Here is a 72,089-nt window from a genome sequence, read left to right as displayed (position 1 = left end):
GGTGGTGCTTGGTCTCCATCTTCTCTTCTTATGTGTAGTTGGAGCAGGGGGAGCAACTTTCCTATTTGGAGGAGCTCAACCTTCATCATTGTCGGTGATAGTACATTCACTAGATCAAGATGAATGAACACCGCGGTGCCTTGGTACACGCCATACTCGCAAGCTAGAAGGAATAGAGAGAAATGAAGGAATGGAGATAAATAAAAGAAGTGTCTTCATTTATAAATGAGACTTATTGACACTTATTTTTAAAATATATCAACATTATGAAAACTTTGAAAAAGTTATCTAAATCCAACTTTAGCAAACATCTATTTCTTTAAAACATTGGATTGCAGTACTCTCATAAATATAAAATGTTGTTATTATTTCTCAATTACAACTCTGAACACCACTTTGCGCTCGATGTTTCCATTTGCTAACCGACTCTCTCTTGGGTTGTCAACATTCTGTACGATGTTCTCTAGCCATGCTATTTTCATATCTTACTTTCCTCACTTCATATATTGCCCTGCAAACAGCTTGTATATCATTGGATTTGGACTTTATTAATTTGCCCTCATACCTTATGTCTATTCTCCTATACAATCATTGGAGTAAATGCCTCATAAGATTGGAATCATTGATTTCATCTCCATGTGACGTTGCTTTGTGGAATCTGCATTTTGAGCTTGCTAGGTGAGATTGCTCCATGCCTTGTGTGGACCATATCACCAAACTTCCCTATTCAGAAAAGTGTGGACCATGAGCCTAAAGTATGTGCTAGATTCAAACACACAAGATCCATAATTAGGCTCAAAATATTACATTCACATTTTAACAAAATGGTGACCACTCTTACGATATAGTGTGTAATGCAATTTGAAGTCCATGCCTACATCATTGAATTATGAAAGTTTACCACCCACCACCTCTTTAAATTCATTGGCATCATCGAAATTTAATGTCATCTTTTGTAAAAGTGGTGCTAATTTATCGTGTGCAATCCACACACTTGCCTTTGCGATATGCATCTATCCCCATTGCTCTGATTAGGGATAGCCATGTGTAGCTTTTTTAATGCTTTATACTTCTTCGGTTGTTTTACAAGAAACTTACCATCTTCATCTCGTAGTGGAGGTAAGAATTTCTTAGCCTTTGCTCCCCCAAAACACGGTTAACATGGCAAATTTCCACTCTTTCCTGACTTTTTCTCATCCTTTTTTATTTCTACTTTGCTTGGATATAATCAAACATCAGATAAGACTTGTTCTACCATCTTGCATATTACATCAACATCTAAAGTAAGCTGCATCTTATAGGAAAAACACACGTACTCAAACACCAACTTCTCTATTATCATTACTATGCAATACAAGGTGTAAAACTTGACCCTTGTCAAGGGTATTTCTAAAATAGGATCCCACTTAGGATCTAATGGCACTAACATTCCATTCCTTTGAACACATTGGTCATGTGTTGGAGCACTACGTTATCTTGTCGTCGTAATCCAGTGTTTCTTCCCATTCTTGCCTTTCTTTTTTTGATTGCATGTAATATAAACAAGGGAACTTAGCTGATGCTGAACTTGAAACACCAAACATAAATTTCAATGTTTTCAAATCGCCCGCAAGATTCCATTCTACCTTGTATTTACCAAACCCATCGACATGCAAAAACTTCACCATTGTTTTGCCATCATACAATATCTGGTATCTCTGTTAAGTAAAAAAAATATTTAGTATTTCATAGTCCTCCTTTTTGGTACCTCAAATGTAGCAAGCCACCATTTTATTCTCTGATTGCACATTGAAATATTTTGAATGTTTTGAATTGCTGTTGGGATCCAATGCCCTATTCATTAGTGTCAAGCTAACACGTTCGAGATTTTGGCCCTTAACGATTTCACTCTCATCATCAAGCTTTAAAACAAATTGAAGCTTACCTCTACACTCTTCGATAGACATGTTGTAGAACTTCACCATTGCTGCTTGTAACTTACATACATCCAATATGAAGTCATTGTCAGCATCATGCGGTTTGAAGGGCACTTCCTTTGATCCAGACTTGAGCATCTTTGTATGTTCCAAATGCACTGGCTCACCAATTGTGTCTAAGACTTTTGTATTAAGATCTTTTCGTGCTTGCTTCACATGGAACAATTTAGGGATGGGAACCACTCGTATCTTGTTAAGAACATCCTTGAACCATGCATCCAATTGCTTATAAATCACAACATGGGATTTGGAGCTAATCCCTAACTTGTCACGTATGCCTTGAGCATCTAATGGTATTGGTTACCTCCTTTAAGTGTTCTCTTGTAACATTATCACCAATGGTTTTGAACTTGGCATTTTTTAATGCAAACTTCGCCATACCTTTGCTTAGGACCTTTGCAATTGCATCAGTAACCTCTTCACTTGGGTTGAAAAACATATTCTTCATGTTTGCACATTGTGAATTGGCCCGCCGATTATATTGCCCACTCTCTTTGGCCAACTCATGGAGTGGTTTGAGCAACCTTACATGCTCACGTGCTTCTTTGGTTTTTGTTGAGGGTCTAGCAACAAGCATTGATATCATCTTTTTGTTATCCTTTTCCAAACTCTGCGTTTTGCCGTGCAGTTCTGCATTGTCTACCTCAACAACATGCACCGCATTTTCCATAACATGTATTGCATCTTGCAGCTTCTGACACTCTCTCTCCTTTTCACTTAGTGATTTTGTGAGGTCCTTAATCCTTGCATCCATGCCCATCATGGTGCGTTGAACATATGTGTAAGTACTATGAGCTTACATTGTAAGCCTCCTAGTGTATCCCAATAACCTTACAGCATTGCCTTCACACACATACTTAATGAAAGATGTAATCCTGTTAAATTGTGGAGGTCTTTGGATAATTGGATTGGGTGGAAAAATACGCTTCTCAACCCAAAGGTCAACATGTTTTTTCCTTGCATTTCTCTTGTTGCATTATCTTTGGTTGCTTTCACTTGTTGTCATTCTCTTGTATAACGAGGCATACTCGGCCTCCAATTAGAAGTGAATGTCTCTCTTCTTGTTTTGGCCTATATCCTAAAATCAATATCATCATTAAACATAGCTATTAACCAAAAATTAGGTTTTATACATTTTTATAACTCGAGAAAGCCGATGGTGTCATTCTTGCATCTAAAGCCACAAGGTCTTCCATATGTTGAATCTCCATCAAAAATTCAACAAATAGCACACAACAATTTTAACCAGAAATAACATTATTGAACACAACTTTAACCAGAGATAACTTCATAGAACTAAATCATAACTTTTAATCAACAATTACCTTTTGCACACTTGTTTCACCCAAATAACATAGAAATAATATCATTAAACACAACTATTAACTTCAATTTCATACATGAGTAAATCATATTGATAGTAATTAGATGGTCAAACAGGAAAGTAAACATCATTAAACACAACTATTGACCCAAAATTAGCTTTTATACATTTGTCTACCTTAAAAAAATTCATGTATTGTCTATTGAGAATGCCAATTGTGTACTTTGTTTGTATTGTGTCTGGACCTGCTCTAGTAAAGTTATCTCTTGCCTCCTCTTGATGTTGTTTCATCTCTTGCTTGTAGAGTATGTTGTTGGCTTCTATAACAGTCACCTTTCCTATGCTCAAGCTTGGCTCTACTGCTAGAACCAAATTGTTTTTTTTAGGGATACACAAGAGCCCATGTGAGATTGCTATGGCCACTGAATTTGGTTGTGCACAGGATGAAAACGCTTTTTGCTACACTTCTAATTAGATGCTACTGTTGTTGCTTTGATGCGTCTACATTACACAGCCTACCAATTAAATGCTACAAAGAATTTATGCTCCCCTCCTTCTCTTCCTTCTTATGTAGCTTTGAGCTACTATTTTAAGATGTTAATGATTGGTACAAATCTTGTTGGCAGAGAAAATAGAGAAGAAAAACTACTTGATCAACTAAAGATTTTTAAGCTTGAAGATCTTCTCTCTCTGTATTTTATCAGGGAAATCACTCCAACAAAAATAACACTCCTAATCTATCCTAGACTAAACTAGATCCACCACATCCTAGTTACCATGGCTCTGATACCATATTGGAAAGCATGGATCTAAGCTAGGCTGTGGAGGATCAAAACTAATCAACCTAATAGTCAAGTAATTAAGAGAGCTAGAAGACTTGATAAATGATGTAATTAATAAAGAATTAAAGCAAAAGATACAATGAGAAGATAAAAAAATAACATAATCAACTTGCATTAGAGTTGATGTGCACCCTTTTGCCACACATGTGTCCATAAATTCTCACACTACATGTGCCTCCATGAACTTTTCTTGTGCTACGTTTTTGATCATTGACTTCACCTTTTACAAGTGACCATACAAATCAACCTTTGAGCTAGGAACCTTAGTCTTTCTTCTTCCCTTTTTAATGTGTATGCTCTCCCCCTTGCTCTACACTTGTTGCACCCTCACACATTGCTATTTTAACACAGGTGTGGGTTTCCTAAAATTCCCCTTAAAGCCAATGGCAATGTCTTCTTTGCAGATGGTTCCAAAATTGAGTTTGGTCTTTGTTGGGAAATTCCCCTTTAAACACATAGTATTTTCTTCTTTGTAGATGGTTTGCTTCCAGATTGAGTTTGATTTTTCTTGGAAAGACATTGGGTAGCAGGATTTTGTATAAGGAAGTGCCTGAGGAGACTTTTGTATGTAGTTCCCTACACACACACACACACACACACACACACACACACACACACACACACACACACACACACACACATTCTATTTCAAAAAAAGGAGAGTCATGATGTGACCTCCTAGGATGTGTTGAAGATCATGACCTTGGTTTTGTTCAGGTTTATGGGTAAGGTCTCTCTCCCTACAAAACCTCTCCAATACATCAAAGTGAAAAACCTCTCCAATGCATCCAAGTGAAAAACCTCTCCAATAATGCATCCAAGTAAACCCTATGGAATCTAAGATCAAGACGATGTCATCTGCATATAGGAATGCCATCTCCATATATAACAATGCCATCTCCAATGCATCCAAGTGCGAATCAATGTTTTAACCCTATTGAACCTAAGATTAAGACAATGCCATTTGCTCAATATAGCAATATGGGCACCACTATCTGAGCCAGTGATAAGCCTCTGCTATCCACAAAGGCTTCTATCTCATTAATGTATAGACCAAAGGGTGTAGGAGATAGTGGGCAACCTTGTTTGACCCTAATAGTGCTACATATATCACAAGAAAGTCCACTTGGTGCACATGAACTCGGCCAATCATTGCCTCAAATAAGGCCATCACACCCCAAATCATGTCAAGTGGGAGATATGTTGGATAAAATTGATGTATACATGGGAATGAGGGATAATATGTGCCAACAATGTAGCCTCATCATTTCCATGCATAAAACTCATATCTTTGCTGCTGTAAATTCATGTGAAATAACCCAAGAGTTACCAACCAATCACCACATACCAACCAATCACCACATACCAACATGATGTCGATGGGATCCATATCCAAGACAAGCAAATCATCCTTGCAAGTATAATCACTTGTGAGTATCAAACTCACATCCTTGCATACCAATGTGCAATCCATCTTTGCCCCATTAGTCACTTGAACTTCATGCTATGAGGGTAAAGCTATGGGCTATAATTTGAGACTACACATGGATTTTGTTTTGATGAAGCTATGTGTGCTCCCACTATCAACCAGAACATATGCCACCCTCCCATTTATGCATTCCTTCAACCTTAATATACTTACACCCTTGCAACAACTGTCATAGGCAGCATCACTAGAGATATTGCTTGCACAAGGTGTCCATATTATCCTTGTCATCATGAACACACATAGGCAATGGTAATTCATCATCATAGTTAAGTTCACTCTTCTTTGACCCACCCAGAACAGAATAAAATTCATTATCATTCTCTACATCTTCAAATTTATTGTTGGCATCTTCAAAGCAATCCTCATAATCATCCACATCCTCCTTTGTGTCTTCATGGCAAGGTTTGATGAGAATCATGCTTAGGGTCATCTTCTTGGCTTTGATCCTTGTTCCACTTGTCAGCACACTTGAAGCATGTTCTTCAAGCCCTTTTCACCACACTTAAGGCACAAGCCCTTGTTCTTCAAGTCATTAATATTCAATCTTTGCCAATAACCTTGCTCTTATTAGATGATTTGCATCAACTTGCTTCCCATCAACATTGGAAGGCATAGGAAGAGAGTTGGAAAATCTAAAATTTTCTCTCCCACCTCTTCCATAAATAGTTGGGAATTTAGGAGAACCCATGTGAGATGCAACACTACTTCAAGTCTTGCCCATAATTTAAGTGCCAAAATCACCCCTAAACCCATGCCTTGCTTTGCTTCTATGTACATTGCCTCATTAATTTGCGCAAGAAGCATGCACTTCTTTTTGTGGTTTCAGGTCTTTGATCATCCACTTAAACCCTGTTGTTGTTTTGCAACCCTTTGATGAATGTCCTTAATTTGTACTCCTACTCAAGCCTTCCACATGAAGTGAAAAATTCATGAGGTTGTGCACATAATCTTTGGCATTGACCGTGAGATCATCCCATTTCTCCACCACCAACCTTGATCTATTAAGGGTTGAAAAAAAAGTTCTCATCATCTCATTCTTAAAGTCCACCCAAGTAGTGATCAAATAACCGTGAGCATTTAAGTGTTGCCACCACCAAGCATGGGCATAGACTTCTAGATGCAAAGTAGCAAACAACACTTTGGCCCTATCACTACAAGGGCTAAGATCAAAGTAAAGCTCCATTTTATCAATCCACTCTTCAAACTCCTCATTGGATGAGCCTTCACCTTGACCTTAGTGAATTTAATCTTGTCCTTCACTCCTTAAATTCCTCTTCATCACCACCTCGATGACAATCATGAGGTCTCTATGCTTAAATGGTCTTACATATGATTGACCCCCAACTCATTGAAATGAGTTGGCCTACCATGACTAGGATGTGGGCATGGAGCGGGCTTCTCTAAGCGGGATTTTTTCCTCAAGCCTTCCCTCTTTGTTCTCTCTCTCTCTATGATTTTAGCCCTCTCCATCCTCCCCTCCCCATCCACCTTCCCAATCCTCCGCCTAGCTATGCCCAACCCATCCTCTCTCTCTCTCTCTCTCTCTCTCTCTCTCTCTCTCTCTCTCTCTCTCTCTCTCTCTCTCTCTCTCTCTCTCCTCCAACACACAATACACACCCTCTCTCCCTCTCCCTCTCTTCCTCCCTGCCACTATACATCCTTGGTCTCTCTCTCTCTCTCTCCTTTGCCACTGTACATCCCTGGTCTCTCTCTCTCAATCTCTCTCCTTGCCATTGTACATCCTTGGTCTCTCTCTCTCTCTCTCTCTCTCTCTCTCTCTCTCTCTCAATCTCTCTAAAATTGTCACACCAACCCATGGCTTTGCTGCTCGAAGCTACCATAGCTTCCTAGAGAGAGAGGAGAAAGATTATTTGGCCCCCTTGTTCACCACCCATCCAAAGAGATAAGGTGGTTGTACACACCCCCCTAGTCATGTGTAGGCTTGTCCATACACATACACTGGTTGTCCCTCTGACCGCCTGGTCACCTAGACATCCCACTCCACGGCAACTTTGGCTCTCCGACTGCTAGGCATCTCACCCTTGAAGCCCACTAGCCCACGCTAGTCATACTTGGATACACCCAGACTCCGCTAGTGGTTAGCCATAAGTGTATTACACGCTATGTAACATTACTCCCCTCTTAAGAAGAGTTTTTTTCCTCGAAATAAATTGGGAAAATCTTTGGGTAAGCATACGCAATCATTCCCATGTTCAGGCCTCCTTCAATCTATCCTTCCACTTAACAAGTGCCTCTCAGTCCATGTAAGAACTAAAGTTCAACTCTACAGTAATAATCTGTCATATTTTCTATGAAACTTTTTAAATTCAGCCTACTACTCATATTTTGGAGGCAATCTTTACCCTTTTTATTGAACTGAATTTCACTATTATAATCGAGTCATGTAACAAAATAATAGCAGTAAAGACATCAATCTATCTTGATATAGCCAACCATATATGGTTTACTAGTGATGGGAAAGGTAGCATAAATGTAGCAAATCTATTTTGGGGACTTAGACTAGAGAAATATTCAAATCTAGCATATATTTTAAATGTAAAAACATTGGGAGTATATGAATGTAGTATTTAATGGTGAAATTGTTTCCTCACTATGGTAGAAGTGTTGCAGCTCTTATTGAAAACACTTGAGCCAAGATACCCTGAAACTTGAAGTCGCCAGCCATTGCTTAAGGAGATGGACTTTGAATTTTGTTTAGGGAGGAGGGGGTTGATAAAATTATGCTTTAAACTATATTGAGATAAGTGGTGCATGCACTTGGCCTTACAAGGAGCAGAAGATTGTAAGTAGTGCATGCTCATGTCACAAGGTGGAAGATGTCACATGGGCCCTATTTATGAGGTTTGAACACTTTTAATGTCCCTACTTGAGCAGAGTTATTAAAGATGGCATTGGTAGATATATGTGAAAATAGATTGAGCTCTAGATGCTTCCATATAAAATGGCCATGTGTTTTCTCACATAGTGAAAGAGGATGAATTTATAGAGATGATAGGTTACATCATTTTCATAGTGTGCAAGTCAACAGGCTACGTCATTTTCATAGTGCAACTCAACATAAGGCTGGAGACTTCGCATAGGTGATTCGCATTGCATGTTGGAGGCCTAAGACATTGTAGAGGAGGTCCCATATGAGACTCAACATTAGACATCTTTGTCAAAAGTTAGATTTGCCCTCCGTTGTGGTGGACCATTTTTTATCTCATTGGGTCTCTAGAGGATGTATTCAGATGACTATTTAGTCTCTCATTGATGATAGATTCCCTCATGTCACACAAGACTTAGTGGTTCTACAGTTTCCTTTTTGTTATAGATGTTATTTTGGATCTTATACTACAATAGTACTAGTCTTCATACGTTATTTTTTATCTTTTGGGCCGAATATCAATATATATATGCATGCACTCTCTCTTTCTCTCTAATGCTATCCATGGGGACCAATGAATCTAAAACATTTGGATTCACATGCTTAAAAGTTTCATGCAAAAGTTAAGAGCTCTGTAAAACATATAGATGAACAAAGAGGAGAGAGAGATGTTGATGCAATGATGTTTTCTATATATATACATCCAAAGATCCTAGCCAATGTCTAAAAAAGGAAACACATAAGCCTACGATCTTTCCCAAAAACTAGGATCACAAATGGATACTAAAGGGAATGATCTTGCTTGCTTATAGGCTCCCAAATACCCATACCTACAATTGGCTCATCGTTGTTGGCCAACCAACAGTGGACAAGCATTAATACATATTAAATACCAAACTTGCCAGTAACTGCCCTCTTTCTCCTTCTAACTACCTTGGGTAAAATCCCTAACATAAATCCTAACTGGACAATGCTTGAAAATTTTCCTAACCATAGCCAAAATTGGGGATTAAGCATGTCCACATGCCATTCATGTGACATCCCCTCTTGTTAAGCTTGGTGAGGACGAAATCCAACTACCCTTTATTGCATGTGGACTCCATCCTTGAGGCACTCTTGACCACTTGGATCTTATCTTGAAAACCTTTTGCCATAACCTTGTATTGATCTAGTATCTAATCCTTTATTTGCATGCACCTATTCTTCTTGTCCCCTCCTTAGGCTAAAGGCCTACACCTTTCTTGGGATCAGATCCTTGCTTGAAAACCCTACAACCCCTTGTTACTCCCCTGGTCCTTGTACCATGTTGTTGAGCTGAGCATATGGGGGCTTCATACCCTATTATACCCACTTGGGGGCTCTATACCCCATGGTTGCCCGCATTCTAGCACCATCGGGATACAATGTTTTCAATATATATGTATCAATATGTATATAGATCCTAACCAACATGGCCTCCAAAAGAAAATACTTAATCCTATGACCTATCCCACTTACCGAGGATCAGATGGATACTAAAGGGAATGAGGAACAGACGGATACTAGTTGGCTGGTTGAGGACAAACATAATTACATATTAAATGCCAAACTTGCCAGTGAATGCCCTCTTGTTCCTTCTGAATGCCTTGGGGTAAAATCCATGGCACAAATCCTAGTTAGACAATGCCTAAAAAGGTTGCTCACCATAGCCAAAATTGGGGATTAAGCATGTCCACATGCCATGGATGTGACATTAAGAGCCTTAAAGAGAGGGCTTGTTTAGAAACAACACTAGGTTTCTTGGAGCAGATTGAGGCTTTCCATCCTTACATAAACCTTGACAAAGATTAAGGTCGTTGAAGAAGGCGGTAATCGTAAGCCTTGCCAAAGGTCAAAGGAGTTAGGGAGCAGAGGCCAGTTTCCTTTGGGCAAAGAGAGACATAGAGAATATCATGAAAATGAGAGAGAGAGAGAGAGAGAGAGAGAGAGAGAGAGAGAGAGAGAGAGAGAGAGAGAGAGAGAGAGAGAGCCCGGTTTCCTTTGGGAAAAGGAGTTTGATGATGTTGGGGTGGTGGAGGCAATCAAGGAATGATTGTAACGTTGTAGTCTTTTAAAAAATCCCAATTGTCAAATGATGCCCTTAGCCTTAGCAAACCTTAGCTTTCGATGATTAAATGAAAGATTTATTTTTTCACTCATTGTGGCCCCCTATTAGTTCTTTCACCACCCTCTTCTTCCTTTTATGTGCTTATCCTTCCTTGTTGTTTAGATTATCTATCCATTCCAATTTTATTTATTAGTATTTACACTAGTAGCAATTAAAAAACACTCCTTTTTTATTCTACTATTCAACTACCCTCTTTACCATATTTTTATTAATACCCTCTTTACCATATTTTTAAAATTTTTTAAGATAAAAAAATTACCAAAATTTGGGTTGACCGGACCCATCAAAGGCTTGCCATCATTTGGGTCTACCCGACCCAAACCTACTCTTTGCCAAACATGACTCTTGACCACAAGGACTACCACCCCATAATATGCCAACATGTGTCGAACCACTTCTGCCACCCTTGTCACCCTATACCCAATTTGGGTTGACCCATAGTTCCAACTCCCTTCCATATCTCTCTCTCTCTCACACACACACACAACACCCTAAATCAAGTGGCATACTCTCTCAAGTGGGTTTATTCTCTTTGCATGCACACCTCAATACCAACATACCAAGTTGCACACCAAATGGTAGTATTTCTAGAGATACCTATACCACTTGAAGGCCCAAAGGTCATCCTCCTTGGGACTTCCCATTCCTCAACACATGAGATTGGTTGTAACATCTTTCATAAGAAATCATAATTGGGCTTTTATTGCATGATAGTGTGTGTCTAGTAATGATCTGGTGCTGTGGTGTCTTCATGTCTTCTCAAAGTGGCTTTCACAATTGTGATGTGTATCTTGATCTGTGTGAAAGAAAGTTTCATCTAGGTTAACCTAGATTAGCCATCTTAGTATGGATTAGCCAAGCTTATAGAGACTAGGTTTAGAGAGAGAAATGGTAATTTTCTATTAGTAAGTGATTAGTGCCAAGCTTATAGAGACTAGGTTTAGAGACTAGCCTAGGTTTAGAGAGAGGAATGGTAATTTTCTATTAGTAAGTGATTAGTGCCAAAATTAGGCTTATGTTGACTTATATACATGACCACCCTTTCACATTACACTTTAATGTGTCCATGGGAATGGTCCTTTTTCCCATTCTTCATTCTCTTGGCCTTGGGCCCAAATTATATGAGACCTTTAAGCTTTGTTACAAACCATTCCCACCCAAGAGGTTTCATCCTTCGATAGATGTGTACAAGTATAATCTACATGGATGGAATATATCGCCAAGGACTCATAATGGCATGAGAGCCTCATGTAACTTCCAAGCACTATGCATTCAAATCCCAATGGTATAGAACTATTCGCAGTAGTGAATTTACAAGAAATTTCAGCAAGCTAATTCACTATTCTTAAGCCTTATTGGACCCCTAAATTTCATCCAATAACCCATCAAACCCTTCCAATGTAAGGAGCTTGTTCCTTAGGTAATCCTCACCATTCAACCAAGTATTCCACTAAGGTTTGGTTGGGAAGGACCCTTTCTCTTGTACCCAAAATCAATTATGGCACATAGTCATCCCCTCCCTGTTCGTTGGAGGTTGCTCATCTTACATAAGAACTTCCGGCCCAAGATAAGATTTAAGATGTGATACATGAAAAACACCATGAATTCTTGTGGTTGATGAAAGTCCCAATTGGTAAGCAACTTCACCAACACGTTGCGTGGTGGCTAGGTGTGACGGCCTCTATAACACCACCAGCACACACAAGAAGAAAATGTGTAAGGATCAGAACTTGGGGACTCTAGGATCCCAACTCAAAAGGCACAAATCAGCTTTGATTCTAACCTCTAACCCCTGGTTGACTCAAATAGGCACCTCTACACCTTCCAGTCCAACCTGGTTGTGTTACCCCCAATTGTTGTCCATGATCAGACCTCCAAGACTTCAAATCTTAAGTCTAAATGCCTCACCTGACCCCAGCTGATAAGTAGCTGACCTAAATCTCTTCCAACTTCCCCAGATAGATCAGATATTGATTTTCATCCAAATTAAACATTAGCTAATGACCTCAAGCAAAAAACTGTCTGCCAACATTAGCATACTTCAAAAACTTGTCTTAGAACTTCAGAGCACTTGTCAGCACTCCTTTGCTGACTTGAATTCATTGATGTAGAAATGAAAGAAAACTGCCTCAGAAATCCTCCTTTTGTCTCTAGCCCAAAATGGGTCCTCCTGGATCCTCCAGCGTCAGCTAACTTATAGCCACTACTCGAAGGACTTACCAAAATCTTGGACAACCCTCTTGTGACCTTTTGCTGACAGAAAAGCTGATTGAAAACTGCTTCAAATGACTGATGTAGAAATGAACAAAATGTGACCGTAGTTTAGAACAGATGTTTGTAGCAGATTCCATATAGTAATACGTCCTCTTAACCTCCAGTGTGTCCTCCAGTGACAGCCAACCACAAACACTTTATCTTGAACTTCTTAGAACCTATCGACTCCCCTTTGCTGCTGACACCTTACGACACTAATCTGCCCTAGTTGCCTGTAAACTAGCTTGGATGTCTGCCCTAGAATCCGATCCCAAAATGCATCCTCTTTTCTCTCTTATTTTCCTCCTTGTCCAGCTAGCCTCAATCTCTCAACCCCAGAAACACACTAAACATCCCCTTATGCTATGCGGACCTTATGCCGACAACACTGATCCAACTGGTCTTAACTATTACCAATTTTGCTTTCGGAGACATAGCCAAGTGACTCAGAAGCCCTACCTAGATCATGAATTTTCTCTTTTATGTCCATTGAATCCTCCTAGCCCTTAGGCTACCCTAATCTCATGAGGATATGACTTCCTAGGCTCTCCCTTGGTCCATAGATCTGCCTTTCTATTCACTAATCTGACCTCTGATTGTTACTGATTGGTAAGCTAACTCAACTGGAGCAGACTTTCTCAGTTCTCAGTCCTCTAACATCTCTATACCCTCTAAACACTCAAACCACACATAGATATAACTCTATATAGACACCTAGTTGATCACAATCAAGTTACAACTGATCCAGAATGAAAAATTTACCCCCAAATCCATTAGACTTCTGTCTCGCAGTTTCCCTTGAATCCCAAAGGATCATAACAACCTTCCTGACTCATCAACTGACCCCCTAGACAAAGAGATGCATGTAGCTAACACTCTTATGACCCCAATTTGATTATATTATCTCAACAGAAGATGAACTTTTCAATAGAAGATGCATGTAGCTGACACTCTTATGACCCCAATTTGACACTCTTATGACCCCAATTTGATTATATTATCTCAACAGAAGATGAACTTTTCAATAATGAGGCAACTCAAACCTCCTAGAATATCAAACATATCATCACAGTTGCTTTATCTTAACAAAGACAAACAGATCAACTCAAACCAAACTCCGTATCACAATTTCTCATAAATCATGACACATCTATAGGCTTTGAACACTAGGCTATCTTCATGAAAACAAAGACAAACTGTCCCAACACCCATGAGACAATGGTTATCAGAAAAACACACTGAAAACTTAGGGTTATTCATAGGTAAGCACAATGAATTTACAATCATCAAGACTCAATTTAGCACTTAACTAATTCATAGTAGTAGCAATTGAACATGATTTTGGGTTAAATCGCGTCTCTAACAGAGTCACCTCTCAGAAATCATTGGGACGCATCTCTAGACTGATTCTTTGGACCTTAGTACCTTCTCTGCTCTTATTTAACCAATTTCACCTCAATTGAACTGCACGTCACTTCTACAAGTCTATAAAACTAGAAGGCCCTTTGTCTACAGCTTTTGACTCTCCATTGTAGATCTTTCAAATTTCACTCACACTTGCTTCCCTTGCTTCTTCTCCTCGTGTACTTGTCTATTTCTAGTAAATCATCTCAATACCCCCCTCGTCATTGCCTCGCTGCAGTCTAAATATATACAGAAGCTATTGAAGAGGTTTAATCTTGAAGACTGTAAACTTGTGGCTACACCTATGGAAGACTCTACACATCATCATTTATTTATTATATATTTCCACACTCCATTTTTGTTTTGAGCTTTGGGCACCTCTCACATATTGCCCCAACCCTACTGTGAAACACTTTCAAGTGTTTCACACTCTGCTCTTTGGTTTCACATAACCCTGATATGATATGGCCTAAATCTCAGGCCATTCACCCTATTAGCATGTATCTATCCTCCCAAGTCGTGCAATTGATAAGATCCATTGGAAAAAATTTCATGTATAGCAAAAGGTCCCTCCCCCTGAACTTAGTTTGAAATGTAATATCTAAAGCATTATTATATCTGAGGACCAACATTCCCTTCTTAAAGTCTTTGCTTCCCAGCTTATCATTAAAAGTCTCAATTCTCTTTTGAATCACCTATTCATACCCATTAATTGCTTCCTCTCTATCCAACAGTAAAGAATATAAATTGGTTAGCCTCTTCTCTCTTGCTCTTCTTGGGTCATGTTATGTTGTAACAAAAAGTCAAGTGATGGTAACATCACATTCATTGGCAACACACAGTCTTCTCCATACACTAAGTGATATGGGGTATACCTAGTAGCATTCTTTTCAAATACCCTAAATGCCCAAACTTCTCTGTCCAGGTACATATCCCAATCACTGGGATGATCTTCTCACAAGTTTGAAAAATAACCTATACAAAACTCCATTAAAGCTTTGTACCAACCCATTACATTGGGGATGATATGGTGTGGTAGATCTTTGACTGAATCTGCTTTGAACTCACTGACTAGTTGTAAAGGAACTCTAAACCTATAGAAAATCATTTCATACACAAACCTACAAACTTGTTGGGCAGTAGCATTGCAAGTTTCCCTAGCCTCTGGCCAACTTGTCAAATAATTCACAGCAGATGATGTAAAACTTTCTACTTTTAGTTCCTTGAAGAGGCCCTATTACATCTATTCCTGACTTCTCAAAATCCCCATAGCTCATTATATGATGCATGGGTTCAGGAACTAGAATCTTCTTTTGAAAAGCTTGACATTCATGACACTTACACCAATGGTGGATGTCTCTATTCATGCTTGGCCACATAACCTTTAATGTCAATACCTTCCTCTTTGTAATGTCAACCCCATAGTGGCCACCACAACCCTCTTCATGATAAGCTTTCAGACAATGCATAATTTCCTCTTGGAACAAAACTCTTCTCAAAACAGCATCATTCCCCTTATGATACAATGTGTCTCCAATTAATAAATATTTCAAAGCTCTTTTGACAACAACTGCCTTCTTCTTTGAAGCATCCAACTAAACCTGTCAAACAAGACCTGCTCTTCTTTATAAATGGTCTCTCTACCTTGATATAGTGGGCTGCCACAGCATGCAAATCCTTAGAGAAAACCTACTCTGCTAGCTCATGGGCTCTTATATTGTCTTCCATGGATACATGCCATATTTGAAAGGCCTGGAAACAATTTAAGAGCTTCCTCATCTTGAAAAACCAGGTCTTCATCTCATCTTTGTTGGTCATGGTGGTGATTATTTATGTATAGATTTCTTGGTTATGTGTTTATTTGATTAAGCATTATTTTTCAGTTTATTATGAAAAAAAATGCACCCTCATATTATCATTTGGATTTGCATTTGTGAGGATTTGAGAGAGATTTGGAGCTACCATTCTTAAGTTTGAGAGGAGATTTGCAACAAGGAAGTTGCATAGAAGCTACCCAAGAGAGTTGCAAATGGGAGTTTTGCAACATGGAGAGCCTGCTCATCATCAAAGAAGCTGAAAATGGAGATTTCAGCAAGTATGAAGACTATGGAGTCTTCGGTGTCATCAAGGAAGCTGCCAAGAAAAGATTTGTGAAGGTATTTTGGGTTTTGCCTCATTAATTTTGGGCTTGAGCATGGAAGAACGCTCAATGTAAAAAAGGATTGCTATGATGGGATATGTGAATACCATGGTTCCTTCCATATGGCAAGGAATGTGAAGAGGTGCAAGCTTGTCCAAGTAAGGGATAAGTGAAGGGCTAAGGATGGAGCTCATGTTGAACACACCAGAAAAGTAGTGCTGTGGTAAAGTTACTCATAAATGGTTGAGCAAGCTTAGTATGAGCCAAAGAGAGCTCATGTGTTATGCACCTTTGGTTTCTAAAAGAAGCCTGTGAAAAGCACCCTTGGAAGAAAATTGTAGCAAAGTGAAGAACTTGACAAGAAGAGACAAAATGATCAAATGCTTAAGCAAGAAGAGAAGGAATTGTCTTCGGTAGGCGCAGCTAGGAGGGAACTTGAGTAGGAGCTTATTGAACTACTGTAGGAAAAGAAGACAACAATTTTTTCACTCAGCATGACAAGGTCGTGCTTCTTGGCCATAGTGATGACTATGTTGCAGACAAGTCTATGCAAGTAACCATTCCATTCAATCACTTCGGAGAAGTTCTTCTTCAATGGATGCCAAGGTGCCGACATGGATTCTTTGAGATTGTGAACAATGACTACACTCACTAGGAGATGTACGTAATTGGAGGAAGTTCTTCCCCTACCATCAATAGTAAAGGCAAACAGATACACCGCTTTAGCTAACCCGAATGCTAAGGATGTAACTATGCAGATTGATACGCCGGAGAGCCAATGGCAGACATGGAACTGGCGTTCTGAGGGAGATTTGCTTGTGAATGGGGCTTTCTTTGGCACTGGAGCCTCTTCAAACTATGAGAAAGCAGCATTAGTAGGGCTGAATCCATCATCTTTATGAGAAGTGCAGTCGAAAAGTAGCTCGTAGCTCGAGCACTAGCGACACTAACACTCCCTTAGCAGGCCGTCTCCAACAATAACCTGATAGTCCACTAGTGCAATTCATTGTTCATGAGTACAGAAAAGGTGCAGCTCCATCATTCTAATGAGAGTAGAAGGCTGGTGAGGAGCAAAGGAAAAGAATAAGACGTTGCCGCTAGCTCCTCTACGCGGGCAACTCAACATCTGCAAGTGCCTTATCAAGATCGAGAAAAAAAAAAGATAAAGTTTCATGGCCATTGGTTTTCGGGGAAAATAGTCTAAGGGTTTCACACTTTCAAAAGTGTAATAAGCTAATATTCACATGCTTTGTAACATATGCTTAATTTTTATTGCCCGTGTGAAATGGATTTGTAACCCTGAAATAATGGGCAATTATTGGCATTACAAAAAGGAAGCTGTGGATACTTTGGTGTATTGGGTCCGCTGCCTGTCTTTGGCCAAATGTTTGCACTTTTTTCTCTCACCCAGATTGTATGAGGGTTCCCTGCCCAGGCTGGGAAGACCCTTAAAAAGGATTATAAATTGCAATCCACCCATGTTATGAGGGTCCTCTACCCGAGCCTGGGGAGCTCAAAAGGAATGTAATTGTGGTGTGGGTTGAGTTGTGCATGCATAGGCGTCGCACTTTATGGGTAGGTTCCTTTTCCCAGACACGTGGGTGTCCTAAAAGCACTTGGGTGGTTCCGCCCGAGCAACTTGGTGCTCGAAACGGACTTAAGGTGTCTAGGTTGGCTAGATACACGCACATACACTTGTCGAACACTCCAATTTGCATTGAGGGGGAGTGTTGAGATTGGAAATGCCAAAATTGTTGGGGGTGAGAAGTGAGTTGATAAAATTGATTGGAGAGATTTTATGCACACGCCCAAGTTTAAATTAATTCATGCAAGGTGATGTACGCCAATGGTGCAAGGAGATGGCCATCTTTCAAAAATGAAATAATTAAAACAAAACCAATGAAAAGAAATCGTTAACGTGTCTTACAAAGCAAGCAAGCAAAAAAAAAAAAAGTGAGCTTTACCTATAAGACACCTCTTTATAGCACACCTCTTTGCCCGACACGCCTAGAACAGTGTACACCACAGAGAACACAGGGTCCCTCTAGGGTAGTATGCCCTCAGGAGTTGTCACAATCTAAGAGGGACCTGAGCTATGGGGTGCAAGCATAGCTCACTAGCACAGAGAAGAAGCACACATGAGCAAGAACATAAATGAACAAAAACATAGATGAGCAAGAGCATTCAGATAAGCAAGAACAATGAGAATAGCGAGAACACTAGAACACGAAAATACATGAGACTAGTATTGCTAGAATGATCCCCATCTCACAATCCTATATCCCTTTGTACAATGCCACTTGGCCTTTGGACTCTTTGGACTAACTGGTCCAAGGGTGACCATCAAGTGGCCTTGCCGCCATCACTACTGATGAGGAGCGTGGTGATCATCAAGCACAAGAGACACATGGTGCATCATTGTGGTGTCAGTGCAAGTGGTGCGAGTGGTGCGCTGGCCCAAGTGTCAATGCAATGAGCTAGACCAATCCAAGGTAGCTGGCACTTTTGTCCGGTCCAAAGTTGAAGGACCAAGGTGGCCTTGGCAGCCAGGGTGGCTAGAGAGGTAGCTTGTGCCTACATCAGCCTACTACAAGAAGAGGGTGTTAGAAAAGATGAACTCTTCTCCATTATCAGGGCACATGGGGTTGTTTAAGACTTTTGAGAAGGTGCGAAAGAGTTTCTATTGGAAGGGAATGTGTAAACATGTGTATGCTTTTGTGACGAGTTGCTTACCTTACCAACAAAACAAGGATCCCAAACATAAGCTCAGTTGGTACAAAGCAAATATGCCAATGATGGTTCAAAAGCAAGAGGGGGTGAATCCTAATGCAAAAGAGGAGATGGCAAAGTTGGATGCACTCTTACAACAATGCAAAGCTAATGAAACATGCTCAAGAAAGGATGAGACACTATGCAAATGCTCATAGAAGACCATTGGAGTTCAAGGAGGGAGATTGAGTCTTCTTGAGAATTCCCAAGACTAGGTATGGTGCTCTTAAAGGCAATACAAACACCAAGTTAGGTCATTGATACTATGAGCCTTACAAGGTTTTGAGACGTGTTGGTGAAGTTGCTTACCAATTGGCACTTCCATCAACCACAAGAATTCATGATGTTTTTCATGTGTCACATCTTAAAGCTTATTTTGACCCAGAAGTTCTTATGTAAGACGAGCTACCTCCAATGAACGGGGAGGAGATGACTAAGTATGTGCCATAACTGATTTTGGGTACAAGAGAAAGGGTCCTTCCAAACCAAACCTTAGTGGAATACTTGGTCGAATGGCGAGCATTACCTAAAGAACAAGCTCATTGGCAACCTACCTCTACATTAGAAGGGTTTGATGGGTTATTGGATGCAATTGAGGGGTCCAATGTGGCTTAATAACAATGAATTAGCTTGTTGAAATTTCTTGTAAATTCACTGTGGATAGATCTAAACCCTTGGAATTTGAATGCATAGTGCTTGGAAGTTACACAAGGCTCTCATGCCATTATGGGGTAGATCTTATGGCTTGTTTTGAAGGGTTTGGGAACATTTTACAACCATACACGTGTTTTTAGCACCACACATACATGGCATGAGTATGAATAAGATGTTGACATGAGTCCTTGGTGATATAGTCCATCCATGTGGATTGTACTTAAAAACATCTATGGGAGGATGAAACCTCTTAGGTGGGAATGGTTTGTAACAAAGTTTAAAGGGTCTCATGTAATTTGGGCCCAAGGTCAAGAGATTGGAGAATGGGAAAAAGGACAATGCCTATGGACACATTAAAGTGTAATGTGAAAGGGTGGTCGTGTATATAAGTCAACGTAAGCCTAATCACTTACTAATAGAAAATTACCATTTCTCTCTCTAAACTTAGGCTAGTCTCTCTAAGCTTGGCTAATCCATGCTAAGATGGCTAATCTAGGTTAATCTAGATGTAGCTTTCTTTCCCACACGATTATAATCAAGATACACACCGCAATTGTGAAGGCCACTTTGACAAGACATGAAGACACCACACCACCAGATCATTACTAGACACACACCATCACGCAATAAAAGCCCAATTACAATTTCTTATGAAAGATGTTACAAGCAAGCTCATGTGTTGAGAAATGGGAAGTCCCAAGGAGGATGACCTTTGGGGCTTCAAGTGGTATAGGTATCTCTAGAAATTCTACCATTCAGTGGACGATAGATGCCGTGCAAGTTGGTGTGTGAGTATTGAGGTGGCTGGCCCCGATCGCACGCTAGAAAGCCTCAATCTGCTCCGAGAAACCTAGTGTTATTTCTAAACAACCCTCTCTTTAAAGCTCTTAATGTCACATGCATGGCATGTGGATATGCTTAATCCCTAATTTTGGCTATGGTCGTGAACCTTTTCAAGCATTGTCCAACTAGGATTTGTGCCATGGATTTTACGCCAAGGCATTCACAAGGAACAAGAGGGCATTCATTGGCAAGTTTGGCATTCACTATGTAATTACGTTTGTCCTTAGCTAGCCAACTCGTATCCATCTAACCTCATTCCCTTTGGTATCCATCTGATCCCTGGTTAGTGGGATAGGTCATAGGCTTAGGTGTTTCAGGACGAGCAGAGTAATAAGGGGTTACAGGGTTTTCAAGAAGGATCTCATCCCAAGAAAGGTGCAAGCCTTCACCCAAAGGAGGAGACAAGAAGAATAGGTGCACACAGAACAAAGGATTAGAAAAGGTTTTCAAGATAAGATCCAAGTGGTCAAGAGTGTCTCAAGGATGAGTCCACATGCAATAAAGGGCAATTGGATTCAGTCACCAAGCTTAGCAAGAGGGGATGTCACATGCATGACATGTGGACATGCTTAATCCCCAATTTTGACTACGATTAGGGAGCTTTTCAAGCATTGTCCAACTAGGATTTATGCTAGGGATTTTACCCAAAGCAATCAAAAGGAGCAAGAGGGCATTTACTGATAAGTTTGGTATTTAATATGTATTTATGCTCGTCCTCTGTTGGCTGACATCTAGCCAATTGCAAGTAGGGGTATTTGGGAGCCTATAAACAAGCAAGTTCATTCCCTTTGGTATCCATTTGTGATCCCTAGTTTGTGGGACACATTATAGGCTTGGGTGTTTCCTTTTGGAGGCCATGATGGCTAGGATCTTTGCACAAATTGATGCATATATATAGAAAACATTGTTGCATCAACATCTCTCCCCTCTTTGTTCATCTATATGTTTTGCGGAGCTCTTAATACAAGCAGTTCTTCTGCATGCAACTCTTAACCATGTGAATCCAAATGTTTTAGATTCACTGGTCCCCTTGGACAGCATTAAAGAGAGAGAGAGTGCATGCATATATATATTAACATTCAGCCCAAAAGACCAAAAATAATGTATGATGACCAGTAGTATTGTAGTATAAGATCCAGAATAACATCACACCTAAAACGAAAATGAAACCGTAGAACCACTAAGTCTCATGTGACATGAAGGAATCTATCATCAATGAGACTAAATAGTCATCTGAATATATTCTCTAGAGACCCAATGAGAAAAAAATTGGTCCACCACAACGAAGGGCATATCTGACTTTTGACAAAGATGTCTAATGGTGAGTCTCACATAGGACCTCCTCTATAGTGTCTTAGGTCTCCAACGCACAACGTGAATCACCTACGCACACCAAGAGAGCTAATTGACGTCTCCAACCTTATGTTGGCTTGCACTATGAAAATGATGCAACCTGTTGACTTGCACTACAAGGATGATGTAGCCTATCATCTCTATAAATCCATCCTCTGTCATTGTGAGAGAAAACAACTGGCCATTCTAGATGGAAACATCTAGAGTTCACTCTATTTTTACATATATCTACCAATGCCATCTTTAATAACTCTGCTCAAGGAGGGACAATATAATGTAGTGTTCAAACTACATAAATAGAGCCCATATGACATCTTCAACCTTGTGACACGAGCATATTTACCATCTTCTGCTCCTTGTAAGGCCAAGTGCATGCACCACTTATCTCAATATAGTTTAAAGCATACTTTTATCAAGCACACCCCCTCCTCCCCAAACAAAATTCAAAGTCCATCTCCTTAAGCAATGGCAGGCAATTGCAAGTTTCAGGGTATCTTGGCTCAAATGTTTTCAATAAGAACTGCAACACTTCTTCCATAGTGAGAAAATACTTTCGCCATTAAATGCTACATTCATATACTCCCAATGTTTTTACATTTAAAATATATGCTAGATTTAAACATTTCTCTAGTCCAAGTCCCCAAAGTAGATTTGCTACATTTAGGCTACCTTTCATTATCACTACTAAACCATTACAAGGTTGGCTCTATCAAGATAGGTTGATGTCTTTACTGCTGTTATTTTGTTACATGGCTCGATTAATAATAGTGAAATTTAGTGCAATAAAAAGGGTAAAGATCGCCTCCAAAATATGAGCTAGTCGATGAATTTAAAAAGATCCGACTGATTATTACTGTAGCTGAACTTAAGTTCTTACACAACACAATCCTGCAGACCTGGCGGATTAAGTTGTCAGAAATTTTGATACTACATTATTGGGTTGCATAATATTTTCTGGGCAGAAGCCCCTCTGGTATGTACAAATCGTCAAAATAGAAAGTACAAAACTCGATTTGTCTTTTATAAGTGAGTTTACCATGACACTTGAATGAATGCTGCTTTGTGAAATCACAGTCAAGGATTGAATGGCAAAAATCTACTGTCAAAGGAGGGTGAAGTCCCCAGCAGCATTTAAGAAACATCTGCAATAGGATCATGTTTGAGCAGCAGACGTTTTTTTATCAAGGAATTGTAGTGGATTATAATGGCTCTTTTATAAAAAAATGGTAGAAGAAACTATGTAGAAAGTAAGAAATTTGCCTGTGCAATCTCTATTCTGATTTTGCAGCGGCGGCAGCAGGTGCAGTCTTCAGGCTTAACTCCAGATTTTGATGCATATGAGAAGGTAGCAGCTTAGGCTGATCACTCTCGAGGGGCACTTCACGCGCTTTCATGTTTCGCTTAATATGAGGGTCAAGCTTTACACCCTCTTGAACCCCACCTATTTTCCGGAACTTTCCCAGACGCTGTGCCAACAGTGGCTCAGGCTGCAGCTTTAGAAGCTCCTGTATTCATTCAGTCACTCGCAGTGTTAAGATTGTGTCACCCTACTACTTTTGCAAAACCCTCATTCCACATAATTGGTACAAACTTTTGAATAAGCAAGAGAGCCTAAATGCCATTGTTTTGGATAAAACTTTAAAATATCTATGAGCTTATATACTCAGAACAATGCAAAGGTGTACTTACACGCATGTGTTTGATTATAGCCTCTTTCATGTTCATTGATGTTGTGAATGGATCCGAATGTGCGCCTCCAAGTGGCTCCTGCAAAATCGAGTAGGAGATGAATAAGTTAATGCGATAGCTTCCCCCCCTAAAGACACAAGGTATGAAGTTGACCGGTCATGATAAAAATATTATCCATTTGTTCTAAAGAGTAAGAGGATAAGAATACCCACAGGAATGATTTCATCCACCACGTCCAGCTTGACAAGTTCATGAGCTGTAATTCGCAACGCCTCTGTTGCCTGGACACATCAATTGTATCAGTCAGATGACCACCAAAATTACTAGCACACCAGATAATCGTGACAATCCTATACATTCAATGTCTTACCCGTGGGGCAGCAGCAGCAGTTTTCCATAGAATAGCTGCACAAGCTTCGGGACTACATGAAACCCACGTCAAAACAGTCATCATGCCATGATAAAAGAACCTCCAATAGGAAATTATGCTGGCAACAAAAAATTTTAAGTCGAGAGAGGATTTCAGGAACAAACCTAGCTACGTAGTATACAGCGTTTTCAAGCATAAGCATCTTATCACAGCAGCCAATAGCAAGTGCGCCACCAGATCCGCCCTCTCCGATAACAGTTGTGATGATGGGAACTTTCAGTCCAAACATCTCTCTGAGATTTTTGGCTATAGCTTCACCCTGCAAGAACAAAGAGTTCATTGCCAAATCCAAATACTGTTCTCCATGTGCACATTGAAATCATACACTAGGTTTTGAAAAGTGTGTTATACTTGTCCACGTTCTTCTGCTTGAATTCCTGCATAGGCCCCCGGGGTGTCAACGAAAGTGAGGATGGGGAGGCCATGATGCTCTGCATGTTGCATCATCCTCAAAGCTTTCCGATACCTAAAAGGTAGTTCCAAAGTGTCATGCAATGCAACAAGAAAGTTGGTCTCAAACCTTACGCTACCATTTTTGTTCTATCGATTTTCAGAAATCTTAGTGCCAAAAGTTGTGGAGTTATAATAGCAAACTTATGGAGTCACAATAGCAAAAATAGCATGCAATCAATACTATCTATGTTCATTACTATACGAGGATGATTCAAGGTCCAAACAAGATCACAAAGGGAACTATTACTTCATCATACCCATTGGGAGTTGGCATGGCAAAATTCCTGTATATGTTCTCTTTCGTGTTTCGCCCCTTTTGATGGCCAACAAACATGAAGCTCATACCATCCATTTGTCCAATACCCGTGATAATTGCAGGGTCGTCGTATCCTGCTCGATCTCCATGAAGCTCAAGCCACTGAAATGAAAGACTTGCAAGTGAGAAAACTCTCGGATTTGTGAATAACATCAAAGCCGATGTATCGAGTTTTGGCACCAAACCTTGTCAGTGATGTTAAGCACATGGTCCAGACACGTTGGTCTGTTTGGATGCCTCGCAACACTTAATCTTTGTACTGGGGAAAGTTGACCGTATAAGTCTTTGCGTATCTGGACATGGAGCATAAAACTTGTTATTGAAGCATATATGCTACAAGCTGTCTCATCTAGCCAAATGGATAGAGCATGCAAACAAACTGAGATTTCTTTTCCTACCTCATCATACTTTTCTTGTAGTTCACTTAGTTGCACGGAAAAGTCCATGCCTGTATTGTTCGCAAGTTCACGGACCTGCGTGTGATAACAATGTCATTGTTTACATGATGAGAACAGACAGAGCAGAAAATGTAGAACGTAAATTGCTGAAATTCAGAGGGCTAGAGTTAGAAATGCATTCTAACAAACCTAGCTTTTCTAAACACAATTATCTCATCGTTTGTGTCCTGATTGGTATATTCCAAGGGAGCTTTCAAAAAACCTTGCATGGATGGATGTTTGCACGCATCATGCATACATGCTCACATATATTCATCCATACACACACGCAAATATGTTCATACACGCACACACACACACACACGCACACTCATACGAACCTGAATTACCTAATAAAAAGCGTTTGGATTTTACTGATTGGGAACAAATGGATGCAGATACCACACATGGCTTACCTAATAAGAGCCATTGAATTTCACACACATATGCATGCTACATACATACACACACTCTTGGTCTCACTGGTAAATCTGGCCTTGCAAAAGCCTCTTTTGAATTTACTGCTCGAGAGAAGATGGATGCAGATCATCTCAGAGGGCAGAAGAGAGAGAGAGAGAGAGAGAGAGAGAGAGAGAGAGAGAGAGAGGCACACCTCTTGAATCTTCTTCTGGATGTCGACGAGGGGGAGCTCGAAGGGGAGAGGGACAGGCTTGGGCTTGGTGGGGAGGGGCTTGAAGCGGGAGAGGAGGGGAAGTGGAGAGCCTGTCAGATCTTCGGGCTTCAGCTTCTGTGGCCACGGGTACTCCTTGTCCGGCGTCTTGCGCCCGCCTCTCTTCAGCATAGCTAGGGCCACCATCGTCCTCCTCTTGCTGCTGCCGCCTCCTTCTCTGAACCCTGCCTTTAGATCAAACCCTATCTGCAAACCCTGGCTCACCCCATTCTCTGAGCTCTGCAGCCTCCCAAACTTGCCTGCTTCTGCAACAAATTTGCTTGATTTTGCTTTCCTTGATGCAGAAGAAGGTGAAATGAGGTTGCTTTCTGCAAAAGACAGGGGGGTGGATTGGGGGAGAACAGCTGCTTCCATGATGGAAAAGAATGATAGAAGGCCCGGCTATGGCTATGGATTTGGCTTTAGCTCTTGAGAGAAGCCTTGCTATGGCTGTGAAGAGGAGCTCAGATCAATCACATCAGGAGCTGAATGAAGCAAAATGAGGTGTGTGAACCCCAACAAGCGAGGGGACAAGGGTTTATTTTTGGGCTTTCTTTTTTCTTTGTTTGTTCTGGAGAGATCGACGGAGAAGACGAAGATGGTGTGCAGGCTATAGGTGTGGGAAGAAGCGGGAGGATCTGCCGAGTCATTCCTCGGTTTGTTGTGTGGTATGCATATGCAAGCTCGCATCTTGGGTGGCTGCATGGATAGCCAGCCAACTACCAATTTGAAAGCTGGTGTGTGCGCGTGCGTGTGCGGAGAGAGAGAGAGAGAGGGGGGTATTAACGGAGACAGGTATTAAGTCGGTAGAATGCAACACGAGGGCATATACGACCAACGGTGTGGATCATGACCTTTTATAAGGGCCCTCATACTAGCCAATCTGCTCCACTTGTTGTGGGTGGCAAAAAGGTAGTGCAAGGGTCCTCTTTTATTACACACACACACTATGGGTGAGAGAGGGAGAGAGAGAGAGAGAGAGAGAGCGTGCTTTAAAGTCACAAGATGGTGTGTGTGTGTGTGTGAGAGAGAGAGAGAGAGAGCGTTTTAAAGTCACAAGATGGTGTATGTGTGTGTGAGAGAGCTCTCTTTAAAGTCACAAACCCTAAGCGGGGCTTCACACGTTCTCAACAATGGCTGCCCAAAAGCAAGCTAAAATCCCAACGTTGTCGTTGCATTGTGGGAGCGTGGTTGCCTTGCATGCCCCAACCTCCAATCACTTCTCTCCGCGCTACGAGATTTGAGGAAGGAGGAGCACCATGCACTGCTAAAAGCGCATTTGCTATCCATGTGTCTTTTATAGTTCTAGATCGCCTAAGAGAGAGAAAGAAAGAGAAAAGTTAGTCTACGAAAAAACAAAATGATGTGCGAGACATATAGAGCGTGGAGGTCTTACGCCAAATATATGGTTCAACAAAAGAAAAGAACACACTTTAAAAAAGATAGAAAAATCCTACCAATCATCTAGGAGGGCTTTGATGCCATCATTTAGGCATTGACATTCTTACGCACACCCACCTAGTGTATGTCAAGTACAATGTTAATTTAGCAGCAACTTGCTTCTCAAGACACAAAACTTAGCTTACCTACAACTATAATCAAGCCATGTGTGGAGAAAACAAGATGCAATTGACAAGGTGAGGAGAAAACAAGGTGCATGTAAACACTATACACATCTTGTTTCTAAATCCTCTCAATGTGTCTCACTCTCCATCTAAGTTCTACTTGTAGAGGTAGATATTGATGTTTTTTCATGATGGCTTTATTCAAGATAACTGGTTAGGCTTCTCATCAAATCTAGGTGAGAGGCAAGAGGCTCTCCCCTATTTAACGTAAGCTCAAAGAACTGAATTAGAAGGCTGATCTTAGAGCTCTTAGCTTGAGTACCAAACAATGTGCCCAACTCTTCCCAAGCTTTATTTGAAGTGCTTCTTCCATCTATGTGATGGATAAACTGATCACTCAAGCCCAAAGCTATGATGGTGGCAAGAGCCTTTTCATCCTTACTAACCCACAATGCTTACCCCTCCCTAATAGTAGTAGGCTTTTTCTCCTTTCCGTTGGCAATGCTCCACAACCCCTTTCTCATTAATGTAAATTTAATCTTAGTCTGAAGCTTGTTCCTTCAAATTTATCTATCTTGGTGGCCATTAGAGAAGGTCTTACCTCAAAGAGGCAGTGTCTAGTCCCTTTATAAGGAAATAAGTGCAAAGATTAATCCCAAATGGTTTAAGTAATGAGCCCTCCCAAAATTAGATATGCATGAGAATAAATGTAGAACAAAATTTGAAAATGTGGAAAAAAATCTTATTCTGACAGGTGATTCCGACAATTGACTCAGCTGAGTCCAAAAGCTGACTCAGACAACTAATTCAGATAGCTGACTTAGGTAGCTAACTTTGAAATATGACTCAGGCAGCTGACTCTGAAATCTAACTCAATTAACGGACTCAGATAGCTGACTCCAAAATCTAACTCAGTCAATTGACTCTGTGTTCAGACCACTCTGTCATCTGATTTAGAGAAAGTAAACCCTATCATAAAAGTAAACCTGGCCAAAAAAAGTAAACCCAGCCAAAAAAATAAACTTGACCAAAAAGTAGGTGGTGTCACAAATAGGTTGTTGGCTATCTCACCAGCAGGTTATTGACTGTTCAACAGTCGTGGATTGTCAGTAGTAGGTTGTTGATTGTCAATATCAAGTCATGGATTATCAACTCTACAACAACAAGTCATCGGATTGTTAACACAGCAGGTCGTCTGATTTGTCAGCCAGCAATAGATCGTAGACCATCAGCAGTATGTCTAACTAATTCATCAGGTCGTCTCGACAGTCAGTAGAGAAAGTTGTCTAACTCATTCCGTGTTCATATTGTACCTTGATGCTAATGCTGATATGCTTGAGCTCAAATGCCAATTGAAGCAAAGCACCAATTGGAAGGCAAAGCAGCGCCCGCACGGAGGTGTGTGGAGTCAGCTCTGCAGGATTGGAAAGATAATCTGTAGAGTAGTTGTAGACGCTCTAGCTAAGATGAATAGGGCACACGGCCATTGCATAGGTGATGTAGCTAATGAAGTGTTGCGCAGTACAGTGCTAATAAAGCGTACTGTAGGAGGTCGTCTGGGAAGAGCGATAGCAATTCTGGTCAGTAGACAGCAGGTAGGAGAGCTTAACGTAGTCGTCTCAATAAGCAGTCTACAGCAGATCACAGGAGACTAAAGCAAGCAGTGATGCACATGACTAGTTGCAAACAAGCGAGAGATAGAATGAATAACAAGTCTCTAATACCATGTTGAAGTTCATGGTGGATCAAACACAAGCATTATGATGGTGGATTAAGCCTCAGCAAGCACATGATTCGATGATTAACAATAAGCAAAGCAATTAACAGAGAACCAACATATTAATATAAAGCGTGAAGATTATTTTATTCGTGAATATGAGCCTCATTATATAGGCTTTGAGTACATCTGATTAGGTGACTCTAATCTTGCTTAAAATACTAATGATCGAGTTGTGTCAATTTTGCTTTTGAGAGTTGATTATAGATTTGACCTTTGCACCCTCCCCTAAGGTTATGTTTCATATATTATCCCTCATTCCCATGTATACATCAATTTTATCATATCTCCCCCACTTGACATGATTTGGGGTGTGATGGCCTTATTTGAGGCAATGATTGGCCGAGTTCATGTGCACCAAGTGGACTTTCTTGTGATATATGTAGCACTATTAGGGTCAAACAAGGTTGCCCACTATCTCCTACACCCTTTGGTCTATACATTAATGAGATAGCAACCTTTGTGGATATAGATTTGGGGGCAGAGGCTTGGCTCAGGTAGTGGTGCCCATATTGCTATATTGAGCAAATGGCATTGTCTTAATCTTAGATTCAATAGGGTTAAAACATTGATTCGACACTTGGATGCATTGGAGATGGCATTGTTATATGGAGATGGCATTCCTATATGCAGATGACATCGTCTCTTGATCTTAGATTCCATAGGGTTTACTTGGATGCATTGGAGAGGTTTTTCACTTGGATGCATGCATTGGAGAGGTTTTTCACTTGGATGTATTGGAGAGGTTTTGTAGGGAGAGAGACCTTACCCATAAACCTGAACAAAACCAAGGTCATGATCTTCAACACATCCTCGGAGGTCACATCATGACTCTCCTTTTTTTGAGATAGAATGTGTGTGTGTGTGTGTGTGTGTGTGTGTGTGTGTGTGTGTGTGTGTGTGTTTAGGAAACTACATACAAAAGTCTCCTCAGGCACTTCCTTATACAAAATCCTACTACAGAATGTCTTTCCAAGAAAAATCAAACTCAATCTGGGAGCAAACCATCTACAAAGAAGAAAATACTACGTGCTTAAAGGGGAATTCAAAGACCAAACTCAATTTTGGAGCAAACCATCTGCAAAGAAGACACTGCCATTGGCTTTAAGGGGAATTTTAGGAAACCCACACTTGTGTTAAAATAGCAATGTGTGAGGGTGCAACAAGTGTAGAGCAAGGGGGAGAGCATACACATTAAAAAGGGAAGAAGAAAGACTAAGGTTCCTAGCTCAAAGGTTGATTTGTATGGTCACTTGTAAAAGGTGAAGTCAATGATCAAAAACGTAGCACAAGAAAAGTTCATGGAGGCACATGTAGTGTGAGAATTTATGGACACATGTGTGGCAAAAGGGTGCACATCAACTCTAATGCAAGGTGATTATGTTATTTTTTTATCTTCTCATTGTATCTTTTGCTTTAATTCTTTATTAATTACATCATTTATCAAGTCTTCTAGCTCTCTTAATTACTTGACTATTAGGTTGATTAGTTTTGATCCTCCATAGCCTAGCTTAAATCCATGCTTTCCAATATGGTATCAGAGCCATGGTAACTAGGATGTGGTGGATCTAGTTTAGTCTAGGATAGGTTAGGAGTGTTATTTTTGTTGGAGTGATTTCCCTGATAAAATACAGAGAGAGAAGATCTTCAAGCTTAAAAATCTTTAGTTGATCAAGTAGTTTTTCTTCTCTATTTTCTCTGCCAACAAGATTTGTACCAATCATTAACATCTTAAATAGTAGCTCAAAGCTACATAAGAAGAAAGAGAAGGAGGGGAGCGTAAAATCTTGGTATTGGTAGGCTGTGTAATGTAGATGCATCAAAGCAACAATAGTAGCATCTAATTAGAAGTGTAGCAAAAAGCGTTTTCATCCTACGCACAGCCAAATTTAGTGGCCATAGCAATCTCACATGGGCTCTTGTGTATCCCTAAAAAAAATAATTTGGTTCTAGCAGTAGAGCCAAGCTTGAGCACAGGAAAGGTGAATGTTACAGAAGCCAACAACATACTCTACAAGCAAGAGATGAGACAACATCAAGAGGAGGCAGGAGATAACTTTACTAGAGCAGGTCCAGACACAATACAAACAAAGTACACAATTGGCATTCTCAATAGACAATACATGAATTTTTTTTAGGTATACAAATGTATAAAAGCTAATTTTGGGTCAATAGTTGTGTTTGATGATGTTTACTTTCCTGTTTGACCATCTAATTACTATCAATATGATTTACTCATGTATGAAATTGAAGTTAATAGTTGTGTTTAATGATATTATTTCTATGTTATTTGGGTGAAACAAATGTGCAAAAGGTAATTGTTGATTAAAAGTTATGATTTAGTTCTATGAAGTTATCTCTGGTTAAAGTTGTGTTCAATAATGTTATTTCTGGTTAAAATTGTTGTGTGCTATTTGTTGAATTTTTTATGGAGATTCAACATATGGAAGACCTTGTGGCTTTAGACGCAAGAATGACACCATCGGCTTTCTCGAGTTATAAAAATGTATAAAACCTAATTTTTGGTTAATAGCTATGTTTAATGATGATATTGATTTTAGGATATAGGCCGAAACAAGAAGAGAGACATTCACTTCTAATTGAGGCCGAGTATGCCTCGTTATACAAGAGAATGACAACAAGTGAAAGCAACCAAAGATAATGCAACAAGAGAGAAATGCAAGGAAAAAACATGTTGACCTTTGGGTTAAGGAGCGTATTTATCCACCCAATCCAATTATCCAAAGACCTCCACAGTTTAACAGGATTACATCTTTCATTAAGTATGTGTGTGAAGGCAATGTTGTAGGGTTATTGGGATACACTAGGAGGCTTACAATGCAAGCTCATAGTATTTACACATATGTTCAACGCACCATGATGGGCATGGATGCAAGGATTAAGGAGCTCACAAAATCACTAAGTGAAAAGGAGAGAGAGTGTCAAAAGGTGCAAGATGCAATACATGTTATGGAAAATGCGATGCATGTTGTTGAGGTAGACAATGCAGAACTACATGGCAAAACGCAGGGTTTGGAAAAGGATAACAAAAAGAAGAGAATAAAATATGGTGGCTTACTGCATTTGAGGTACCAAAGGAGGACTATGAAATACTAAATATTTTTTTAACTTAACAAAGATACCAGATATTGTAAGACAGTAAAACAATGGTGAAGTTTTTGCATGTCGATGGGTTTGGTGAATACAAGGTAGAATGGAATCTTGCGGGCGATTTGAAAACATTGAAATTTATGTTTGGTGTTTCAAGTTCAGCATCAGCTAAGTTCCCTTGTTTATATTACATGCAATCAAAAAAGAAAGGCAAGAATGGGAAGAAACACTGGATTACAAGGACAAGATAACGTGGTGCTGCAACACATGACCAATGTGTTCAAAGGAATGGAATGTTAGTGCCATTAGATCCTAAGTGGGATCCTATTTTAGAAATACCCTTGACAAGGGTCAATTTTTACACCTTGTATTGCATAGTAAGGATAATAGAGAAGTTGGTGTTTGAGTACGTGTGTTTTTCCTATAAGATACAGCCTACTTTAGATATTGATGCAATATGCAAGATGGTAGAACAAGTCTTATCTGATGTTTGATTACAAAGTAGAAATAAAAAAGGATGAGAAAAAGTCAGGAAAGAGTGGAAATTTGCCATGCAAACCGTGTTTTGGGGGAGCAAAGGCTAAGAAATTCTTACCTCCACTACGAGATGAAGATGGTAAGTTTCTTGTAAAACAACCGAAGAAGTACGAAGCATTAAAAGAGCTATACATGGCTATCCCTAATCGGAGCAATGGGGATAGATGCATATCGCAAAGGCAAATGTGTGGATTGCACACGATAAATTAGCACCACTTTTACAAAAGATGACATTAAATTTCAATGATGCCAATGAATTTAAAGAGGTGGTGGGTGAACTTTCATAATTCAATGATGTAGGCATGGACTTCAAATTGCATTACACACTATATGGTAAGAGTGGTCACCATTTTGTTACAGTTAAAATATGAATATAATATTTTGAGTTTAATTATGGATCTTGTGTGTTTGAATGTAGCACATACTTTAGGCTCATGATCCACACTTTGCTAAATAGGAAAGTTTGGTGATATGGTCCACACAAGGCATGGAGCAATCTCACCTAGCAAGCTCGAAATGCGGATTCCACAAAGCAACGTCACATGGAGATGAAATCAATGATTCCAATCTTATGAGGCATTTACTCCAATGATTGTATAGGAGAATAGACATAAGGTATGAGGACAAATTAATAAAGTCCAAATCCAATGATATACAAGCTGTTTGCAGGGCAATATATGAAGTGAGGAAAGCAAGATATGAAAATAGCATGGCTAGAGAACATCATACAGAATGTTGACAACCCAAGAGAGAGTCGGTTAGCAAATGGAAACATCGAGCGCAGTGGTGTTCAGAGTTGTAATTGAGAAATAATAACAACATTTTATATTTATGAGAGTACTGCAATCCAATGTTTTAAAGAAATAGATGTTTGCTAAAGTTGGATTTAGATAACTTTTTCAAAGTTTTCATAATGTTGATATATTTTGAAAATAAGTGTCAATAAGTCTCATTTATAAATGAAGACACTTCTTTTATTTCTCTCCATTCCTTCATTTCTCTCTATTCCTTCTAGCTTGCGAGTATGGCGTGTACCAAGGCACCGCGATGTTCATTCCTGATCTAGTGAATGTACTATCACCGTTTCATGAAATTAGGAGGTTCCAAAAGAGCCCCAAGTTTCTTATACCCAAGGCATCTTTCTTAAGGTTGGTGCGAGAAATATTTCAAGATCTACAAGTACTTTTCAAGAGATCAAGCATGTAATGTGGAGCGATGATCAACCCAAGCATTGCTTTCTCTTCAAGAGGCGGTTGAAACTTACGTGGTGAACCTCATGCATGATGATGAGTTGTTAGCCATCCATACGTGGCACATCACACTCAAGCCCTCAGATCTCTATCTTGTTTGTAAGAATCGTACAACAGTGATGCATTTAACCTTAATCATGACATGGCTTAAAGAGCTGCAATAATGCTCGCGTATCGTTTTGTGTTTCCATGTTTGTGTTTGGTTGTACTCAACTAGTTGTACTTGATGGAATGTATTGGATTTGGAATTACTGTTAAGTTTTTTTATTTCCAATATTATGTCATAATGTCAATTTATATTCTTATACACGGTGTACAGTGATCATAATGAGCTAAAATTTGTTCTATGCATAGATCATGTGGCTTACAGCATGAGCATGCATGTGCATGTGAAGGTGCTATTTTATACACAATGTAGCTTACATAGCCATGATAAGGTATCAACCCCCATAAGAGGTATGTAAGACCCCTATCAAAAGGCTCACGTGTGAAGGCTTGCTTTTTAAAAAAGCAAGCCTCCACACACGAGCCCTACAGGCCTCTGATGGGGCTAATATTTTTTTTAGGGAGTGATATATAATAAATCCATGCATACATAAATTTTGAGCTCATCCTAATTAGGGAAAGAGATTTTTAAAATTAAAAATTATTAAATTTATCTATTAGGCCAATTCCTTTAAAAAACAATTCTCATTTGGAAGAAGTAACTCTCACTTCACCTCATTTCTCATCTTTCATTTATCTCTTTCACCTCCAAGAGCATGGCTCGCACCAAGCAAACTATAAAGAGAGTCTGGACCTCAAAGGAGAGATGTGGAGGACCCCCCTCCAACCACAACCACAACAACATTGCAAGCGTTAGTGGAGGCCTGGCACTGTGGTTCTCCGTGAGATAAGGAAATACCAAAGGACGATCCACTTGCTCATGCCAAAGGCGTCCTTCCAAGGTGTGGTGCAACAAACAATGCAAGATTTGCAACTCTCTATGGATAGGAGGTTCTGGGCTCATGCATTGCATAAATGTAATTCTCAAAAGCTATGTAAACCTCAGTGTATATCTTGATAAATATACAAACTTTTTTCTCGTATCCTATGTTGCAAATTAGTCTCATTTAATTTGAGTTTATATAATTTATTGATTTATTTACATCTTCAAATGGCTATAATTATTATTTGAGTTATGTGTTTAATTTAAATTAGCTTTTTTGAGTCTACTAATATAATACATTTCAAGACACATGTTAAAACAAAAAAACTCCGCAACCCAAATTTCCATTCATAACAAAAAAAAGTTGCATAGTCATCAAGGCTATATCCTAGGCTTCTTACTATTGAGCTCTCCAAACTATGAAGCCGCTTTGATGGCTAGAATCAAAACATGAAACCCTTTAAGCTTTGCTCTGATATAGTCGGATCCTTTATCCCTGATGAAGCCACCAGCCACCATAGAATGCAAGCGGCCCCACCTTTGATTCGAGAACAAATAAAGCAACTTTGATCGTCAAAGTAGAACAACTTTTTCCAAACTTGAATTAGTCGAAATAATTTTGAATAAAGCACCGTTTATAAGTGCTTTAAGCTTCAAGAAATTCTCAGCATACCTTGGAGAGGAAGTCTTGTGGAAGACTATCACATCATTGACAAGTTTTCCAATGTACTCCTTTAGTGCAGAGTTGTGAACCCTTCCTTGGCCCTCGGATCTTCCACTCTGCCTTGACATAAACCCATCAAGATACACAATTTCTTGCTCACCAATAAGTAATAGTACCCCCCTCTGTGCGTGTGCTTAGGCGGCCTTGGCTCTAGTACTTAAGGAAAGAGGGTGCCAATGGCTTTAGTACTATTGAGCATGGGAATTGGGGAGACCCACCTGCAAAATTGTTTAAATAATCAATGGCTTTGTATGTGCATAGGCTTTGATATGTGTCACAAAAGTTGAATTTTAAAACTAATTATTAATGAGAGGTAGAGTTTTTTTCAAAATGGAACCAAATTTGATGTGTGGGCCACCAAGGCATGCAGGGCCCTGTAGGTGATGGCATGCCCATCTAGGGCCTATAAGGCATCAATACAAAGGCTCGCGTGAGAAATCCTAGTTCTTGCAAGATTCAAGCTTTCTCACACGAGCCTTTGGACTGATGCAAGAACTAGGCTTTCTCACGCGAGCCTTCAAACTGATGCCTTACAGGCCTCAAATGGGCATGCCATCACATGCAGGGCCCCTGTATGCCTTGGAGGCCCCACACATCAAATTTGGTGAGCATCTGGTAAAAATGAGTTAGCTTCTCTGCTTTGTTGAGCTCCTTGCAAGGGTGCCTTCAAGTCTACTCCTAGAATGGGTCTGCCACATCGTCTAACTCGACGAGGTGTAGCATGGTGTGGTCGAGATTTGAAGAGTTCCTCCTATAAGAACTTGAACTCTTCATCGATAATCTTATATTGAGAATCTCCATCCTCAATCTACTTCTGGGCAGCAATGATAGTAAAGATGTCATCTACGCAGCTTTCACCATATCGTCCAACCTCATTGACCTAGGTAGAGCTTCTTAGAGATCAAAGTCCAAGAACTGATCATTGGCATCTCGCATAAGTATACTATAGAGTTCCTCCTCCCTCAACTCCAAGAGCTCCAACACATCATGCATGAGGAGGTACTCCACCCCTTAAATGGTGATGGCACTTAATGAAGCTAGTGGTGGGTCAGGACTTAGCATTTCATGAGGCTGGATACTTATTACAAGCACCATGCAAGAGCTCTCTATGGCCTTAATGGTAGGATCTAGAACAATCTCCTTTGGCTCTCTGTCTATGTATTCCACTAGTGGGAGATCATGGGTGTCATCAGCCTTGAGCTCTTCAACATCAGAGCTCAAAATGTTAATAGTAAAAACAATATCCCGCTTAATGAGACCAAGTGGGATATGGTCTTCAAAGGAGGTTGGAACAGAGGTAGCGTGGAGATGTCCAACATGAGAGAGAGCTCTTCTCATCACTGCCTCCTTATGGTTGGATCCACTCTTCATACCGAAAAGGAACTCTGAAGGAATCCCACTCAAGGTGGAGTTTAGGATAGAGTAGGTAATGTGCATCACAAAATGTAGCTAACGACAAGCCATTAGGGTCCAACGTGGAAATGGCGGCCTCAAGGTCTATATTCTCGCAAAACCTAGGGTAGATCTAATCCCCAAGGTGAGCATAGCGGGTGGTGCTAATCCACGCGGCAAAAGTAGGGGAGGTGATCATGATGAGTAGTGGAGAGCTAGCACACAAATGGAGAGCTAGAGAATAGATAATATGAATGAGTTTGATCTAACTATACTCATATTTATACTTACAGTCGAATTTATACTATTTTTAATAAATTTATACTTACAGTCAAATTTATACTTATGTTTATACTTACAGTCAAATTCATACTATTTTTAATAAATATTATTGTACTTATAAATAACTATAAGCTTATATTTATTTTTATACGTTATGTCTATAGATTTAAAAATTAATGACACTTTATTAAAATATAATAAAAAATAAATCCTACTTTTATTTTATGTTATATTATATTTTATTATTTACATAGTTACTTATATTATTACTTGTACTTAAATATATGCTTAAAGTTGTATTTATTTGTATACTTACATGTACTTATATCAATAGACTTAAAAATTGAAGACACTTCATTAAAATATACTAAATCATAAATCATACTTCTATTTCTAGCATAGTTAATTATATTATTATTTACACTTAAATATATACTTATACTTATACTTATGTTTATACTTACTTATACTTATCATTATTTGCTTACATATACATGGGCTTGAGACATAGTAGACTTAAAAAACCACAACACTTTATTAAAATGTATAAAAATTAAAAAACCACAAGACTTTGATGCACTTGAACCTCTTTGTGCATATAAACATGTTGAATGAAAGCCTCTATTATTATACCCATACCATTGTTGCGTCTCCTGAACTCCATGATCCATTATTTGTTAGGTCCTGTTACATCTTTGAGCTTGACCTCGAAAATCCCACAAGTACTTGGTCACATTAAAATCCAATCTAACTTACTGTACTGATTATACTTCCAGTTACCTTCATCATCTCTCCTATTAAACACCTCCACAGTGTGAATAATACTGGCTTTCCTTCTTCTTGAAGACATCCACAGTAAAAAACAAAACACCGAATCAACAAAGTTAGATTGTATGATTAATAAATCTCTGTGTTATAGAGCATTAAGAAGGGATCAAAGAAAAAGACAATTCTACACGAAGTTTAAGGACCGTGGTAATAAAACCATGAAGCTATATGACTCAACAAAGAGTTCTTTTGAGAGTGCCTCCAACTCCTATAATAGCGGACTTAGCGTGAGTGTCCTTCAACTATTGTGTGCTGCACCTCTTTCTCTTTGATGTGCACCACCTCCTTTTGAAGCTGCTCCTTGGCTTGATCTAACTGAGTTTTTAGCTCCTCATTCTCCTTGGTTGTTCTGACTATGGTCTTGCTCAACAGTCGATTGTGCCCTTCCACAGTTGTCAACCTTGCTTCATGTTCATTCGCAGTCTTTCAACTTTTAATGATGACATCATTGTGTGTGGCGTCGGCCGGTTAATTGGTCTTTGAGGACTTGCACCTGGTTTGTTTTGTCTTGGAACTGCTTCCATAGTTCTACATGTCGTCTGTCATGCAGTGAATGAGTGGTAAGGAGGTGACACTGCCACATTTTTGTTCTTGTGACCATATAGATGAGTTGGTAGAGGTTGAACTGTCTACTTCATGGAACTAGAACTGTAGAGCAGGTTGCCAAGACCTTAGTCTAAGAAGGACCTTGCGCCGTGTGGATGTTTTTGAAGTCCAATTTTCTTTTCTTGCTGGGGCTGGGGCCTTTGTCGTTCCGTTTGTGCTTGTTAGCCTCTTGTTCTTGTTCTTCTCTCGAGTAGCTTCTGGATGAGTTGATGAGGCTTTTTTGTCCTCCTTGGCTACATCCGCTTGTGGCAATATTTGTTCCTCCTATTCTTGGGGCGCACCTATGCGAGCTAAGGTGGGTAGATCTAAGAGTATTGGATCACATAGAGGTGATAGGTTTTTGAAAACCAAAGCAGCTCGGTTGGGAGGGGGTGTTGGGAATACTGATTCTGAAACCTTAGATTCCAAGGATAACTTTTTTATGAAGCTTATGCTTTCAATTCCCAATTTTGGGTCAAGGGTGGTGGTTACCTTCAATGGTGTTTGTTGTTCTGCTAGTGTTCCCTAATATGATGCAATATCCTTGGCAACCTCCTCTTCCAGGTGCTTGGTTTCTACTTCTACTTTGATGCACACTACCTCCTCTTCCAGGTGCTTGGTTTCTACTTCTGCTTTGCTGCACACTACCTCTCATCTTTTTTGGTTTGTGTTCCTTCTTACCTTCCTTGACTCCTTTGGTTATTTCCTTTAGGATCTCTTTAGTATCTTTAAGGATAACTTATCCTTGTTGCATGTCTACTATAAGGTGTGCAGGATCTGCCATGACCCCCTATTGTGTCTAGGCATGTGATACTTCCTGTTCTTGTGTTCCTTGGGGTATTGGGATGTCACCTACAATATGGCTAAGTATCTTGGTTAGGAGGTAAGGGTTACACACCTTTGACTGGTGGGACTTGAGTTAGTGCTCCATTCCTTTACGTATGAACCAAGCCCAATCCTCTTCCTTCTCTTCATGCACCTTCGCTATTCAATGAAGAGATATTATATTGTACTTGTCATCGGTTTTACCTGCATGATCATTGACATGGCTCTGTAAGCTCTTTCATCTACCTGCTCCCATGTTTTTATATTCAGCACCATTTGAATTGTTGGCAAATTTCTTTAACATATCTTCCATTAGCATCTAATCGATGTGATGAAGATGTGATGGAATGTAAGGTGGCAGTTGAAGCGCCTCTCATATCATTGTTTCGGAGATGTGAACATGTTATGTGGATCCATTCGGCTTTGTGATCGTCCCCTTTTTAGTATTTTTGTCGTAAGATTTTAGAAATTCTACACGTAGGGATTGGTTGAATGTGCGAGGGAGTATTTTTGCCATCTTGCCCAACCCTACCTTTTCCAACTTATACTGGACATCTGTATCTTCCAAGATCTTCAAGCACTCTTTCTGGGCTGTGGTACTGAAAGAGAATCTTGCCCTATTTTGTTTTGATGGCTTCCTAGAGCATGATACCATTGAGATCCTTGGCATAAGGCCCCAGATAAGTTAGTTTGTTGCTTCATGGTCCTCTCTTTTTCTTCACAGCCGGTGATCCTGTGGCGCTGGCTTGAGTCACAATAGGGGTCCCTTTAAACTCCGAGTCAGAGTCCTCGGTGTGGTAGCCATCTATAATATTAGCAAAAGATCATCAGTCTTGGTGACTTGTAGGAGGTCTTTGTTCATGATGGGAAGAGTATCAATATGGTGAGCAAGATGGACAATGTTGTGATGTGGTGAATTAGAAGATATACGAGACTTAGAAGTTAGTTCATGAACTAGTAGAAGGAAGTTCACATCATGAAGGTGTTAGTCCATGAAACTTTATTGCATGAAAGAGTAATTCCGTGAAATAGTGAAATGTTGTTCACGATGTGAAATATTAAAGAGTGAAAAAGTTTATGCGTGAATCGATTAGGCCGTGAAACAACAGACTGTTGTTCATGGTGTGAGAGAGCTGTTAAATGGTGAAAGAGTTTATTCCACAAGGCGTTAAATCGTGAAAGAGTTTATTCCATGAACTGTTAAATCATGAAAGACTTTATTCTGTGAAACAGTAATCTACTATTTCACGGTGTGAAAGTTTGTGATAGTGGAAAGTTAGTGAATTTTTAACCCGTAAGTGACTTTTTAGTTAATAGGCGAATGCATGAGAAGATGGTTTGTGAAAGCGCAGGGCTTGATTTGAAGTCGTGAAACCGTAAATTATTGTTTCATGTTGTGCAATTTTTATTCTCTTTGATCAAGTTGAAGGTAGTATTAGTGTCTTATGAAGGGGAGATGATGAAAAAAAGATAAAAAAAGGAGAAGAAAGAAACCAATACAAGCATTGTATTCTTGGAAAAAATAGTCACAACATTGTTGTCCTTTGCTAGTCTTCTGCTATCTCACCAAGGGAGGCAACTTCAAAGCTCTCATCTGAACTACTCTCAATCGTCACATCATCAGCCTTGATAAGTGTTGCATTTGTTCATGCTCTGTCAATCAAAGCTTGAGATTTTTCTTTTATTGTGCAACCTTGCAAACTCCCTTGATTGGGTTCACCATGGCCACTTCTCATAATCATTCCATGGCCACTCCTTTGCTTTTGTTGTGCAGCCTTGGAAACTCCCTTGAATGGGTTCACCACCATGGCCACTTCTCATAATCATTCCATGGCCACTCCTCATAGGGGCTATATATACGTGATCTAGTCATTCCAACCAATCATTATAATATAAGTTTGGGATTGATACCCAACATCCCTCCTCAATATCCATTGTCAACCACTCCACTTTAATGACCTTGCCTTATCCTAGTTTTGTAAGGCATCGCACCATTCCTTTGTAACCGAGCTTACTTTTGTAAACATGGCACTAGAGGAAAATATAAAAAAGTGGCCTTAGTTTGTGCTTAATGTTAAATTAGGAAAGCCTAAGGACTCCATATACTTGTGGAAGCTAGACTAGTGAGCTATATACTATTTTTAAATGCCTAGGGTAGGCAAATGTGAAAGCTAACTTCATGTATATATGAAAGCTAACTTCATGTATATAAGCCATTTTAACATTTAGCAAGAGAACAAGTCATTCCCTAAGAAATTCAATTCGTGTGAGCTTTCTTCTCACCTGTCTTACATGGTTGATGATTCATGCGAAAGCTTAATGAATGCTTGCATGATTGGGCTTGCTTGGGCTTCCTCATGGCATGAGCTTATGTTGTTATCCTACTACTTGAGTAATCTAAGTGTGGGAATCTCTCCTTGCCTCCATCATGGCAAGCTTTGCTCTTCCTCCACATCCCATTAGCCTTGGAGCACTTTTGCATGACAATAATAGAATGGTGGATTAGACGTGGAGTTATCACACCCTCATCAGAAAGTTGTACTTGCACAGCACTTTGTCAATAAATTCCCCATGATATTTGCCTTGGTAAGGTAAGTAATCAATATAAACATATATGGCATTGTTGTTGGAGACTAGCCTTAGGGCTTAACCCCAATTCCACATTTTTATGTGTTTTTAGTTGCATGCATTATATTAAGAGTGAGAAAACCTCAAAATTTCCATAGAAAAGAAATACACTTTTTTATTAGGATTAGGTAGCTTAATCACATTCTAATAAAGCGATAAAACCCTAGAAAACTAGGTGTAAACGATACCTTTTACTCTCAAGAACCAGACATGAGCATCAAAAGTTACCTCACACCATGAGCTAAGGTTAGTATCCACCAGTGAGCTAATTTAAATCACATGTTTAGACTAACCAACTCTTGTCTTAGGTATTAAATATCCATTCACACCTTGTACTATTGTCTTGAAAAATATTTTAACATCAAATTTCTCTCATGATCACAATCTTGTACGACAAATCTTATCCTTATTAAAAATGTAATAAATGCAATTAATTTTCAAACTAATTTACATGAAATACATCGTGAAACTATGGATGACTATGCTAGTTTTTAAAACCCATCGTGAGTTAACAATTTAAAAATGTCATAGGTTCTAAGAAAGCTTGAATGGATCGTGAGCCAAGTGCTCTAGAACCTATCGAGTTATAAGAGGGTTAAAAACTACTGTGAGCAATATGTGCCTTAGAAACCATCACTTTCTAAGAAGTTTAAGTTTGCATTGAGCTAACTTAGCTCTCACCTTTACATTATGTCCACCTACTCTAAAACCAAATTTAAATCTATAGGTTCTAAGCTTTTAGAAACCATTTATGGTTGTAAATTTTCCTCATGTTAGAGTTTGACAACACCATTGATTTGTTGATATACTTGAGGATGAAATTATTCTTGGTGGAATTGTGTGGTATTCAATTGATTACATTGTTAATCCCATTTTGGATTAACAATTATGCTCCTCCATTTGAGGACATTAATAAGTGTCATGCAAAGGCACCAAAAATTTTATAACATTATAAGATACTGGCCACCCAAGGCCTTAGTTAGTAAGTTTTGGGTGCCCAAGTGTGAATAAGGGCTAGTTGTATATATAAGGAATTTTCTCATAATGAATGGACACAATCCCCCTTTGTGCTATGAGAGCTCTTGTCTTGTCTTGTAAGAGAGTGTAAGAGTGTACTCTAGTGCATGTGCCTTCTCTATGCATGCTTGTGTTGAGGAGTGAGAGAGAGATTGCCTTGTGTGGTGGTGTGAATCTCTATGGTGATAGCGTGGAGGTGGAGCTTGGAGGATTTGAGCTTTCGAAAGCGAGCTTAGAGACCTTAAGGGACATGAGCTTGGAGCATTGGTAAGTACCCAACGATGGTTATTGTCTACTGCTTCTTTCAATGGTGAATGTTTAGAGTTCTCTCTGAGGAGGTGTAGTAGCCCATAACATTTTTGGCACCACTGTCGAAGAAACACCATTGTTTCTTCCGTTCTCCTTGAGTTTCATCTCCCACTATATAAGTTTCATCATTGCCTTTGCATTTAGGAAGTGCATTGTGTAAATAATGAATGGATAAGAATTGAGTGAAAATAAAGATTTTTTAGAAATTGATTGTTTTTGGTTTGTGGGTGAGTACTTGGGTGACCCTAAAGGAAAGCTACACTGTTTTTTCTTTTAATTTTGATGTTTGTATCACCAAACTTGCTACCGTGAACGAGCAAGTGTGATACTCTATTTTTTGTTTTTTTAAATGCTTTGAACTTGCATTACTTCTTCACAACGTGAACTGACTTCTATGGTTTCACGGCATGAACTTTCAGTGAAAGATCTAATTTACGAACCAAGGATTGTCAAGTTAAGTTAGGAAAGTGCCTCTATTACATAGTTGAGACCAACCAACTCAGATCAAGACAACGTGGACCAGAAATTCGAAGTGACTTTTGAACACGTGAAAGCGCAGAAAATAGTTCATGATGTGAACCAACTCAGATCAAGACAATGCGGACCAGAAATTCGAAGTGACTTTTGAACACGTGAAAGCACAAAAAATAGTTCATGATGTGAACCATTTATGGATTCATGACGTGAACCATTCCTTATTATCTCACGACGTGAATTTCTATCTGCAGTCTCATGACCTAAAAATTCACATTGACAAAACCCTATGAAAATTCATTTGGGGTAGTGATTTAGCCTATCAAATCATATTCTCATGCACTTGAGGTCTGGTAAACTCATTGGAGACAACCTTACTCTCAACGATAGTGCGTTGAACCACCCAGGATCTTCCTATCAAAAGAGTGTTGGTTCAAGCCACTCTGTGAGCACTCAATTGAGTGTTTCCACTCAGAGAAATCTAACCACCATTGATACAAGTAGTGAAGAGTCCATGGAAGAAGGGCTACGATTCTCTGGGATTGGAGAGGAAGAAAAACCATCTTCCCCTACAAGATCTAGTGGTATCTTTGTCATAGCCAAGGGATTTTTTGGTCTCTAAACTAGCAACGATGATGAAGTGCAATCTGTGGGTATGGGACCATTAACCAATGCCAAACAAGCTCCAAGATCGAAAGTACCAACCCACCCTTTGAGTTCTAGGCTGTCTAACATTGTAAAGGATCAGTAGAACCCAGGGTAAGGAGAGACAAGGAAAGTGCGGCTAAGATCGGTCAAGTCTTATTCACAACCTCAAAAGAAGTAAAATTAGACTTGAAGAGGGCTAAAGTAGAGCGACAACTATGAGTATTGAGCTTAAGGAAATAAGAGCTCGATACTTGAAGAACAAGGGTTAAACAAAAGGAAATGGAAAAATGTAAATCCATTTCAATCACGTGGTAAGGAACCAGAAATATTTAGGAATGCCACTGATGGTATGGAAATGGGTATGACTGAGGGAGCAATCCCAAATCTAGAACCCATTAATGAAGAGCCACCCAAGAGTGGAGGAAAAATTTGATACCCAAGGTGAAGGGGATAATTTACCCAAGGAGATGTTAAAGTTGAGAACCATCTATACACAAAGGAAGACATAGAGCAAATGATCAATCATCCCATGTTCTTACAAGACATAGACCTCTTAATTCAACAAAGATGGGCAGAGGCTGCTAATGATAAGCTAGGCCATGACAAGTTGGCGGGACCTATCCATAGACCTAAAATGCCTAGAAGAGGCAATGCAGGAAGAGGACGAGAACTAGGTAGGGGGGAATAGCTCCTCAAAGACCAATTTGTGGATCCAAATGTAGATCTTAACGTGGCCACAAGGATAAATTTGCTTAATATGGCTGTGGAAATGGGCCGGGGAATGGTGGTTAGGAAACTAGGCACCTGCTCTAGAATCCAAATGTAGATCTTAACGTGGCCACAAGGATAAATTTGCTTAATATGGCTGTGGAAATGGGCCGGGGAATGGTGGTTAAGAAACTAGGCACCTGCTCTAGAATCCATAACATGCCAAATGAAGCCACGCATCATTTCCAAGCTTATACAAAAGTTCTCAGGGGATGGGGACCCGATCCAACATGTTGAGATCTTTGAATCCACATGCGAAACCTATGGGCCACTGAGTGACGTGACCATGATTCATGCCTTTTCACTAACCATAGAAGGAAAGGCTGATCAATGGTTTCAAACCCTAAAACCAAAAGATAAGATCAACTTCACTTGGCTCAAGAATGTGTTCGTGCCAAGATTTTTTCGAAGTGGTGACAGATGGGTCATGTGGCATAGCTGCATAATATCAAACAAAAATAAAATGAGTTTATGGGAGAATATGTATCCCGGCTCAAGCACTTGAATTCAAGATGTAAGCTACAGGAGAGGTTAACTGATGTAATTAGTTTATCGCCCTGCTTCCAAAGAGGAGTCCGAGATCATAAAATCCATGATTATCTAGTATTAGCCCCAACCGACTACTCTAGATGCATGCTGTAAGTTGGCAATCAAATATGAAGACAATATGCTTGAATTGCCACAACGAAGACTGTCCTAACAAGAATGTGGTTCATGCACATCAAACTCAACCAATGCAGCACTGCCTAATGACATGCCAATATGTACTAAGTGTGGGGTTGATCATTTGATTAAAGATTGCCCATATCGCACCAGTGGTTCTGTCTCCACTTCTAACTAGGCTACTAGCAGGACCATAAGTGTGCAGCCTAGCAACATCACACCGCTAAATGTCCTAACACACGAGCACCAATGCCCAACAACTTAGAAGATGGCTAAAATAGAAGAGGTATATCGCTCGATGAAATGCCCTGTTACGAAGTAAACCCACGAATGCTTAGGGGCTGAGATATCTCGAAGCTACTAAAGAGCATGAGGAGTTATATAAGAATTGGTGTGAGGAGTTGAGTATGATATCCCTCGAAGGAAACATAAGGAGGAGATCATCCCTTGAGAGCTGGAAATGCCTAATCTCACAAAAGCAGGACGCCGAAAACGAAAGAAGGCTCTAGCTGAAGCTAAGCACAAAGCCAAGAAGGTGACGGCTCAAGCAAAAAGAGAGGATAAAGATAAACAGACCTTCTCTCAATGCCGGACCATTTCAAGACATACACGATTGATAAACGAAAAGTGGTGCAATTGATGGCCAAAAGAGTAAAGGAACATGGTCTATCCACATTATACAATGGTCTTGTTGAGGTCAAAGAAATTGATATTGCAGAGCCAGGGGAGGAAACTAAACCTATCTATATCACCAAGGACTTGACTCCAATTAAGGAAAAGGAACTCATTGCTCTCCTCAAAGAATTTAAGAATTGCTTTGCTTGGAAATACATGGAGATGAAGGGTGTACCACCCAAAGTGGTACGACATACGATCCCAATCATGGAAGGATCAAGACCAACTAGGAAAAAATTGTACCAAATGAATCCAAAATATGCAGCAATTGTAAAGGAGGAAATCGACAAACTCATTGCTCTACGGATTTCATCTACATCGATTGGCTATCACTAATTGTGATAGTGCCCAAAAAGAATGGGAAACTAAGGGTCTGCGTTGACCTCAAAAAAGTTAATGCAGCCACTAGAAAAGGACCAGTACCACTGCCCTATACCAAACACGTATTGGAACGGGTAGCTGGTGAAGAAGCTTACAGCTATTTAGACGGATTTTTCAAGCTACAATTAGGTGTCTATATCACCTAAAGACCAATAAAGAATGACCTTCAATACTATGTGGGAGACATATGCTTACAAGGTTATGCTATTCGGCCTCACCAATGCTCCAGTAACTTTCCATGTGCATAGCCTTCAAAGACTACTTGCAAAAGTGGTTGGAGGTATTCATTGATGATTTGTGTGCACACTCATGATGGTCGAACCATCTGGCTTGTTTGAGGAAGGTGTTTGAGTGATGTCAATTGTATCGTATATCCTTAAACCCTTTGAAATGCCAAATTTGGGTCAAACATGGTGTGATCTTGGACACATCGTCTCTAAGAATGCTATTTCCACCACAAACAAAAGCAAGGTCAAACTGATCTTGGAATTACCCCCACCTACCAATTGCAAAGGTGTACATAGGTTTATAGGCCACGTTGGGTACTATCGTCATTTCATAATATTCTATGCTAAAATTTCCAAACCATTGTATAGACTACTCATTATCTTTGAATGGACGAAGGAATGCCAAGAAGCATATAATAAGTTGAAGACAGCATTGGCCAGTGCACCAATTATGAGACCACCCAACTGGGATCTTATATTCCATGTGCACATCGATGCATTAAACTTCGCATAGGATGTGTATTGGCACATCCTGGTGAGTTCAAATTGGATTACCAAATCTATTTTTCCAGTCGCCACCAGTTAAATCTCAAGTACATAGGGTTAGGACCATTTAGAGTGTCCGAAATCACCCCTCAAGGGTCGGTCCAAATTGAAACTATCAAGGGTCTGTAAATAGAATGGTACATCAATGGAAGAAAACTTAAGAAATATTATGGACCATTGACTCTTAAGGCTCACCCTAACCCTCCTTGAAACACATCCAGTATTGAGAAGAAATTCCACCACACCTCCCACAAACGTTGTCACATTGTGGCATCACACACTACGGGTACTCGTCCCTCCTCCCACCTCAGTTCACTCACACACACTCACTAGCATGCATTCATGAGAGAGAGATTAGCAAGAGTAAGGCTCAATTGCACAATGGGAGATTATCTTGTAATATGAGAGATATTCACTTATATATATAGCCATAAGTGTTCACACTCACTTAAACTATGGCCGACCGGGCACTTTAGACTCATAAGAGGCTTAATGCTATTACAATGACTACTCTCATAATATATCCATGAAGTACATCACTTAGGACTTCATCCTAACTTACTACCACACGCTCTTGAAGTGGGATCGCCATAAATACTCCGTCACACCATTACGGCCGTCCATCCAGTTGTAGCTTTGGACACTATTACTTCATATATCTTGAATGCATGATCCTTTGGTGTATCTATCATGACTCCTTGATGTAAGATGATGGCGGTAGATCTTGCTAACCCTAGAATTAGGATAACATCCCCCCCTTCTCGATGGCGATCGCGTCCTCATGAGATCACATTGAAGGCCTTTGTGTGGGGAGAATGGACAAGCTTTGTCGATGGATTTAATGATGATTGACACTCAATGGTCTTTGTCCCTCCGGAAGGATTAAGAAAAGCTTGTTAGTGGGTGAATGAAAAGGTTCGTGGTTTATTGGGAATTGCTAACGGGGTGGGGGGTGGGGTTTTTTATAAATGATTGCATATTTGTGTGAGCATTTTTTTTTTACTTTTTTCTCACTTTGTTTAGGCAATCATAAGCAAGGTTACATGTGATTTGTGTTAGTGGGGATACTAACAAATGTTAATGAGAGAGAAGAGAGAAGGATCTGGAGGAACATAGACTTAATCATCAGAATGAGATGGTGATTCTCAGTTCCTCATTTGATTCATTTTATCATTTGAAGAAATTGGCCTTTGATGATGTCCCTTTATGTGGTAGGATTTTTGTCAAATGTTGTTTATGACATGTTCCTGCTTTCTTCTACCCATGTGCTTTTTCTGTTTTTATGAATATTTAAGTGCTCATATAAAGCAAATATATATGAAGTACAAGAATTGAGTCATATAGACTCTTATTGAACAGCTCTGTGTTGAAGTAGCCATTTGTTGGTGAGGATTGAAATAATTATGTCGACTTACGAGGCTAATATAGATATCTTCACTTCTACGGATTGAAGATCATTGATTTGTGAAGATGGATTCATCATTTGGAGAGGTTTATAATTTGAAGGAAAATTCCACGTGATGGGTTATACCATTGACCAGGCTTTCACCCACCATGGCCCCCCCATCCAGAGAAGTACCTGGAAGTTGTCAATGGTGAGGATTTGGTGCAAATGTTCTCTAGTGCATGAGTATGGATATGTACTCATGGAGTAGCTACTACATTAATGTAGCCAAAAGAAATGTAATCAATAAGCTTAACAATATATAATGCGATTAAAGATCATTTGGAAGGTGTTATGTTAATACAGGAGATGGCTTAATCCGTGATATGGCATAAATCCTGAAAGTACAGGCTCTTAAGCTGTGAGACTGTAATTCATGAGAAACCTGAACTTCTGTGATTACAGGTTTTTTGGTCTCGTGAAGGGATATTCCGTGAAATGGCCTAATCCCATGAGATTGCAGCGTTTTTTTTTGCCGTGAAGGGATATTTTGTGAAATGGCCTAAACCTCTGAAAGTTAATCCCGTGAAATGGTGTTTCCATGAAAGTGCAGGCCGTGAAATAGAATTCCATGAAGGGTAATTCCGTGAGATAGAATTCCGTGAAGTGTGATTCCATGAGATGGAATTCTGTGAAGTGTAATTCCATGAGATAGAATTCTGTGAAGTGTAATTCTCTGAGATGGAATTTCATGAAATTGCAAGTTTTGACCCCGTGAAATTGTAGGTTTTGACCTTGATGGTTTTTTTAATTGATTTAATGCATCTACTAGAGCATGGCTTGTGAGTAAGAGGTTCTTGTACACTTATTTTTCACATCCAAAGGGGTGACAAGAGCATTGTTATTTTGTCCTTGATGTGTGTGGGTATTGATTCTTGAATTTGTTGCTCAAATGTTATCGAGGCAATAGGTAGGACTGCTGGTTGTTTGCTTGAACACACAAGCTCTTGTGTAGGTGCTGAATGCACGAGAGTGGTTGAGAGTGATTTGCTTGTTATTGCTTGGGCTTCCATTCTTGTCGAACTTTAGGTGAAGCTATTGGCGTTGAAGTCGGTGGTGAGGTTTTCTTCACATTGTTCGATTTTGGCAACCATATAATGGGATTGATGAATATTATAAACTGGTGCTGATGTGCTTGATGTGGGGCTTCCTTCTTTGTGCAAGCTTAGGAGACTTTGTGATGCGCTTGGGGATCCAAGCTTTGGTATTTCTTTTGTAGTACCCTTTGTGCTTGTTATAATAGTGTTTTTGGAACCCACACTTGTTGACTTGGTGGAGTTCTTTGAGAGGAACTCGCATAGGCTTTTGTAGACGGTGTTGTGGAATACTTTTCTTTTTTCTTGGTCTCAGAGTGCTGCGTTGAGAGGAAGAGGCTTTGACTGTCGAGGCATCCAAATTTGATTGGCACCTTCATAGTAGCCTTGAGCTACAAGTAGGTGCTTCTCTACCCACATCTTGATACTTTTAAGATACCTTGATTATGGTTATCTTAGTGGAGTTTTCTTTTGGGTTGATGTGGAAGGTTTGGGGTCCTCCTTGACTTTGGTTGGTGCGGAGGCTATAGGTTTGAGACTCATGGGCATGTTTGACGATGATGAGGCTAGAGTCTCCTGTGGAGTGGCTATCAATGACGAGGCCATCAAGCATGTAGTTGTCTCCTTTAATGAGGTTTGTCGATGAAGAGGCATAGGCTCCAGGACTTTTATATTTTGAGTTCCTTTTTAGAGATAGATGGTTGCGTTGTGGGAACTTCATCAGGAATAGCTGTTGATTATGGGGTATTGGCATCTAACTTCGTTGGTGAGGATGGGGTTGAAGGAGTAGATGCTCTAACAGATTCGGTTGTTGATGCAAATGGTAGGTCATTGTATAGAGGAGCTTTTTTGGAAGAGGCTTGTAACCTTTTGTGTTCAACATCATAGAAATCCATTAAAGTTGGATCCTCTTTTTGTCATTAAAGTTGGATCATAATGACTGTATCACTAGCAAAGCACAGTGGTGCTTGGGCAGCCAATAGTCCATTTATGCCCCAATATCAAATTTGCTTCCAACACATACTCAACCACAAAAAACTTGCAGTAAGGGGGTTAGTTTCAATATACATTGTATGTTCAAAGTACCCTAAACATGGCATGTTCAAGTCTTGTATAAGGGAATTCTTTGAGGATATGCTGTGAGTGTTAGTTGACCTAACAAATCCCATAGCTTGAGAGTTATGACATTGTGTTCTCGTGTGGATAAAGTTGTGCTTGAGTTGTGATTTTATTTGAAATTTCCAATCCAACCAGAATCCTAGGGATCTTTTCAGTAAGATATGTTGGAAGTTCCAGCTCCTCTATGGTCTTGTTCTCCCGTAAAAAGCAATTGTATAATGTCTATAGGAGTGTTCAAGGTGACTCTTTGCATGGATTCATCTATTGAATACAACGATTCACCTATCCAAGTTTCACCAAAAGGACAACATTATACTCAAGGGAATCGTTGGATTCATCTATTGAATACAACGATTCACCTATCCAAGTTCCACCAAAAGGACAACATTATACTCAAGGGAATCTAGGGTAGCATGGAATGTAAACTCCATATCTCTACCAATTGTTTGCATAGTGTAGCTAAAGTATCCTGGAACTTCAATGTTTTGTCCATTGGCTCCTCTTGCAAGACTATTGCTTGTAGGGATGAGTTTAGGTTGTCCCAATAATACCCAAGTGTCTATTTTCACCTATCCAAGTTCCACCAACAAGGACAACATCATACTCAAGGGAATCTAGGAAACATGGAATGTAAATTCCATATCTCCCACCGATTGTTTGAGTAGTGTAACTAAAGTAACCTAGAACTTCAATGTTTTGTCCCATTGGCTCCTCTTGCAAGACTATTCCTTGTAGGGATGAGTTTAGGTTGTCCCAATGACACCCAAGTGTCTATTTTCATGATGTTAATGACTAGCTCAAGGGCTAATCAATGCGCGTTTGTGCTTAACATCATTGCCTGTAGGGAAATCCAACCATACCATGATAGAATCTTCCAAAGAAACCATGATAGAATCCAACCATACCATGATAGAATCTTCCAAAGAAACCATGGATGTTTCATTTTTTGTTTCAACTTCAGATCCCGTTTTTGTTTCATATTTCCATTCACTTTCATCCTCATTTTGGCTCTCAGTTTTTTTAAGAGTACCGAATGTGTACACTGGCACACGGCCCTCTGACAATTCTTAATGAGGTTTGTTTGGAAACTTGCAAATCCTCACAGTCCTATTCTATGGAGTTCTTTCTGTCTTGGTATAAATCATGTTTAGCTCTTAAAGATGCAAGTGCTAATGTGATGCTGGCTTCACCACCATGAGAGAAGAGCCTTCCTCCAGATGAGGTTTTGAGAGACTGCTTTAATTTTGCAAGGGAATTATCGAATTCCTCACGTGCTTTCTCAAGCGTATAATTCATGCAATCTATCTCAAATGACTCTTCTATAGAGAGTACGTCTTTCTCTCTCTTGAAAAGGGGAAGCGGTAATCATCTGGGCTTTGTATTTTGGTTGCTTTGTTAGGATTGGGATTATGAGGTTCACTCATAGCTGTTGACCCTGTAAGACACTCAACCAAGCTAATAAGCAGGCTCTCCTGAGCTTGTTTTTTGCATTTCACATAGGTCATGTGATCATTATTATCATTTTCGGGTGGTTGGGTGGGTTCTAGTTTCTTGATTGGTCTATGTGGTGCACTGAGTGAAAAGTCAAAACTTGTTTCACCCTAACTTAGCGACGTACTAGAACTTGTTTCATTTTCTGACTTTCTTTGGATTGTCAAATTTTCATTATGTTTGCCCATGGGACGAGATCGACTTTTCTTTTGAGCTTACGCCGTGAACCCTTAATGGTTTACACTGTGAAGAACGAAGGGTCTCACATTGTGAACCCCTAAGGTTTCACACCGTGAAAAGAACCGGACTTCACATAAAAATTAAATTCAATTTTTTTTGGGCGTGGGCTCCTTCCTAAGGCATGAATCCTTAGGCCGTGAAGTTGTAGAAATGGTTCACTTCGTGAACCCTTTTTTGGAGTCTAGTGATAAATAAGAATTTCCTTTTTTGGGGGGGGGGATATTTTTTGAATTTAAAATGAAGAAGTTATGGGTATTTTAACAGGGTATTTTAACAAAAAGGTAAGTGAGAATCAGAAAAGTCAACCTTTTTATGACACCCCTTACACCCTTCATAAATGACTCCCAAAATGGATAATTTGACAACTCATAAGCATCTTCTCATTGAATGCTCATTAGCCTTAATGAGTTATGTTTTAAAAAATAATTAAGAATTAATCTAAGATTAATCTTTTCACTAATATTTCTCTTTTATACTAATCAAGGACTCTAATTAACCACTAATCCTTAATTAATTCACACAATTAAGCACATCACTGTGGATAGAGAAAGGGAATGCTAATCTTTGTGCATCAACAAATGTGTAAATGAATCTAAAATAAGAGATGAATTAGACTCTTAATTGTGGTATCCTCTTTTAAGGTAAAATTAAGCAAAGAGAGTAAAATTTCTCCTATTAATGAAAAAATTGGGTATTTTAATGCATCTAGATGCTCTCAAAACACTCAAAACACTAATTTCGACTACTCATATGATCAATTTAGACCCTAATTAACATATTTTCTAAATTTTTTACCTCTTCAACAAGATCAATCACCCTTAATGACAAAAACTAGTCCATTAAGAGAAATTAGTCAAAGTCAAAGGTTTTTTTTATGGTTTTAAGAAAATTTTTGAAAGATTAAGCTACTCCTAATTCTTGCTAACACTACAAGAGAATCATTGTTTTTTGATGCTTAGTTTCCATGCCTAGTCGCATCTCGATATGTGCATCAAAATATCCGTCGAAATACGCGTGGAAATATCTGTCGAAATATACGTGGAAACGAGCGTCGAAATAACAGTCAAAAAATTTTTTAAAAAATTTTAAATTTATATATAATATTTGCTAGTTCCCATCCTGGGATGTGTTTTAGCCTTCTCTTTTTACCTCTTTGCAAGCATATGTGTCTATGAGAGAGAGAGAGAGAGAGAGAGAGAGAGAGAGAGAGAGAGAGAGGGATCAGAGAGAACGAGAGATAAAGAGAGAGAGAGAGGGGGGGCGAGGGAGAGAGGAGGGTATAACTTCCATCACGCTCTTTGAAGGAGAAAAAATGCTAGCTCCTCCTCCTTATCACTAAGGTGCAATTAAGAAAGTGCTCTATTTTACAATGAAATTAAAGTTCATCATCAAATTGCTCGTCCTCAGCGAGATCCATGGCTCCAAATAAATCTATTTCTAGAAATACTCCATCATTGTTGTCAATTGGTGGAACCAGTTGTCTTGTAGTAGTAGAAGGTAATTCATCCATGTCGTCATCTTCTTCTAGCTCTAGCATGAGAGCTGTCGATGCATCATGATCATACTCAGCTTGAATCTCTTCTTCTTCTGGATTATCTCTAGTGTCTGTTTCTCATTCAAGATGTATTTACTCAATGAGTACACCTTCATCTGATCCTAATCCCGTGTGAGCCTCACCTACTTCCTCAACTAGTATATCTTCTTCTTGTTCTTCTTGTTGTTCAATAAGTGCTAGTGGTGTATGCTCAACCATCACATGATCAGGGGGGGAGTTCCTCAGCATCTGGAAAACAGTCAATTGCTATTTTCACCTCTTCAAATATTTATTTTCCACGTGGATTTATTTGGATCTTAAACAACCATTTCTGATCTATCGGGTCTTCCACAAAGATGACTTGCTCATAGTGCTCTGGTAGCACAAATGTGTCCCTTTGGTCAGTCCATATCTGGTTTAACTGTGCTACTTCCAATGTGTCTCTACTAATCTCTTTCCTTGATATCCAATGTAGCACTGCACCAATTTTGTAAATTGTTGCTCTAATGTCATCATTGAGGCAATCTTTGATGGCTATAGGAAGCACGAATTGCAAGAATTTGTGCCAATCATGACTCTTCAAGCCACTAAGCTCATCATCCTTTGTAAATACTCCCTTCAAGCAATGCATGCATCTTGTAGGGGTACAAAACTCACTAATGCACTTCTTTACATGCCATTGCTCATCCTTTGCCTCATGACGACCCAAGGTGCTTTTGGTAGCTTCACCTTTTCATCTACTCTATTTTGGGCCCATAAGTGGTGCATGCGTTGAACCTCTTGTAAATTATCTCGTTGTGCCTTGCTCTCCTTTGCTCTTGTGATGGTTTTCCAAAGCACCTCACCTATATTCTTGAAAATGTGCATTGGGTCAAGAAGACGGTTCACTAAAAGGTCATTCCAGTATGGAAGTTGATGGAAAATGGATAGACGCTTCATTCCTGGAGGTGTACAGGTTGGATCCAGATCCCATAAGGTCCTCCAATCACTGCTCTTCCATATGCGAGGAGACCTCCCTAGAAATCCCTCATGCAAAGGATGGTCCATTGGGAGATACTTCTTATGGCCCTTGTATACTATCTTCTTCATAGACTTTGAGTATCGAACCTCAAGTTGCGGCCCCACATAATGGACATCCATTATGCCCTGACACTGAAAGCCCTGTAGAACATCAAAAAAGATTGTAGCAGGTAAGTTTGGATGACAATCATGACTTAACATAATATGTTAACAAGCTACAGTATTACTTGAGCACTCTCCATAGCCAGGCCAATCATGCATAGTCCACATAAGTATTCCTTTCAATGTTAGCGCACGTTATCTAAACCTCTTGGAAATATCATGAACTTCAATGCCCTCCCATAGAACACGAAGCTCCTCAACTAAAGGAACTAAATACACATCCATGTTCTTTACCTTGTACTTTCTAGAGAACTATCAAAGACAATAAAAGATGCCCTTTTTTTATCGCTAGCCATGGTGGAAAATTATAGTTAACTAGACAAACAGGCCATGTACTCCATGATGAACTTCTAGACTAAATGGATTCACTCCATCCACGAATATGCCAAGCCTCCTCTTGAAAGGCTACCCACTTCTCTTCAATGTGCTTCCATGTAGGGGAATCTGCAGGCACACACATAACACCATCCATGGACCTAGTGTTACGGTGCCAAGTCATCAATTCTACAATGGATTTGCACTTGAACATTGTTTTAATCCGAGGGATTATGGAAAAGTGTCGTAAAACTTTTGCTAGTACCCTTTCTCCTTACACATCTTGTCTATATCTTGATGTACCACAATGCGGACATTGTACTGCATTGTTATAGAATACAATCATTTGGACAAGCATGGTGTGTGTTGTAGTCCATGCCAATCGAGTGCAACATTGCTTTTGCTCGACTACGGTCCACTGGCATCTCATTATCTTCTGGCGATATTTGATATTTCAATAAGCTGTTACACAAAATAGTCAGGCTAAGAAAATGCATATAAAGGTACATAACTCACTAATTGCATATGATATCATCACTTACATAAAATAGTCAGGCTAAGAAAAATGCATATAAAGGTACATAACTCACTAATTGCATATGATATCATCACTTACACAAAAAGTTTTGATACGCTCGTATATCAAACCATCTAAAAATTGATTGCAAGTACAATATGGATAGGCAAGCACATAAAACAAACACATGTGCTCCACGATATAGTGGAAGACGAGCAAGCCTGCATAGCTGTTTCTCTTCTTGTTGGGAAGCGTATTCCACACGTCGTGTGTTTTCTTCTACCCCTTCGTGTTCCAAACGTGGATCTTCTATTCCATCGTGTAAGGCATTTATCATGTCATCCATGTCATGTTCTAGTATTTACTCTGAATTCGTCTCAAGTTCCTCGGATTGTTAGATCACCTCATTTGTGGCTACTCTTGTTGGTCTCCATCGTTCAGGCCGGATATCCACTGGTTCATCATTGTTAAAGCGCGCATTGCCACTAATTAGACGTTCCAATCGCTCCATCGGAAATATTCACCATTTTTTTGTATGATCATTACAAATTCGTCACGTCGAGCCACTTGGTATTTGAGCGAGTACATGGACAAAGTGTCTTCTCCTCTAAATCAACAAAGTTTGAGGGTGTGGCATTGTCCATTGTTTCCATATTGATTTGCAAAATGGGAAGGAATGCTTATTTTTGAAGGGGAATCCTCCCTTAAGTATTTGTGGAGGGTGATAGTCGGTGATAGGTAATTTGAAATGTCGAGGCCGTGCAAGATCTGGAAAGATTTTGAATTTGAATGAAAAGCAGCGATCATCAAAATAAGCGTTGAAAAGAATGTCGAAATATCTGTCGAAAATAGCGTGGAAAATTATTTTTTCGACACTTATTTCCACGATATTCGTCCTAGATTATATCCCTAATACACTGGCCAACTATGAGGTTGTAGCATGGAGCTACCAGTGGATAATTAATCATGGGTGGTTAAAGGTCTATAACATACATCAGCACTTAAATCTAATTGAATCAACACTTTATCACCCATATGGCATTCTTTAGATTTATCGTGATATACATAAACATTTAGAAGCCATGATGACTACGGTCGTATATAACTTTGATAAAGTACATAATGAATATCTTGATATAACTCTTGAAGAAATCATAGAACTCCAGGAGTTTATGAAAATCAACGAGCGCACCCACCCACCCCCTAGTTTCAAAGAGGATCAAGATGAAACACAAAGTTCTTCCACTCTTACCACTTATCATGTGTTTTCCTCTATAGCAAATAAACTACTACATCCTTATCCTAGTGTTAATCCTAGGCAGATTGCATCTTCTTTCATCTCCCTTCTATCCCTCTAGAATTTCCCAACTGACACTCTTGCCCCGAGGAGTTGCCGGCACCCCACCCGCCGTCTCCATCAAGGCCAATTCAAGAGGTACGTTGTTAAGGCTTACCCTAACCCTCCTTGAAACACATCCAACAAGATATTACCTCGTGAACTGCAACTATCATATCTTTCCAATGGCTGAGCTCGTAATCCTTGAGGTCTCCAAGCTCTACAACTCCTTGAGAAGCAATTCCACCGCGCCTCCTACGAGCATTGTCACACTACCACATTGCACTACAGGTACTCGTCCTTCCTCTCACCTCACTTCACTCATGCACACTCACTAGCATGCATTAGGATGAGATATCAGCAAGAGGATTAGCAAGAGTAACACTCAATTGCACAATGGGAGAATATATTGTATTATGAGAGCTATTCACTTATATACATGGCCATAAGTGTTCACACTCACTTAAACTGTGGCTCGGACGGGCACTTTAGGCTCATAAAAGGCCTAATGCTATTATAATGACTACTCTCATAATATATCCATGAAGTACATTACTTAGGACTTCATCCTAACTTGCTACCAGATGCTCTTGAAGTGGGAATCACCATAAATACTCCGTCACACCATTACGGGTGCCCATCCAAGTTGTAGCTTTGGACACTATTGCTTCATATGTTGAATTTATGACCCTTTGATGTATCTATCGTGACTCCTTGATGTAAGATGATAGCAGTAGATCTTGTTAATCCTAGAATTAGGTTAACATCCCCCCCTTCCTGATGGCAAACACATCCTTGTTATTGTGGAAATATACAAGTGAATAGGGTGTGTGCGGGAACAAGCCCTTAGCAAGAGGCTATAAAAGAGAATCTGTAAATAAGTGGGAAGCTGTGAAAAGGTGAGAGGTATATACTGGGAGAGAATAAAGGGTAGCATGAGAAGATTTAGGATGTGTGGAGATATTCTGGTGGGAAGAGGTGGAGAGAATCAAGCAAAAAGAGGTGGAGTGAATCAAGGAGAGATCAATGGGGTTAGATGCTTGGATGTAAACTCTATAAATTGAGGCATTGGCCTCATGAGAATTTGCTGGTTTTTTATTATCCATGCCTACATTAAGCTATTAGTTAATTGCTCATTAATCTCGTCTTAATCATTATTTAATCTCTTTGTTAATGATGTTGATTCTAGTGTTTGATCCACCATAGCTTATCACATTGCTGAAAATTTAACATGGTATCAGAGCCTAGCTTAGAATCTATCAAATTTATGAGCCCATTATCTTGCTAATCACCTAGTTAATTAAGATTAGGAAAAAAATCAAAATTTTAGCTCTTTTTCAATTAGCCTCTGTAACCCCAGCTGGTGGAGGAGTTCTCTCTCCCTTCACACATAACATTGGCTCAAAACCTCTTAGCCACATGTAGCCATACTCCCCACGCATAAGCCAGTCAAGTCCAATCACCAAACCGCCGGGAGATGCTGCTGATTTTCGCGTTTTTAAAGCACCTATTTCTGGAAGAAAACTGCAAATCTCCTCCTCCATAGAAGACATTGGTCTAATTCCTCTTAGCCCCAGGGGTTTTCAAGGGTGCTCTACAAGCTGGTGAAGACAGTTTTTGATTTCATCAAGTCTACAATGAGATCCAAGCTCTGCATCAAATCTGCAGGTGACTTTGGTAAAATAGAGATTAAGCATTCAATTTTTGGTCAAATCTTGTGTTTCTTGGCTTAATCCTCTACTAGACTAACTGCTATTGATGCCTTTGAAAGGAGTTGAGCTCATTTGAACTCTAAGGCCCCAGATCCGGACTCCCCGCATACTCTGTTTTCTGCACACAAAATAGAGAATTATTTTGCTAATCAGTGATTAATCAGTACTAATCACTATATTTTGGTATAATTGAGGGTTTAAATTAACAATTGGGTATTTGATACAGATCCCTATAACTTCAAATTGCAATTCGGAGATGGTTTGATACTCCAACCATTCAGTACAGATTTGTTACCCTTGGTTTTATGTAATTTCTGGTGAATTTATGCTGATAAATCTGTTGTAATCATCACCTAAACACTAGATTGAGTTGTAAAAGGGTAGACATTGCCCTTGAATCTTGAAATTGGATCGAGATAAGACCCCCTTCACATCATCATGAGTACGGCACAAGAGATAGCCAAATTCAATGGGGAGCAATTTTATACATGGCAAACAAAAACCATGTATCTGCTCATGAGGAAAAATCTGTGGGGGCTAGTTGAGGGAATAGATGAATGCCTAGAGGTGAGTGGGGAAAATGAGTAAAAGAGCAGGAATGAGAGAGCATTAAGACTTATCGCACTCAATTTAAATGATGAAATCATTCATCACATCACACGGATACAATGGTCAAAAGATGCATGGGATGAACTCAATAAATTATTTGGCACTCAAGCAAAAAATCCAAAGATAAATCTGTTAATACAATTCTACAAATTGGATATGAAGGAAAGTGACCCTTTAATCACACACTTGAACAAATATAAAAGCATTAAGCAACAACTGGCAACTATTGGCAAAAAGGTAGAAGATGATGAGGCACTATCAGTGCTTCTGAAGAGTGTGGACAAAGGTGAATATGAAAACATTGTAGCAACCTTAAAGAATGTACCTAAACTAAAGCTGCATGAGATAGAAGGAGCTCTACTAGAGCAAGAGACCAAGGTCAAAGAGAAGAAATGGCTGGACTCAACAGCTAGAGAAGAAAAAGCATTCTTCACCTAAGGAGGATTCTCTCAAGGACGAGGATGAGGATGAGGAAGAGGCAGAGTAGGAGGAAGGACCTTTACTTGCCACAACTGTGTGAAGCCGGGACAAATGGCAAGAGACTGCTATAGCAAACCCAGTGGAGAAGGAACGACATCGGTAAACTTCATGGAGGCTCCTAAAAGGAAGTGGAGTCAGATCATGAGAGAGAGAGAGAGAGAGAGAGAGAGAGAGAGAGAGAGAGAGAGAGAGAGAGAGAGAGAGAGCAGGGACAAATGGCAAGAGACTGCTACAGCAAACCCAGTGGAGAAGGAACGACATCGGTAAACTTCATGGAGGCTCCTAAAAGGAAGTGGAGTCATATCATGAGAGAGAGAGAGAGAGAGAGAGAGAGAGAGAAACCTCACAACCTAATGTAACCTACCCCAATAGAGTAAAACCACCTCTGAGCCACCAATGATGTAGGCCATGTGGTAGATGTATGTGTGAGCACTTTAGTCAAGGTCACGGGCACTTGTAGTAGCCTTGGACACATAGAGAGAGAGAGAGTATCAAGGACTATGAGTTTAGGGACTTGAGGCGCTGGTCGCGGACTACCAAGTAAGAGGGAAACTTGGTATAGGATCCAAGTGTGCTAGGATTATTCACTTGAGGGGAGGTGTTGAAATATACAAGTGAATAGGGTGTGTGCGGGAACAAGCCCTTAGCAAGAGGCTATAAAATAGAATCTATAAATGAGTGAGAAGCTGTGAAAAGATGAGAGGTATCTACTGGGAGATAATAAAGGGTAGCATGAGAAGATTTAGGATGTGTGGAGATATTCTAGGAAGAGGTGGAGAGAATCAAGCAAAAGAGGTGGAGTGAATCAAGGAGAGATCAGTGGGATTAGATGCTTGGATGTAAACTCTATAAATTGAGGCATTGGCCTAATGAGAATTTGCTGGTTTTTTATTATCCATGTCTACATTAAGCTATTAGTTAATTGCTCACTAATCTCATCTTAATCATCGTCTAATCTCTTTGTTAATGATGTTGATTCTAGCATTTGATCCACCATAGCTCATCACATTGCTGCAAATTTAATAGTTATCGCGTTGAAGACCTTTGTATAGGGAGAATGGACAAGCTTTGTGGATGGCTTTGACGTTGATTGATGCTCAATGGTCTTTGTCCCTCCAGAAGGAATAAGAAAAGCTAGTTAGTGAATGAAAAGGTTCATGGTTTACTGGGAATTCCTAATGGGGTGGGGAGTGGGGTTTTTTGTGAATGATTACATTTTTTATATTTGTGTAAGCTTCTTTTTTTTGGCTATTTGCTCACTTTATTTTTGGCAATAATAAGCAATGTTACATGTGATTTGTGTTAGTGGGGATGTTAAGAGATATTAATAATGGGAGAGAAGAGAGGAAAGGATCCGGAGGAACATAGACTTAATCATCAAAACAAGATGGTGATTCTCAGTTCTTCATTTGATTCATTGAAGCAACATTCATCATTTGAAGACATTGGCCTTTGATGATGTCCTTTTGTGTGGCAGGATTCTTGTCAAATGTTGTTAAATAGGACTTGTTTTTCGGCTTTCTTGTACCCATGTGCTTTTTATGTTTTTATATATATTTAAGTGCTCTTATGAAGCAGATATATATGAAGTACAAGAATTGAGTCATATAGACTCTTATTGAACTGGTCTGTGTTGAAGTAGCCACTTGTTGGTGAGGATTGAAAGAATTATGTTGACTTGTGATGCTAATATAGATATCTTCACTAAGGATTGTAGATCATTGATTTGTGAAGATGGTAGCGTCGTTTGGAGAGGTTTATAATTTGAAGGAAAATTCCAGGCGATGCGTTGTACCATTGACTAGGCTTTCGCCCACCATGGTCCCCCCATCCAGTTATTGATGGTGAGGCTTTAGTATAAATGTTCTCCAGTGCATGAGTATGGATATGTACTCATGGAGCAATTGCTACATTAATTTAGCCAAGAAAATAGTAAGCAATAAGCTTAACAAATATATAATGGCTATTGAAGATCATCTAGAAGGTGTTAACGTGTGAGATGGCTCAATCCGTGACATGGCTTAAATCATGAAAGTGTAGGTTCTCAAGCCATGAGATTGTAATTCATGAGAAACTTGAACTCGTGAGATTGCAGGTTTTTTTGCCACCCGTGAAGGGGATATTCCGTGAAATGGCCTAAACATGTGAAAGTTAATCCTGTGAAAGTGTAGGCCATGAAATGGTAATACCGTGAAATTGTAGGCTGTGAGATGGAATTCTGTGAAAGTGCAGGCCGTGAAATGGAATTTCGTGATATGGAATTCCATGAAATTGCAGGTTTTGACCCCGTGAACTTGCAAGTTTTGATCTCGATGGTTTTTTATTTTAATTGATTTTATGGGTCTCAGCTAGGACATGACTTGCGAGCAACAGGTTCTTGTGCACTTATTTTTCACATCCAAAGGAGTGACAAGAGCATTATTATTTTGTCCTTGATGCACTCATAAGTCTCCGTTGTAAACTTGGGTATTGATTATTGAATTTGTTACTCAAATATTGTCGAGGCAGTAGGTAAGACTATTGGTTGTTTGCTTGAACACACAAGCTCTTGTGTAGGTGTTGAATGCACGAGAGTGGTTGAGTGATTTGCTTGTTGTTGCTTGGGCCTCCATTCTTGTCTAACTTTAGGTGAAGCTATTGGGGTTAAAGTTAGTGGTAAGGCTTTCTTCACATTGTTTGATTTTTTGGCAACCATATGATGGGATTACCATCATAGTATCTTTGTTTTGTTAAAGCATATGCACAGGCATCCATCTTTGATGAACATTATAAACAAGTGGTGGACGTGCTTGGTGCTGAGGCTTTCTTCTTTATGCAAGCCTAGGAGACTTTGTGATGTGCTTGGGGATCCAAGCTTTGGTATTTCTTTGGTAGTACCCTTGTGCTTGCAGTAGGGTTTTTTGTACCCACACTTGTTGACTTGGTGGAGAATTCATCAAATGTGGATACCCACAAATCTCCTTCAGGCTCAAGGATACTATGATGATAATAACCTCATATGGCAATGGATGTTGAGATGGACGCATTGGTTCATAATGAAACATGGGATTTGGTTGCATTGCCACAAGATAAAAGTGTCATTGGTTGCAAATGGGTTTACAAAGTGAAATGCAAGTCAGATGGTTCCATTGAGCGACATAAAGCGAGATTGGTAGCTAAGGGTTATGCACAAACCCAAGGTTTGGACTATGATGAAACATTTAGTCCAGTTGCAAAGATGGGAACAGTGAGAGTAGTCATTGCTGTGGCTACAGCTAATGGTTGGGAAATGCATCAAATGGATGTGAAAAATACATTTCTAAATGGTGATCTACAAGAAGAAGTTTATATGGCATAGCCAGAAGGATATGTACATCCAAGATATCCCACTCATGTATGCAGATTGAAGAAAGCTTTATATGGTTTAAAGCAAGCACCTCGTGCGCTTGGATGATGTTACACACCATACTTGGCATTTCCATTGAAGAACAAATCAAAGGTTTTTACATGCTTTAAAGTTTTCTTGGCTATGGTTGATGAGGGTAAGGATATCTATGAGGCACCGACTATTGGTTGGTAATGTGTCAAAGTGGATTGGATGGGGTTAGACTGGACTGATGGATCCCTATAATTAAAATTCAATTATGTTCAAGTTATGATAGTTGAAGTAAATCACGGATTATCCTTGTTCTATGGAAAAAGAGTCAACGGCGGCTGTGCCTCTTTTGATGGGGAAAAAAGCGTTGGTCTCTATGAACCAAGTACAAGTCCTTAGAGTGCTGCATTGAGGAAGAGGCTTTGATTGTCGAGGTACCCAAATTTGATTGGCACCTTCGTAGTAGCCTTGAGCTACAAGTAGCTTCTTCTACACCCATATCTTGATACTTTTAAGATACCTTGATTGTGGTTGTCTTGGTGGAGTTTTCTTTTGGTTTGATGTGGAAGGTGTGGGCCCCTCCTTGACTTTGGTTGGCGCTGAGGCTACAGGTTTGAGACGCATGGGTATTTTTTAAGATAATGAGGCTAGAGTCTCTTGTGGAGTGGTTGTCGATGACGAGGCCTTCGAGAATTAAGATTTTAAACTCAATGAGACCCAATTTTTATTGTTCATTAATTGATTCTACTAAGCATGAAAACCAATGGATTAATGCAAATTAGAAAAAAACAAGCATTTGCTATGATTTTTTGTCATTTTTTCTTGATTAGTATGTCTTAAACCCCTACTAACCTACCTGCCCATTCTATTGCAAGAAAAAAAATCAAACACAAAAATATAAGCTCTTTTTTGCAGAACTTTGAGGCTTTTCCTTTGAGTTCCTTGTTAGAGATAGATGGTTGAGCTGTGGGAACTTCTTCAGGAATAGCTGTTGATTGCGAGGTTTTTGCATCAAACTTCATAGGTGAGGATGGGGTTGAAGGAGTAGATGCTCTAATGGAGTCGGTTGTTGACGCAGATGGTAGGTCATTGTGTAGAGGGGCTTTTGTGGAAGAGGCTTGTAACCTTTTGCGTTCAGCATCATAGAAACCCATTAAAGTTGGATCCTCTTCCTTGCAGTATGGTATTGTCAACTTTTTGTCGTTAACCACCATTGTGATGACTCTATCGCCAAGCAAAGCACAGTGACCAAATTTGCTTCCAACACATACTCAACCACAAAAAACTTGCAAGTAAGGGGGTTAGTTTCAATATACATTATATGTTCAAAGTATCCCAAACATGGCATGTTCAAGTCTTTTGTAAAGGAAATTCTTTTAGGATGTGCCATGAGTGTTGGTTGACCTAACAAATCCCATAGCTCAAGGGTCATAAGATTGTGTTCTCATGTGTTGAAATAAGCTGTGGTGATTTTATTTGAAATTTTCAATCCAACCAGAATCCCATGGATCTTTTCACTAAGATATGTTGGAAGTTCTAGTACCTCTATGGTCTCGTTCTCTCATAAAAGCAATTATACAATGTCGGCAGGGAGTGTTCAAGGTGACTGTTTACATAGGTTCATCTATTGAATACAACGATTCTCCAAGTCCTACCAATTACAATGTCATACTCAAGGGAATCTAGGGTAACATAGAATGTAAATTCCATATTGCCACCGATTGTTTGAGTAGTGTAGCTAGGCTACTCGAGGCGAAAATCCCAATGAGAAAGGGCATAATAACCACTTGTGCCCTTACTTATTGGGCTAGTGACTTAGCTTGGTGGCCTAGGCCACTCGAGGGGGAAATCCTAACTTAGGATCTCTTACTTGAGTTGCACTTAGGTTCTTGTTGAAGATAATTACCTCATATTATGTCTAAGTGAACCTCGATGGTCCTGCTCCTATTCAAAGGTTGGATCTTCTTCCAAAGATAGGGTGTGAGAAAGCACATTTTATGAATTTATTAAGCTCATCTCTTCCCAAGACTCATTGCTTGAGGTAGTTTCAATGAAAGCTTTCCTTCACAGTTGTGATAGAGGCACTTATTTGAGTATTAGTCAATTGATGAGAGTAGATTTAAAAAGGTGTGACTAGATGCACTACAATATAGTAGATTGATGTTACCAATTATTTTCCTAGACTGGAGGTGCATCAAGAGGTTACGCTAAAAAGCTTAGTCATTTTTGGCTCATTAGAGGTCAATCTATAGGCTAGAACATGTGGGTTGTAGTGTGGGATCACACACGACTAGTTCTAAAAAATAGAGTTTATAGCTTGGGTGATAGTGTGGGATCACACACTGATGTGGGTTGTAGTTTCAACATTTTCAACATGGTGTGAGGAAAGAAGGTTTTATCACAACTACGTGAAACTCTGCTCATAGACATATTTTAAGGATCATGGGTTTCAGGTGGGGTTTGGTCATACTAGGTGTGAAACTAAATGGCCATAGGATGGGTTTAAACAAGCAGGTTTTGTTCATACACAATGGTGTGAAACACTGTCATACCACCACGGTGTCAAAGGCATGATAACAATGATTATCTACTATCAGGTTTTGTCATACTAGGTGTGAAACTAAATGGCCATATGATGAAATTTTCAATCCAACCAGAATCCTATGGATCTTTTCACTAAGATATGTTGGAAGTTCTAATGCCTCTATGGTCTCATTCTCTCGTAAAAGCAATTATACAATGTCGGCAGGGAGTGTTCAAGGTGACTGTTTGCATAGGTTCATCTATTGAATACAACGATTCTCCAAGTCCTACCAATTACAATGTCATACTCAAGGGAATCTAGGGTAACATAGAATGTAAATTCCATATTGCCCCCGATTGTTTGAGTAGTGTAGCTAGGCTACTCGAGGCGGAAATCCCAATGAGAAAGGGCACAGTAACCACTTGTGCCCTTACTCATTGGGCTAGTGACTTAGCTTGGTAGCCTAGGCCACTCGAGGGGGAAATCCTAACTTAGGATCTCTTACTTGAGTTGCACTTAGGTGCTTGTTGAATATAATTACCTCATATTATGTCTAAGTGAACCTTGATGGTCCTGCTCCTATTCAAAGGTTGGATCTTCTTCCAAAGATAGGGTGTGAGAAAGCACATTTTATGAATTTTACAGTGCCACCAGTAAAACTAAGCTAGGATTACTTGATTGCGCCCTCTACCCACCAAGGCTCATTAAGCTCATCTCTTCCCAAGACTCATTGCTTAAGGTAGTTTCAATGAAAGCTTTCCTTCACAGTTGTGAGAGAGGCACTTATTTGAGTATTAGTCGATTGATGAGAGTAGATTTGAAAAGGTGTGACTAGATGCACTACAATATAGTAGATTGATGTTACCAATTATTTTCCTAGACTGGAGGTGCATCAAGAGGTTACGCTAAAAAGCTTAGTCATTTTTGGCTCATTAGAGGTCAATCTATAGGCTAGAACATGTGGGTTGTAGTGTGGGATCACACACGACTAGTTCTAAAAAATAGAGTTTATAGCTTGGGTGATAGTGTGGGATCACACACTGATGTGGGTTGTAGTTTCAACATTTTCAACATGGTGTGAGGAAAGAAGGTTTTATCACAACTACGTGAAACTCTGCTCATAGACATATTTTAAGGATCATGGGTTTCAGGTGGGGTTTGGTCATACTAGGTGTGAAACTAAATGGCCATAGGATGGGTTTAAACAAGCAGGTTTTGTTCATACACAATGGTGTGAAACACTGTCATACCACCACGGTGTCAAAGGCATGATAACAATGATTATCTACTATCAGGTTTTGTCATACTAGGTGTGAAACTAAATGGCCATATGATGAAATTTTCAATCCAACCAGAATCCTATGGATCTTTTCACTAAGATATGTTGGAAGTTCTAATGCCTCTATGGTCTCATTCTCTCGTAAAAGCAATTATACAATGTCGGCAGGGAGTGTTCAAGGTGACTGTTTGCATAGGTTCATCTATTGAATACAACGATTCTCCAAGTCCTACCAATTACAATGTCATACTCAAGGGAATCTAGGGTAACATAGAATGTAAATTCCATATTGCCCCCGATTGTTTGAGTAGTGTAGCTAGGCTACTCGAGGCGGAAATCCCAATGAGAAAGGGCACAGTAACCACTTGTGCCCTTACTCATTGGGCTAGTGACTTAGCTTGGTAGCCTAGGCCACTCGAGGGGGAAATCCTAACTTAGGATCTCTTACTTGAGTTGCACTTAGGTGCTTGTTGAATATAATTACCTCATATTATGTCTAAGTGAACCTTGATGGTCCTGCTCCTATTCAAAGGTTGGATCTTCTTCCAAAGATAGGGTGTGAGAAAGCACATTTTATGAATTTTACAGTGCCACCAGTAAAACTAAGCTAGGATTACTTGATTGCGCCCTCTACCCACCAAGGCTCATTAAGCTCATCTCTTCCCAAGACTCATTGCTTAAGGTAGTTTCAATGAAAGCTTTCCTTCACAGTTGTGAGAGAGGCACTTATTTGAGTATTAGTCGATTGATGAGAGTAGATTTGAAAAGGTGTGACTAGATGCACTACAATATAGTAGATTGATGTTACCAATTATTTTCCTAGACTGGAGGCGCATCAAGAGGTTACGCTAAAAAGCTTAGTCATTTTTGGCTCATTAGAGGTCAATCTATAGGCTAGAACATGTGGGTTGTAGTGTGGGATCACACACGACTAGTTCTAAAAAATAGAGTTTATAGCTTGGGTGATAGTGTGGGATCACACATTGATGTGGGTTGTAGTTTCAACATTTTCAACACGGTGTGAGGAAAGAAGGTTTTATCACAACTACGTGAAACTCTGCTCATAAACATATTTTAAGGATCATGGGTTTCAGGTGGGGTTTGGTCATACTAGGTGTGAAACTAAATGGCCATAGGATGGGTTTAAACAAGCAGGTTTTGTTCATACACAATGGTGTGAAACACTATCATACCACCACGGTGTCAAAGGCATGATAACAATGATTATCTATCAGGTTTTGTCATACTAGGCGTGAAACTAAATGGCCATATGATGGGTTTAAACAAGCAGGTTTTGTTTATACACAATGGTGTGAAACACTGTCATACCACCACAGTGTCAAAGGCATGATAACAATGATTATCTATCAGGTTTTGTTCATAAATCTCTCAAACTTGTCATACCATAGATTTTAAGGGGAACGGTGTCAAAGTTTGAACCATTAATTACTTATACCATGGGTTGAAATGTATATGGGTTCGAACTCATATAGGTTCGAATGGTTAGATTACGGTCTGGTTTAGACACTGGGGATTTCAACTCTTTTTCTTCACGTAAGTGTAGTGTGTTTCCTTAGGACTTTCCAAGTTGATGACTTGCATGGATAACTTTTCTTCAAGTAGGAGCAGTGTGAAAGTCTCCTTAGGAGTTTCCAAGGTGAGAACTTGCATGGATTGATCAATTAGATACTATGCAATACCATGTGATGCCACCAAGGAGGAATGAATACCATACCATGCTACCAAAGGATGATTTCCTTTGGGAGTTCGAAGGTATTCCAACAAGTGTATACACCTTAGACTTTCCTAGTTTAAGCACAAAGGAAGGCCGCTTTATATGTTCCAACACCATGTTTACAAAAGTAAACTCAGTTACAAAAGTACAGTGTAACACCTTACAAAAACTAGGATAAGGCAAGGTCATGAATTGGAGTGGTTAACAATTGGATATCAAGGAGGGATGTTGGGTATCAATGCCCAACCTCATATTAGAATGATTGGTTGGAATGACTTGACATCAGCTAGATCATGTATAATGGCCCCTATTAAGAAGAGTGGATGAATGTTCCTTCAGTCTTATAATTTATGGAGAGGAAGCGTAACCACCAACACGTAAGTTGGTTATATTACTATTATTACACACATATATTAACTTTGTGTTTATAGGGAGGTGGGGACAATGGCCAAGGTAGCACCTTTCTCCTCCCACGATTTGCGTTCGCGATTTTGGCCCACCTCTCCCCTTCACTCCACAAAGGGGTGAAAGAGTGTGTGTGTTCGTCCTTCTTAATAATAATAGTAATGAAAATAAAATTAGTGTTTACAAGACATGCAAATTACAAAGTTATGAAATCAATTTGCTTAAATGAAACAATATTGCAGATTACAAAATCTGAGATTACACACCATTGAGCTCAATTCGAGTCCCAATTTTGGTTACCAAAGCCCCGTGTGAAGAGACCCATTGCACGTCCACAAGACATTTTCGGTCTCCGGGGATGGTTTCCCGCCCAAATCCAAACAGTCGCCTTCTGCAGGCTTTGTTCTACGCGCTTCTTTCTGCAGCAGACGCTCAGTTTCTCTCTCTTGGAACCTGCTTTTCCAGGTGCTCGCTATGGCGGTGCTAGAATTGTGATATCCCGGAGGCTACCATTGTGCAGGTTTGCTATGTTTCTTATTTGCTTTGCTTCTTCGTGTTCTGATTTAGTTTAATGGGGAACAATACTGCATCTTCTCGAATTTCAAGCATGTGAAATTCACCTTTTCACAGGGCAGAATTATTGTACACATGACAGGCTAGTCGCTTCGTTGAAGCCTTGTCTGAGAGGCTGGATATGGGGTTCTGAAGCTCTGATTTTTGGCCAGAGTAGTAACAGGAGATGGGGGACGATGGGAGGAATGCAGGGACCTCACTTGGAACGCAGGACTACGATTTTCTTGGGACCCAGGGCAGTGGTGGTGCTACTGAAGCCAGTAGCGATGTGGAGATCTTACGGCGTGTCTGGCGTAATGAGAAGGCTGCACCAGAGATCCTTCCATATGAGAAGCTCCTAGTCGACCGCCTCCGTGAGCAGATACTTCTCATGGTACACCATCAGTCTTCCCATGCCTCATGTTTCAAACAGTGTCAGGGTTACCGTTGAGCTCTTTTCACAGTGTTAGAACTTAGGGTTTTGCTATTGAGATCTTTTTCATCATTTCATGCTTCATTTTCAAGGTGGCTAGAGCTGGATATGGACCCTCTCTTCATGACATGCAATGGTTCAATATTGGCCTTTCCATTAGACTTGAATCTGTTCTTTTGCTTCAATATCAAGTTCTGCTTTTTTACAACATGCCATGCAGCCTAGGATATGGTCCTTCTCTTCACAACATGCCGTGGTTTATTTAAAAGCAATATTAGGGTCTCCATCGGACATGGATCTATTCTTAAGAACAAGAAGTATCTCCTTTTGATGCAAGCACTGGTAGGAGTGTTGTTAGATATGGGTATCTGCTCTTTCCAATGTGTCATGTTTCATTTTGACAAAAAGCACTGGTAGGCGTGTTGATAAATATAGATATCTGCTATTTTCAACATGTCATACTTTGATTTGACAAGCAATGCTAGGGTCATGTGCATCCTACACTTGGATGCTATGGACAGTGCAAGCCTTGTGGCTGGACACCTGGCCCCTTGTAGGCCCTTGTCTAGGGATGTGTC

At 39.7% G+C, this 72,089-nt stretch overlaps 2 protein-coding genes across 6 annotated transcripts in view; one reads left to right on the top strand and one right to left on the bottom strand.

Moving 5' to 3' along the window:
- Positions 1 to 22,903: 22,903 nt before the first annotated feature.
- Positions 22,904 to 26,755, bottom strand: LOC147613343 (uncharacterized). 2 transcript variants are annotated; one of them, XR_015263410.1, is made up of 12 exons: positions 26,019 to 26,755; positions 25,367 to 25,441; positions 25,154 to 25,261; positions 24,910 to 25,070; positions 24,551 to 24,665; positions 24,304 to 24,458; positions 24,140 to 24,191; positions 23,982 to 24,050; positions 23,770 to 23,847; positions 23,341 to 23,585; positions 23,117 to 23,222; positions 22,904 to 22,976 (listed from the first exon to the last, which is right to left on the bottom strand). XR_015263410.1 is itself a non-coding variant. In XM_086782644.1 (11 exons), exons 1-10 carry the CDS (start codon positions 26,448 to 26,450, stop codon positions 23,352 to 23,354), a joined length of 1,479 nt encoding a protein of 492 aa, XP_086638770.1. In that variant the 5' UTR covers positions 26,451 to 26,755; the 3' UTR covers positions 22,904 to 23,222; positions 23,341 to 23,351. The 2 variants fall into 2 exon arrangements, 1 of the variants encoding a protein (XP_086638770.1); XM_086782644.1 differs by having other exon boundaries at positions 22,904 to 23,222.
- Positions 26,756 to 70,843: 44,088 nt separating this feature from the next.
- SLD5 (DNA replication protein-like protein) overlaps positions 70,844 to 72,089 on the top strand; it is a 16,094-nt gene continuing 14,848 nt past the window's right edge. The window contains exons 1-2 of one of the 4 annotated variants that reach the window (XM_086782643.1): positions 70,844 to 71,046; positions 71,257 to 71,472. In XM_086782643.1, coding sequence (XP_086638769.1) covers positions 71,266 to 71,472 — 207 coding nt within the window. In that variant the 5' untranslated portion in view covers positions 70,844 to 71,046; positions 71,257 to 71,265. Of the gene's footprint in view, positions 71,047 to 71,156; positions 71,473 to 72,089 lie in introns of all 4 variants that reach the window. The other 3 variants (XM_086782642.1, XM_086782641.1, XM_086782640.1) reach the window with 3 other exon arrangements.

The sequence above is a fragment of the Cibotium barometz genome, chromosome 44, assembly GCF_041138505.1.
Source record: "Cibotium barometz isolate CiBa-2024 chromosome 44, ASM4113850v1, whole genome shotgun sequence".
Classification (NCBI taxonomy): domain Eukaryota; kingdom Viridiplantae; phylum Streptophyta; class Polypodiopsida; order Cyatheales; family Cibotiaceae; genus Cibotium; species Cibotium barometz.
The sequence above is the reverse complement of the archived record's forward strand: the minus strand, read 5'-3'. Positions and strand labels throughout refer to the sequence as shown.

Bases quoted from the DNA above. Each gene is read 5' to 3' on its own strand.
- LOC147613343 (XM_086782644.1), bottom strand. From the start codon at position 26,450: ATGGAAGCAGCTGTTCTCCCCCAATCCACCCCCCTGTCTTTTGCAGAA. The intron at 24,666-24,909 runs GTATGATGAAGT...ACTACCTTTTAG, and splicing joins GCCATGCCAACTCCCAATGG to GTATCGGAAAGCTTTGAGGA. The intron at 23,848-23,981 runs GTGGGTATTCTT...TCGATTTTGCAG, and splicing joins TGGTGGATGAAATCATTCCT to GAGCCACTTGGAGGCGCACA.